Here is a 71,204-nt window from a genome sequence, read left to right on the forward strand (position 1 = left end):
GGGCCCCAACTGTGCTGATACCTAACTATGGAGGGAGCTGAAGTCTGGGGGCCAGAGTCTGAGAGCCTGCTGGGGTGCCCTCCTGGGGGTCCCAGCCTCTGTCCTTCTCAGCATACCTAGTTGGACATGGCCCCCCACTGAAGGGCAGGGGGATGTGTGAAGTGAGTGGGGGCTCAGGACAGAGGGGGAGGAGAGAGGTCAGGCCTGGGGCCTTGCTTCTCCCCACCCGCCACATCTCAGCAGTGAGGGAGCCCTGGGCCGGAGAGGGTGTCTGCTAGTGGGGGAGGGGTTCTCTTGCTCTCTCTAGATGGCTGGGAATTCCTGGAAGCTGGCAGTGGGTGCTGAAAGCTGCTGTCCTGCAGACCTGCAAAGTTTTTCTTGAGGAGCCCGAGTGTAGGTGCAGTATACCTGAGCTTGGGTCCCGGCTGGACAGGTGCATGGCCTCAGTCACACTGGCCTCTGGTCTCAGCCTCCCATCTGCAGAATCGGGATGATCACAGGACCTCCTGTTTCTGTGCCAAGCGGAGGGGACAGTGAACCAGTGGCTGGGCCATGCATGTGGGGCTGCTGCCCCCAGGAGGCGTCTGGGGCTGGGCTCCTTGGGGACCCCGGCTGGGTGTGGGCAGCTTGTGCTCCCGGACCCCGCAGCGAGCCCTCCAGCTGCACCTTTCTGGGTGCTGTGACAGCCACTTTATGAACAGGCGCTCTCCTCCAAGCTAAGCCCCGCCCTGGCAGATGTTTTTATCCCGCCGCCATAAAATGGGATCAGGGAAGAATTTACAATCTCAGCTATAAAGTAATCACAGCAAAGGAGCCATTTCCTTGGGTTCAGATGGAGGTGAGCGAGGAGTTCAGAAGTTCAAGCACTCTGGGCATTTCCTGGGCTGTTGACGGTGTACCAGGGCAGAAACGGGCTGGTGCTGGCCCCAGCATTGGCCGTCTGAACAAGGTGGCCGCTCCTCACGCTTCTAAGCTCGGACCGATGATCACCGTGGGCTCGGGCTCCCCTCTCCCCTCTCTGCCACCTGGGGAGGAGGACCTCTGCCCTTCTGTCCCATTCTGGCACATAAAGAAAGGGAGGGACAGAGCATGGTCCAAGAAGTCATCTGGGCCCTGCCGTGGAGGTCCCACAGGCCTGGGTTCCTGTCCCGACTCCTCACTTGTTGGCTGTGTGGCGTTAGGCAAGCCCCTCCACCTCTCTGGGCCTATTTTCTCATGTGTTCATGGGGACAACAGCACTTCCTGGAACTGAGCTCACTGCCTGGCATAGGTGCTGAATAAGGAAAGCCGTACCGGGTCTTCTTGTGTGTGTTAGATGTGTGTTAGATGTGATGCTTCCTCCAGAGGATGCAGGCTCAGCCTGTCCCTGTGACAGCTGCTTTGCTTCTTCTGCTCATCCTCAGTCCTAGATTCCTGGTTCTTCCCTTCTCTAGGGTCATAGAAATGGCCAGGCTCTTTGCATAGATCCTAAATGGGGTCTTGGGAGAATGACAAGGACAGACAGGAGCCCAGGGACCCAGGACCAGGAGCTGTGCAGCCGGGGACCACGAGGCTGACAGGGACATGATTTCTCTAGCCAGAGTGTGGGTGGGGTGTGGAGAAGGCTGTGGGCCCCAGAGCCGCAGAGTGGCAGTGACGCCATGGGCTTCAGAGGCGGATGGCCTGGGTGCTCAGGTGTGCTTCCTGGACTCTGGGCGATTCCGGGCAGATGATTGGTCAGTGTCTTACGGAGTGCTGGGAATATCCTAGACCCCAACCACAGGCTGCTGTGGGGATCAAGTGCACCAGGGCCCTGCGGATGTGGGTATTGTTATTCTGAGGACTCCAGGAGATGGAGTTTGGCAAAGACAGGCAGGAAATGAAGTGGTTGTGTACAGCATGTCGGTGGCCTCTGTGTTAGATTGTTAGGGGCGGAGTCCTTGATCTGCTCCTTGCTAAGGAGTCTGACTTCTCTAAGCTTCAGCTCCCTGGGCTGAGGAAGAGGCAGCCCTTGGGTGATTTTGTTGAGCTCAGGTATGTAAAATACTTAACATGGCCTTGCATCTAGAAGTTGTTCAATAAATGGGGCCACCATTATTACTCTTATCAACAGATGGGTGGGTGAGGGAGGTGAATTTCAGCTCAGCTGAAGGAAAGGCCCCGGGTGAAACCCCAGGTTAGGCTTCCCTGGCAGGCGCTGAGTGTCTTGTGGCTGGAGGTATTGAAGCAGGGGCCAAGAGATTGCTGATGAGAGTTCACCTTCCTCTCTGAACATAAATCTTTTTCTTCAAGGCTCATCAGCTTGTGCAGCTGGAAAGGTCCACTCTAAGGTGGAGGTTTCCTAACTGTGGGGGGAAATATTAATACAAGTCCAAGAAAAGTTTGAGGTCCAACAAGATTGGAGACACTGGATACCGTGGACTGTCTTAGAAAGTCAAGAGGCATGTTAGCCAATCGAAGGCTCCATGAAGTCCTGAAAATAACAAATAACTGAAGACATTTGGTCTTTTTTTTTTTTTTTTAAAACAAAACCAAAAACAAAACAGTCTCCATGGCAGAGTAGTTCTGCATTTGACAGAAACTTCTGTGTTCTAGAAACACCTGTCTAGGAGGGTTCCCACCTCCTGGAACATTCTCATTTGGCTGCCCACCTTGCACTGAAGCCCAGGCCATCTTAGAAGCTTCTAGAGCTGTGAGCTTTCTTCTCCAACACCCTTTCACCCCGAATGCTGGGAGCTGCGTTTGGAACCTGGTGTCTTCATAGTCCTGGCCTCTGCCGTGGTTCCTGTGGCAGATGGGGACCTACAGCTTATACGGAGTGTTGGTCAGCAACGGGGGCTGGAGGTGGGCTCTCCATTGTGACCTCTGTCTTGGTTTTGCCCGAGGCTTCTTACCCCATTGCCCTGAACCCCAAGACATATTGGCTTCCCGTTACACCTTTCCCTCTGTGTCCAGGGCACAGTGGCATCTATGAAATCAGTAGACCCATGCAGAGAGTAGCTGGTTCTCTGCCCCGGCTCTAGGAAGCAAATCTGGGGTGCCTGGCATTTTTTTCTTTCTGTCCGTCTCTGAATCCCCAGCACCAGGACAGTGCCTGTGCCTAGTGGGTGCTCAGGGAGGGTGGCTGAGTGAATGAACATCTCGTTCCTGAGGGGCCATCTATTGAAAGTCGAAACTGGACTTTGCTTAGGGCTGTAAATGCAGCTTCAGAGATCACATGCCGGATAAGAGAACAACTTTGTCCCGGGCCTGATTGCATCACTATGATAGAGTCAAAGGAGCGCTCAAGGATGGAGAGTCAGCTTGGGGAGCTCCTGCTGGGCGCCCTGCCTCTCCTCCTGCCGCTGGGATTTGGCTGTGGCTGCCCGTCCTCATCCTGGAAAGTTGGTCCTCCATGTCTGGCTGTGTCTCTCCCTCCTGCTCTTCGATTTTTTGAGTGGCTGGGAAACTCCCCTACCCTCACAGAACCTTTGCAGACTCCTTGCAGCTTTTGCTTTCCTTTGACCCTTTGCTGACTCTTCACCAGGATGAATTCAGCCACGCCTCTCGGCCTTTACCATAGGGCTCGGCTGTCTCCTTGCATATGCTGTCTTTGTCATGATAGAATAACACAATTGTGCAAGCTGTTCCCGCTAAAGGGAACTATGCGAAGGGCGCATGGGGTCTATGACGTCTCACAATGACATAGACTATACAAATATCTGAAAATAAGAATTACAGTTAAGAGAAGCCTACTCTCTTCCAGGAATCATAATTTCAGGCTGTTGGGACTGGACAGGGAGTGTGTGTATTGGGGGCACATGGGAGGTGAGGTTGGAGAAAGGTCAGGTTGGGGTTGAACTGGGGACATGTCAGGTTGGAGACAGGCTGGGCTGGGGGACCAGCCATTTTGTATGGATGTTGTGGAGACTGGGGGGTCAGGTGGGCACAGCAAGGCTTTTGGCAGTGGTGCTTGGGAGGCTCACTTGGGTTGTGCTGTGGGGAAGAGGTAGTGGATGCTTCTGAAAGGGTGGTTGCTGGACCCAAGGCTGGAGGTGATGGGACTTGAAGCTGGGTGGGACAGGTGGCCAGGGAGGAAGGCCTTCCATGGGGCATACACATACCCACCCTTTTTTGTGGTACTCGGGATGGAACCCAGAGGCTTTTCTACCTCCGGGCTATACTCCCAGACCTATTTTATACTTTATTTGGAAACAGGGTCTCACTAAGTTGCTGAGAGCCTCACTCAGTAGCTGAGGCTGGCTTCCAACCTGTGTGATTCTCCTGTCTCAGCCTCCCAAGTGTGGGGATTACAAGTGTGTGCCACCACGCCTGTCCACACCCTTCTTTTTAAAGCCTCTTTGCCCACATCCTCACGGGATCGGGATCCCACCTTAGAAGAGAGGATGGACAGGGTGGGGAAGGGGAGAATGCATCGGGAGGGAGGGGGCCAGGTCCTCCTGTGCTCTTCAGAGACCCCGCTGGGAGACCGGGTGGCTCTGTCCTCACCTGGCTGGAGCACAGCTCACATGTTCAGGATGTGGGGTCCAGGCGAGGATAGAGGTGGCGACTTTGCCTTTTTATATCACCCGTGTGCTGTTGCATCCACAGTGGCAGATCTATGGCCCCTCAGTTACTTAAAAAAAATTCAACGAGCTGGGCACAGTGGGAGCGTACCTCTAATCCCAGTACTTGGGAGGCTGAGACAGGAGGATCGCAGAAATTTGTGGTAGAAATTTTTCACAATAAAAAAAAGTTTAAGCTGGGCGTGGTGGTACAGAACAGTCAGTATATGGACTAAATAATAGAGGTCATTCAACTTTTCTGTTAGTTGCTTTAGTTGCCATAATAATGTGATAAGATGTTTTAGTGTCCCTCTTTGTTAGCGATGCTATGAAAATCATATCGCACCTGGCAAGAAGGACACAATGCTTGGGCTTTGCTTTAAAGCACTCCAGCAAGCACATACAAAATCAGAGGGGAGAAGGGGACAGAGAAACCAGGCCAAGAGAAGGTTAGAAGCTGTGGAAACTCACTGATGGGTGTGTGGGGTTCATTAAGCAACCTGCTCTGCTGAAAATTTTCCACAGTAAAACAAGCTTAAGCCGGGCGTGGTGGCGTACACCCATCTTCTTAGTACTCGGAAGGTTGAGACAAGAGGATCGCAGATTTGTGGCCAGCCTCAGCAACTTAGTGAGGCCCTGTTTCAAAATAAAAAATAAATGGGGCGCCGGACGTGGTGGCGCACGCTCCTAATCCCTGCGCCTGGGAGGCGGAGACAGGAGGATCGCGCTGGTTCAAAGAGATCCTGTTTCCCAATAAAAATATAAAATAGGTCCAGGAAGTGTAGCCCGGAGGTAGAAGGGTTTCCAGGAACCCCAGTACCACCAGAAAAATAAATAAATAAAAATAAAAAATAAATAGGGCTGGGAGTGTAGCGTAGAGGCAAATGCCCCTGGATTTAACCCTCAGTGTCAGAAACAAAGTTTAATCTAGAAATTACTTTAAAAAAGAGGGAGGAGGAAAGAATGAAAGCAGAACAGAAAAAAAAAAAATGGCCTGGCAAGCACAGATCTGCAAACCAAGGTTCCCAAAGTCGCTCGAAGGAGCCAGGAACGCAGGGAATGCAAACGGGGGACTCTGAGATGCTACCCCAAGTTGGGGAGCCGGGGTGTTTGTCTGGAATAAGAAGAGTTGTTGTGTGCGCCTTTGCCACGGGGCAAACCAGGAGCATTGCAGAAAGTGTAGGAAGACAAACTAAAGCTCATCACAGAGGGGCAGCAGAGGAGTTTCCAGAAGGTCCTTTTCCACGCTGCCCTCTCTGAGCCCCGGGCTCCCAACACTGCAATCTCCGGAGGCCCCCCGGAGCGCCTGCCTGGGACCTGCCTATCTCGCGCCCTTTGCCCGGCGCTCTCCTGGGCTGGGGACTGACCCTGCCTTGCTCTCTAGGGCTGTGGGAATTCTACTCCAGCTCAGGCCCTGCTCAGAGGCCTCCCCCAATTCTCCATCTCCCCCTAAAACAGGAACATCCTCTATGCAATAGGAGTGCTCGGAACGTGGTGGCGGCTGCTCTAGGCATGACTCATATTGTACAGAAAGTGCTGTGCTATCTTTATAGATAGATGCCATAGATACGTTATACATTATCTTTTACAAGGGACTCTTCCTTTTCACGCCCACTGCACTGTGCACCTTTATTATGATCACAGAGGCCCCAGGGATTGGGGCCCTACTATGTGCCAGGTACTTGAATTTCACACCAATCCTATGACAGGCATTGTGAGTAGCAGAGAGAGGATACAAATCGCCAGTTCACACAGCAGAAGTCTAATCTGAATTCAGGTTTACTTGATGCTAACATCACATATATATTTACATAGCTAATTAATATATATAATTTACATAATTGATTTACAGTACAATAAGTGTGTAGCCGGGTGTGGTGGCCCATGCCTGTAATCCCAGCACTGGCTAAGAGGGGGACAGGAGGATCACAGGTTTGAGGCCAGCTCTATGAACTTAGCAAGACCCTCAGAAACCTAGCAAGACTCCGTTTCAAAATAAAAAATAAAATAGAGTTGGAGTCTGGCTCAGAGGTAGGATGATTGTCCCTGAGTTCAGTCCCCAGTGCCACAAAATCTGTATAATATACATAAATGTGTATATATATGGTGTGTACATACATGGTATAAATGCATATATGGTGCATGTATGCTGTGTATATTTACACACACACACACACACACACACACACACACACACACACAGTCCCCACCATTCAGTGTGTCTATTCTCCTTTCTAGCACCACGTCTAAAGTGCAAGGAAAGTGCTCAGTGACCATTAGAATGAATACACGCTATGACTGGTTATCTTTCTGCTGTCCCACCATCTCTCCACTACTGTAAACATCTGCAGACCTGAAATAAACCAACAGGACGAGGCCCCAGGGCCCCACAGATGAGCGCAAGGTTCCGGTGGGTTGATGGAGGAGGCGGGGGAGCCCGAGGTCTCCTGCTCTGCCTCCGCCAGCCCAGCTGCTCCCAGGTGCTGGGAAGAGAAGGCCTCTCACCTCTTCCCCAGCTGCCTGGGCCCTGACCGCTGCGTGACCCCCTGGGGTGGGGACTGTACTCCCTTGGGAGGAAGGTTACAGCCCTGTTATCACCAGGAGCCAATAAAGTCATTTGGTGCAATTAGAATCCTAACCAACTTAAGTCATTTACAGCTCCCAAACAATTACAAGGTGGTTCTTATCGAGATGTTATTTGAAGGGGTTGTAAATGGGAACCTGATTGGGGGTGGAGAGTAGACGGGCAAGGCATGGGGACTAGGCAGGCAGCCCGCAGCCCTGGGAAAAACACGTTTAAAAGCTCCACCAGCATCCTGCTCCCTACCGCAGACGTGGGTAGGCAAACCCCTCGCAGTGGGTTTGGCGAGCAAAGTTCTCTCCCTAGAAGGCTTCTCTCCAGAAGCACAGAGCAAGGAAGTCTAGAAACATCTGGACTAGCATTTCCCAAGCTAGAACCCTGGACAGGAGTGGCTCGAGAAGCGTCGGAAAGTGCTGCTGGGGGGCCCGCTCGGGACAATGGTAGCTCCTTCTCTGGGAGTCTGAGGACCCCTTGCACGTCTCTGGCTCTGGAAAGGTCTACAGGACAGAATCCAGGCTCCACAGGAGACTGCCGCTCCTGACACCCGATGTGTCACAGACTTTGCCCCCAAGGGAACCTACAGACAGCACGAAGCTTGGGGAGTGCGGGTGTGATGAGCGTGTGGTCCCCGCCTCGGGCTGAAGACTGAAGACGGCCTGGGGGTCTCTGTTCTGGGGCAACGAATGTCACTGGCTAGGGCGGGATGTCTCTGGCAGAAGGCAGTCAGCCATCTGGGGTGTCTTTGGGAGATAAACGGGGAGGACTCCCATTTTTATATCTTACTGAGAGGACCTGAAAAGGCAGAAAAGAATGAAGAAAATCTTTTGACAAATCAGAAATGGGATCACTACCTAGCTGAGGGAGATGGGGGGGAGAGAGAAACCCCCTAATGTACATGATGTACATTCACAAACATCAATCACTAAGCCAAACATGAGAAGGAGGGAGGAGGAGGGAATGGGGTGGGAAGTGGGGAAGGGCGGAATGAGTGATGTGTGCATGTGTGCCTCTACCATCCTGTACTCCATTAAGATGTATGACTACAGTGCACCAATAAAAAAAACAAACAAAAAAAGAGATAGGGTTACCAACTTGAGAAGAGAGGATGCTCACTTCCAAAAGTGACGGGAAGAGGTCTCTTCTGCAGGTAGCAGAGGGGCAGAGCTGTTCCAGTGAAAGAGAGACTTTCCGGCAGTGGGGACCAAAGGCGGCGAAGCTGAGGGAGGTGATGAGTTCCCTAAATTCGCACCCGTGTGTACGCAGGAGAGGAGTACTTAGTAAATATTTGGAAATCTAAATTGTTTGGGGTACTGTTGAAAGGTAGGAAATTGGCCAGGGGTAAGTCAGAGAAATGCTCTGCTGCTTTGGACCTTCTATTCTGACGGGGAGGGGAAAATTGGTAAGGACCAAGTAAATAAAAAGAAGCACAGCTATCTCTGGGAGCGACACAGATTGTAAGTGGGTGAGTGACTGATGGGAGAGCGTCTGATGAAGCTTCAGCGAGCCCAGACTCTGGAGCTAAAACTCAGAGACAGTGGAAATCAGCGCCGAGGAGATCCGGGACAACGTCCCACACATAGAACCTTTGATACTGGGGACTGAACTTAGGGGTTCTCTAATACTGAGCTACAATCTCAGCCCCCTTTATTATTTTGGGACAGGGTCTTCCTAAATTGCCCAAGCTGGCTGTGCACTAGCGATCTGGTGCCTCAGCATCCAGGATAGCTGGGATTCTGCCATCCCAAGTGCACCACCAACACTGCCTCGTCCCAGGCACGTGGCTCAGCGAGCACAAAAGCCCTGGGGCGGGAATCATTTTGGCACCTTTGGAAACCAGCCATTTGGCATGTTTGAAAACCAGCTGTGTCCAAAGACACAGCTCCCCTGACTGAGCTGTGATCACAGGGTCCTTCTCTCTGGACAAAGCACACCATCGACAGTCTCAGGCTGGGCCTCAGTTTCTTTATCTGACAATTGGAAGTCGCAAGCCTACTTTGCTGAATGGGTAAGTGACTTTATGTTTACCTGGGAAGCGCACAGACAACACGGTGTCCATTTTAAACACCCCATAAACAATGGTCTCTGAATCCTCTTAACAGCCCTAGGAGGTAGACACCTTTAGTGGAGACGGGAACCGAGGGACAGGGTGCTGTGACCCCTAATAAATGCCGAGTGCTTGGTAGCTGGTGTGCTCAGATGGAGATGGAAGGGGATGTAAGATGTTCTCTGTGTTCTCTGCTTTCTCCCAGCCCACCCCAGAGCTCCCGGTTGAGAGCACATGTGTGAACTTGTCAGTTCTCAGTAGGGACCTGTCAAGCGCATCATGTGGGGTGACGGGCAGCACCCACTTCCAGGCAGGAAGTCCTCGATCCTTGAAGACAAGGGAGAGTGGTACTGGGGCCTTGAGTACAGTTGGACAGGTGGTGCACAGTGCATAGAACCTCTGGGAAATGGGTGTTCGGATTCTAATACTTTTGTCCTAACCGGGTACTGTGGAGTTTGAAATAACAAGCCCCCTTATACAGATTGTGAAAAGCAAGGAAAGGTCTCTGGCCCCTTAGGGCAAAGGCCCTTACCACACAGTCTCTGCAGGCCGGGCATCCCCAGAAGACAGGCTTCCTCATCAGGTGCTTCTTGGACCTGGGATATATTGCCTCAGGGTTTCCTTCACTTTGGCCTGGCCACGAAAGCCAGTGTACTTACAGCTTCACTGCGGCTTAACAGAGGGAGAAGTATATATTCCGTCCTCTGTTTAAAGAAAAATGTTCTCTTTATTGTAAAATATATACTTAACACATTTTACCATGTTGAAAAGTTTGAAAAGGAATCAGAAAAAAGTCTTACAAAGCATACAAGGGTATTATTTAATACCTTTCCATTAACTTTAACTGCAGTCAATTTATTTAAGGCAGGAGCGTTTCTGAGCCTCTGGGTCTGATTCCTCATCATACACCCAGTGCCGTGGGCACGCAGCCCGCGGTTCCCCTCGCCTCTCCTAGGATGCAACATTTGCATCCATTATAAATGCAGACAACAAATGACGCCGTTGCGTTAAGAGCGCCTGTAGCTTTGTCACCATGGCTACTTTCCTCTTTTTACGGTAGCTGCTGCTGATACCCCATAATAGTTTGGCGTTCCTGAAGAAGCCCATGAGCTCCAGCACTACAAATGTTTGGTGGTTTTGATAGCTGGATTTCAACACAATTGGTTTCCTTTAAAATCTTCTGCATTTGATTTCGTCAGTTTGAAAGGCGTCATTTGGAGAAAGGGCCCATGGTTTGTTTCATCACACTGTCAAATTCCATGGTTCAATAATGTAAATCCTCCCTCCCCACCAGCCAGGACTTGGCCCCCCTCCCCCCCTGGATGTGGCCACCATCCCCTGGGGACCAGGAAGCCTCTGCCCAGTTCTCCAGGCTCACTGCAGGCCTGGCATCGTCTCCCCACTCTTGTGTCTTACATCCTTGTTATTTGCATCCTTCATGCAGAGAGAAATTACTATTGCACTGGGCTTGCATACCCGTGGCTCTAAGCTCCGGAAGCTTCCGTCCCCTCTCGGAGTTTCTTGGTTCACTTATCTTTTCAAAGAGCCGGGAAAACACCCTGCTTGTCTAGGCAGCTTCCATAACCCCAGTGCTGATGAACTGTACACACTACCACCCAAAGTGCAGGCCAGGTCCTCGCAGCAGCGAGTGTAGCTCAGACTCCCCAGGTGCAGACAGGGACGCGTTCCCTACACAGTGGGGCAACAGTGGGGCAAATGCTGCCCCGGCACACATCTGATGAGCTGGAGACCCAAAGTGCAAGCCACTCCATCAACACGTGATGAATCCGTCCTGATGAACTTGCCTGGCCCCATCTTCACTACTCTGATGCTCGCGAGGGGCACATTTCAGGTGGCATGGAAGTAACCTCTTAGCAATTGTGCAGCCCGTGTCACCACCCACAGCTTGCTCTCAGTGTGTTTCAAGCCCCCGGAGAAGATGCTTCCCAGGCACGGGAAGGGGGCCCTGGGCTAGCGATAAAAAGAGTCTGAGCTCTGGGCTCAGCTTTTCTCCTCTGTTCTGGACAGCCAGCCCCACGGCCCGGGCCCTCGGAGGCTCCGTTTGTAGACTGGGGTGGGGGTTTGGGTCATCCCTCTCTTGAAGCCTTGGGTACCATAGGAAAGCTATACACTGGATGATTCCTGGGGAGCTGCCTCCTACCCAGGGCCAGCCGGCCTTACTTCTGGCCTCAGTTGGTCAAACGGGCAGCCACACTTAAGTCGAGAACCTGCAGCCTCCACTGCTTCTGAAAAGGAGCCCTTTCCTACCGGGTGGGTGGTCCATGCCCTCAGCCTGCAGAGAGGTGCAGGAGGCCCAGGGCTATGTTCAGCCACAGCCCGGCCCTCACAGGAAGCCTCCAGATGCACCTCTTTCTGGGTCCCTCTGGCCCAAGAGCATGCTGGCTAGGTGAGGAAGGCTGGATGAGTGGCCTGGGAGCAGCCCACAGGGGACAGTGATGTGCTGGCCCTGCCTCCCCTAGAGGCTTCTGGGCTGAGCAGACTCCAGGGACCTTTGGGGAATATTGGTGAGTGAAACAATTACCCTTACAGGCCACTAACACCTACTTGCTAGTTTACAGCAGAGTAGGAATCAGGAGGCCATGACCCTTGCCAAGGCAGAATCAGAAGAACTGAATTAGAGGCCCCAGCTCTTTTTATCTATTTCTTGATTTTTTTTTTTTTTTTTTTTGGTGGCACTGGGGTTGCTGGAAGCCCTTCCACCTCCGGGCTACACTCCCAGACTTTTTTATTTTTAGAAACAGGGTCTCTTAAGCCAGCGAGGCTGGCTTCGAACCTGCGCGATCCTCCTGTCTCTGCCTCCCAAGCACGGGGATTACAAGTGTGCGCCACCACGCCAGGCTTTATGTTTTATTTTGAAACAGCGTCTCACTGAGATATGAAAGGCCTCACAAATTGCTGAGGCCGGCTGTGTGAACCTGTGATCTTCCTGTCTCAGGTTCCCAAGTACTGGGATTACAAGTGTGCTCCACCACATCTGGCTACACCCAGCCTTTTTTATTTTTTGTTTTGAGACGGCATCTTACTAAGTTGTGGAGGGTCTTGCTAAGTTGCTCAGGTTGGCCACGAAACCGTGAGCCTCCTATCTCATCCTCCCAAGTACTAGGAAAACGGGTATGCACCACCACCCCTGGTTTAAGCATTTTTTAATTTTTAAATTTTTTTAAAAAATTTTTGGTGGTCCTGGGGTTCCTGGAAGCCCTTCTACCTCCGGGCTACACTCCCAGACCTATTTTATATTTTTGAAACAGGGTCTCTTACGCCAGCGCAGCTGGCTTCGAACCCGCTTGACCCTCCTATCTCCGCCTCCCAAGATGCAGGGATTACAAGGTGCGCCACCACGCCCGCCCAAGCATTTTTTTTATTATGGAAAATTTCCAGCACATACAAATGCAGAGAGAGTTGCTTGTGAACCCCAGATCCCCATCAGCCGGTTTCAACTACTCTCAACCTTTTCTTGGTGTGGTTTCTCTAATCCATTCCTCTCTCTCTGATTTTGTGCGTGCTTGTTGGAGTGTTTTAAAGCAGATCTTGCGCATTACGTTCTTTCTCCCATAAGAGATACAATTTTCGAATGCATCCCTAACAAAGAAGGACACTAAAAACCCAGACCACGTTATTACAGCAATTGAGGCAATCAACAGAAATGCTTAATATCCTCTAAAACTTAGTTCATATTCAGTGCTTTGATTGATATATTTGGTGGTACTGGGGTTTCTGGAAGCCCTTCTACCACTGGGCTACACTCCCAGACCCATTTTTTATATTTTTATTTGGAAACAGGGTCTCTTAAGCCAGCACGGCTGGCTTCGAACCTGCGCGATCCTCCTGTCTCCACCTCCCAAGCGCAGGGATTACAAGCGTGTGCCACCATGCCTGGCTGGATCAAATATTTTTCACAATAAAAGAAAGGGATAAACCAGACTCAGATATCCCATTTACTAAGTAGATGTCCAGGTCTTTTCATTCAGTGGTAGTTTCTCTCCCATTTTTTCCACGCCATGGATCTGTTGTCCTGCCGTCTATCCTCCCTCCTGAAGATGGCTGATGACTTCTTTCTGGTGTTTAACTTTACCTCTATCTTCTAGTTTGCTTGTAAATAGGTAAAGTCTTGAGAATGACTGGAGTCGAGTTCAACTGGCTGTAGAGCTCCTCCTGCTGTGTGTCAGGATTCAGACGGTGGTGGGCCATCTACTCTTAGTAAGACTAAAGCTGGTTGGGGAACCAGGTGGTGTCAGCCTGATTTAGCCCTGGCCCATCTCTTGAACACAGTTCTTTTTATCTACACTTCTGTCTTAAGAGCAAACATCAAAGGAAAAAAAAAGATGCACGATCCAGCTGGGGTTGGATTATAGAAAAGGAGAATCGCCTTCTTTAGTCTAGATCTGATCCTCCTTTTTATGCAGCCGAAGGGCCCCTGGACTCACTCAGGGCTGCAGCACACCGCTGAACTTCCACTGAACGCACCTTTGGATAAATCACCTAAACATTTATTTTAGATAAACGGCCTAAGCATTTATGATCTCACCTTTGGGTAGATCACCCAAGCAGTTTCCTCCTGGGCTTGTGCTAAGCTTCCTTCCTTTCATCATGAGCTTTCTTGATTGTTTTTCTTCCGTTCTCATGTGAAGGACCTTCTCTTTATCAAAGTGAAGGTTCCTCTGGTTTTAGCCAGCTGGTCAAAGTTCACTTCCCTTGCGATTTTGCCCTTATGGGAGGGTGTTGGGAACAGGGACCTCACAGAGTATTGACTTTAGCTTCTTTATGGATGAAGAAAATAAAGTACAGACAGACAGTTTTGGATTCAGTTGCTCAAGACTGCGTTCCATGGGGTGGACTGGCGACTCCGGCACCACACGTGTGGGTCTTCACTTGCTCCGCGCAAGGGACCTCACCTGTGCCGCGTGAGCAGCCGAGCCCGGCTGATCCACAGAGTCCTAAGCGCTGACCAGCCGTGGCTGCACGGTCTGCAGAAGCTGGTGCTCTGCTGGGTCTTTGCTCACTCCGCCGACTCTTCTGCAGGAGGCTCCCCGGGTCTCCTCGTTCCACGCTGCAGCCCGCAGCCACCTGTGGGCCCTCGGCCCCTTTACCTGCTACACGCTGTCCTCTATTCTGTCTCACTTACCACCTGTTAGCAGCAGCAGATGCAGTGTCCTTGTTTCCTGTATTTTAATTCGGTCTTCCTTTCCCTGGGGGAGCCCTGCAGGGGCCACAACTGGTCTGTTTTATTCTGTTTACTGATGAATCCTGGTACTTGGAACAGTGCCTGACACACAGTAAGGATCAGTATTATGGGCTGGGTGGATACGTGGGTCTGCCACTTCTCTCAAATCCTGGCCGCCCTCCCTTGTCCTCCCTTCGGTATCCTTATCCACGTGGTTACTAAAAGCATCAGAGGTCCTGCCCAGATGCCCAAGGCTGACGGCAATCTGTGGATTAATTTAACTATTTCACCAATGTTTGTTGAGTGCCCACTGTGTACCAGGCACTATTCTAGACTCTTGGGACAGCCGCAAACAGAGCAGTCTGGGGTCTGGAAGCTTCCTTGTGGAGTTTGTATTCTGCAGGAGAGTCAGGGAATAAACTAAGGGGCAGGTTAGTCAGAGGGCCGGCCAGGCGCCAGGAGGATGGGGAAGCAGAGAAGAGGACTAGGGACTGCAAGGAGGTGCAGGGAGGCGTTTTAATCTAAAACATCTGGCCGGGAAGGCCTCCCTGAGATGATGTTGGAACAAAAACTGGAGGAAGGAAGGGAGCCATGTGGGATTGTAGGGGAAGAGTGTTCGAGGGAAGAGCCAGTGCATAGGCCCTGAGGTGTGTATTTTTTTCTATATTGTCCTTTAGTCTCTTTAACTCATTCATCTGGAACTGTATCTACCAAATATTTTCCCCAATTGACCATAAAAATTAAAACCGGTGTCAAATCCCTCGGGGGCACCCCTTCTGTTCCAGTGAGTCTAACCCAGGTCCCAGTGTGTAGGACAGTTCGGATCTGTGCCTGCCATCGTAATCTGATTATTAATAGCTGCCTCTTTTCAGTCTCGAAGGTGTCTTGGTTTGGATGCTAAGTTATTTGGTCCTCGTGGTTCTGACTATAAACGCGCGTCACCTGCGAGAGGCTAGTTTTCAAAATAAAATCAGCACTCTCATGCAGGTATAAAATGAACAGCTGCCGGTGATTTTATTGAACTCACTGATGAATGAAGGAACTAGTTAGCCGTAGCAACTGGCCAACACGAGAAGGGGACTGAGCGGGAGATCTCTGTCATCCACTGGACTACTCGCATTTGCGCTGCGGTGGGCAGGAAGCCCTCGCGGTGTTGGGGACGGGGAGGCTCTGGGTCAAGGGGAGGCCTCTGCATGCACGCTGCTGTCTCTGCAGAGCTGCAGAGGGTCCGTCCTGTAGAGTCCTTGGTGTAGACCCCATAGCCAGCCAGACCCTGGGTCTATTAGGCAGTGCCCGCTCCCACCAAAACGACTCCTGCGGGCCAGCGTCATGGCACAAGGCTTTGGAAGGACCTCACTCTTGACTTAATGCCATTGCTGTCTTGTGGGTCTTTTTTGGGGGAGGATTGAAGCCAGAGGCATTCTACCTCTGAGCTACGCACCAAGTCCTATTTTTTTTATTTTGAAACAGAAATCTCCCTCCACGTTAGCTAGTTGCTACCACTAACTAGTTTCCTCATTAATCTCATTAAGTTGCAAAGGGCCTCACAAGTTGCTGAGGCTGGCTGTGAACCTGCGATCCTCGTCTCAGCCTCACCGCCACGCCTGGCTTATTGTGGGTCCTAATCATTTTCTCCCAGGGGCTCCTGGCCGTCATTTGCCCTGGGCCAGTCCTGACACCTGGTAGTCATTCTGCCCACTGTTTACAACTTTCCCAGCTTCCCTTCAGGCTGCAGCTTCCTCCTCTGTGTTTAGTTCCAGAACAAGAAACCAAACAATTAACTTGAGCGACAGCCCCATGGGGGACCATATTGTTGGCTGTGACCCCAGAGAAAGACTAGTAGCAGCTTCCATCTGGAACCTTTCTCTGCCTACCCTGGGCTGGAGGCAAACCCCACTCATTAATCCTCTCTTCACCTTTCCAGGGACAAAGGAGTCCTGCTGTTCGAGCCAGTTTCCGCACTGCGGTGGGATCCTGTGGCTCAGTGTCTCCTGGAAACACTGCAAAGAGTCGGGGCTCAGATGCAGGCTTTCTGCAGAATTAGGAGAGTTCCAGAATATTAGAACTGGATGAGACCTCAGAGGTTGTCTGGACAGTGCAGTTTTATAGATGAAGGACTTGAGTTGCAGAGAGGGCCACACCGGCCACCGCCTGGCAAGACAGGGATGCAGCCAAGACACAGGTTTCCTGACTCCCAGGTCTGAAGTTTAGAGACCTGCGGTGGCAGAGGCTCAGTTAGACCAGGGCCCTGGCAAGGAGAGGCGATGGTGTGAACCCAAGGACAGGTGTGGTGTGAACCCAAAGATGGGTATGGTGTGAACAGAGGAGGCAGAGGATGGAGAGTCATGCATGGTGCCCAGAGATGACAAGGCTGGTGTATTTAGAGCTTGCACACATGAATGCAAGGCGGTAGGACCCAGGGGAACACTGTAGGTGAAGTGGACAATAGCCATTCATTTACCAGTTCATCCGTGGACCCATTAGCTTGTCTATTCATTTATAAATTGACTCATTCCTTTATCCAACAAATATTGCCTGCAAGGAGTGGGATGATGGGACAGGGGCCCTGGACCAGAACTCCCATCCTGCAAAGGCCTTGGGCAATGACAGCTTCTGGAGTGGACCGCAGTCTCAGGACAGGTGACTTTGAGTGGCCTCAGGGTCCAGCAGGTTCGTAGGAGGCTGGCACATTAGAGCCGGCTGTGGGGACGATTGCTATTGGCGGGGGCGTGCACCTGTCTCTGGGGACCCACCACTTACCTCTGAGTGATGGTTGCCAGGGGAGATGTGATGCAGGTTTGCCAGGCCCGATTTGTTTCCAAAGAAGAAATGTGTATTATTTTCCAACATGAAATCTCTTTATTTCTGAATCTGGATTCAGTGTCTTTATAATACTCTCTGCAACGAGTCTGTCTGACGGCCAAATGGGACCCCTAAATTGCCTGTTGACAGTGTCAGTAAATCAATTTTCATCCTTCCCGGGGTCTCTTGCATCTGCCCTGACAACTCCCAAGGATGGGCGATGGAGCCCCATTGTCTGTCTTATCCTGCCCCAACCTCACAACCCAGGTGAGGGGAATGTGCTGGTAGGAAGGAGCCAGGGCAGGAAAGCCGGGCGTGTCCTAGTGGTGGAGGGCTTTGTGTGCAACTCCCTCCTGTGTTTAGCGGCAGGATCTGTGTGTGAGCAGGTGCTGTGGGGTCCCAGACGCTCGGCTGGGGGCAGCAGACAGAGGACTCTTCTGCATGGCTGGTTCCCAGGGCAGGTGACCTGCCCCTGGTACCTACATCTTCTTGGGGCTTGTTATCTTTTAATTAAGCGATTGTCCTCCTTCATGCAAGAGAAAGAGTTTGCTTATTAGGTTGCTCTGGAAGTAATTGCTGCCATCTTTTGTTTGTTCTCAGGGCAAGAATTTTCTGTGCGTATATGGAGAAGTACATGCGTATATGTTCATGTGTGTCACAAATATTGAGTGCCTACTGTGTGCAAGGCCCTGCTCTGGTTACTGGGAATGTAGCAGTGTTCTAATCACATGTGCTCCTAACCTCATGGAGATTGCTTTTTAGTGGTTGGAGACAATGAGTTAATAATAAAATGTATAATATGCCAGGTATCTAGAAGTGCTATAAAAGTAATAAAATGAGTTATGGTGCTGTCCAGTGGCAGGATGTGCCTTTGTGTGCTATTTTTTTGGTAGAAGGGTCTAGGATGAATTTATGGATAGAGACTGGGAGACAGTGAAGGGTCAAGACAGGCAAATAACTGGAGAGGAATTTTTAGGAAGAGTGAACAGACAGTACTGCAAAAGTCCTGGTGTAGGCTTGGGCGCACTCCTTGGGTCAGCAGTGGGGAGGGGGTCAGCGCGGCTGGGGCAGATGAACCTGGGGACAGTGGTAAGGGACCCAAGGGCTTCGTGTTGGCCACAGGAAGGACTTTGGCTTTATCTAAAGTCGTGAACGTGAGGCTCTGACACATCCTGCTAGCATCTTCCTGGCTGCTGCACAGAGAACTGGGTGAAAAAAGGCGAAATCCCAGGAGAACAGCAGAGACCCTTGTATGCATCAGGGCAGCGGGGATTTGCTGAATGCTATATTTGCTGCTCAATTAGAAGGAAGAGCTGTGGGGAAGGTTTTCAGAATTTTAGCCTGAGCAACCAGAAGAAAGGTGTTGCTATTTGTTGGAGGCTGAGGAAGAAGCAGGTTGGGCGGTCAGCAAGTTTGTAGAGTGGGTAAGCTTGGGACGCCCACTGGAGATGGAAGTGGAGATCTGGAGAAGGTTAGGGGAGCGGTCTGGATCAGTGGGTGATTGAACATGACACACTTTGCAGCTCTTTCCACAGAGGGGAGGAATCCATCTCTGAATCTGAGCCGTCTTGGGACTTGCTTAACAGGATGCAGCAGGGCTGATGCATGAGTTCTGAGCCTGACCCTTGGCAGCCCCTTGGCCTCTGTGTCTTGTGCTGCTGGAATCCCGTGACCCCCACATGAGGGACCTAGTGAGAGGCGTGTGGTGGCCTCATTGCCCCAGCTGCCAGTCCCAGGCCCGGCCTGAAGTGGGGTCACCTTAGGTCACTTGGCAGCCATTGACCAGCCAGTAGACCACACATGCATGAAAATGCCCAGCTAAGTCGAGCTGAGTCGCCTCTGCCAGATGAAGGTCCAGTCAAGATAAAACTTGAGCCGAAGGGGTGGCCACTGCTTTAAGCAACCAGATTTTAGGTGGTTTGCTATGGAGCAAAAGTAAAATGCAGAAAACATAGATGATGTTTTTATTTTATTTTTGTATTGGGGATTGAACCCAGAGGCATTTTATCTCCCAGCTACAGGCCCAGCCCTTTTAATTTTTTTTATTTTGAAACAGGGTCTCCCTGAGTTGCCGAGGGTTGTGCAGAACTGCCGAGGCTGGTCTTGAGCCTACAATCCTCTTGTCACTGCCTCTCAAGTATTGGAATTATAGGCAGGCGCCGCTGTGTCTGGCTACGCGGTGCTCTTGTATAGAAAGATATCTTTATCCTTTTCTCACTTGAAAGAGATCTTAATGTTATTCTGCGACTTGATTTTTCCATTGAAGGACGTATCTAATGATAATCTTCTAGGTTTATTTCAATCTCTCTCATTATTTTTAGCGGCTGGATGAATTTATTCCAATGGGCTCCCTCAGGGTCCTATTTAGGTGATTTCTTGTATTTGCTACCACAAGCCTCAGTGAACGATTTCACTTACAGTATTTACATACAGTCACGCGTGTTTAAAGACAGGGATGCATTCTAAGAAGAGGGTCCTTAGGTGGTTGTCATTGTGCAAGCACCATAGCACAAATTCACACAGAGACGGCCACGGCGGCTCCAGGTGAGGTACTCTTCAGGACCAGCATCGTATATGCAGCTTGCCAGTGACCGAAATATCATGTGGTGCCTGACTGTAGTACAGGTGTATTAATCAAATAGGTTATTTATTTAATTTTAATTTTTCTTGTGGTACTGGGGTTCCTGGAAGCCCTTCTACCTCCAGGCTACACTCCCAGACTTATTTTATATATTTTTTAATTTGGAAACAGGGTCTCTTAAGCCAGCGAGGCTGGCTTCGAACCTGCGCGATCCTCCTGTCTCCGCCTCCCAAGCGCGGGGATGACAAGTGTGCGCCACCGCACCCGGCCAAATAGGTTATTTTTATTTATTTATTTTTGCAGTACTGGAGATGGAACCCAGGGGCATTCTACCTCCAAGCTATACCCCAGCCTGATTTTTGTAATTCTTTATTTTGATATAGGGTCTCACTGAGTTGTAAAGGGCCTCACTGAGTAGCTGAGGCTGTCTGTGAACTGTAATCCTCCTGTCCCAGCCTCCCAAATGCTGGGATTGCAAGTGTGCACCACCATGCCCGGCTAGTTGTTTTTTTTTTTAGTGAACAACTTATGGTGAAATCCTCAAAGATTAACTGGGACCAAAAGGCAAGTTTGGGTATCCTAAGAGAATACTGCCTAACTGCCATCATTCACAGGGATGAACAAACCAAAACAGAACCAAATACACAATTCTCATGTAATCGCTACAATTAGATGTAAATAAGCACATTATTTTATCATACCTGCCTTTATTTGTACAAAAAGGAAATTCTTATGGCATAACAAAAGATACACAAGACGTAAAACACAGTTCTCTCAAACTTATTTTTAAAAAGTGCAGAATGAACTTGAAATGATTGAACGATTGTTTTTTTTTAAATTGCAAACTGTTTTAACATCAGTTTAACCCCATACATGGTACAAAAAAAGAAAAGGGTTTTTAAGTCAAAGCGAGGGGTATAGTACTAAAATTTAAAGGCTGAGTTTCTTTTGGAATAAATCTTTAAGGAATAATATGCATAGAGAAAGAATACCAATTTGGATTACATTTTCCCTTACTTTATATTTATTTATTTATTTATTTATTTATTTATTTATTTATTTATTTATTTAATTTGTGGGTCTGGGGATGGAACCCAGGGGCGTTCGACCTCCGAGCTACATCCCAGCCCTATTTTTTTAAAATTCTTTATTTTGAAACAAAATCTCACTAAATTTCAGAGGCCCTCACTAAGTAGCTGAAGCTGTCCGCAAACTACTATCTTCTGGTCTCAGCCTCCCAAATGTTGGGATTACAAGCATGCGCCACCACACCCGGTTTTCTCTTACTTTAAATACACAAACTATCATACCTTTCAAAATAAAATACCCACAGAAGATAACTTTCAGAAGAAATATTCAATCTACAACTTGGGAAAACATTAAGCAAAAAATTTATGGGGTCAGTGATGTCTTAATTTATGATTATTCAGCTGGGTGTGGTGGCCCACATCTATAATCCTAGTACTTGGGAGGCTGAGATAGGAGGATTGCAGGTTCAAGGGCAGGCTCAGGAATGTACTGGGACTCTCAGCAACCTAAAGGAACCCTGTTTCAAAATAAAAATATGGCTGGAGTTATAACCTAGAGGTAGAATGTCTCTGGGTTCGATCCCCAGTAACACACACATAGACACACACATAGACACACACACACACACACACACACACACACACGTATTCAAACATTTAATTATACATATACTTTTAAATTCTTAGAAATGTAATTACTGGGACACAGAGACTTGCATTTAGAAAATTAATAGTTGATGTCCAATTGCCCTCTGATTTACTGATCACACTTCCTTATGTAAGAGAAGGCCTATTTTATCAAATCCTCCCCAATATATTTGGCAGCCTGAAAAGGGGAAAATGTCTTTTGTTACTGTTTCATTTCCATGGTTAACTATGGATGAGGTCGAGGATATTTTCATTTGCTTAGTATCGTTTTTATGTATTTCCTGTGAATTTCTTATTTTGGCCCTCTGCTCATTTTCTATTGGTTGGTTAACCACCTTTTAAAAATTTTCAACTAGAAAAACCGGGTCCAGTAGGATGCTGGGTTCTGGGCGGGGGTCACGCGCGGCGCACACCAACTGTGCCCGGGTCGCGGGACTCTGGGCCCCGGGCCGAACTGCGCGTAGCACGCCAGACCCCTGGAGAAACCGGGCCCATTAAGATGCTGGGTTCTGGGCGGGGGTCGCGCGCGGGGCACGCCAGATGGGGCCCGGGTCGCGGGACTCTGGGCCCCGGGCCGAATTGCGAGTAGCATGCCAGACCCCTGGAGAAACCGGGCCCAGTAAGACGCTGGGTTCTGGGCAGGGGTCGCGTGCAGGGCATGCCAGCTGGGGCCCGGGTCGCGGGACTCTGGGCCCCAGGCCGAACTGCGAGTAGCACGCCAGACCCCTGGAGAAACCGGGCCCAGTAAGACGCTGGGTTCTGGGCGGGGGTTGTGCGCGGGGCACGCCAGATGGGGCCCGGGTCGCGGGACTCTGGGCCCCGGCCGAACTGCGAGTAGCACGCCAGACCCCTGGAGAAACCGGGCCCAGAACAGAAAAAGATAAAGAAAAATATCGGAGAGGAGGTAAGAAAGCCGTTATGGATGCCAGGACACTGGAGATGCAGACAAAACTTATCTAAATGCACTGGAACTTATGGAAAAATTTGCCGTGAAAGAGGACTGCTATTTCTCTATATTGTTAAGAATCTCAGACATCATATATAAGGAGAGAGTTTAGCGGAGACCAAGGAGAAATGCGGTGTTGAAAGAGTTCTCCGCGATGGTGGTGGAGACTTGTATTCAGGAGAAGCAGAAACCGGATCTTACCAACTTTATTTTTTTGGAGAAATTACACCAAATGTCGAATGCTACCATCACGCATGCTTAGGAACACTGGACAACATTCAGAGTGGAAAAAGAGCCTGGGAAGGATTTGAAACGGTGGAGGCAGTGGCAATGCCAATGGCCAATACTCAGGGGAGGCAGAGATCTGATACATTACACCTGGAACCTTTGAAATAATAACCACAGAGACAGTGATCGGAACCTGTTGAGGGGTTAGGCGGGCACCAGGGCCAGTGGCCGACATCTGAGCTTGCTGTGAGGCAAGGCCACTACTGAGGCCTCTGTGGCCGGGATTGGAACCTGCCGAGGGGTTAGACCGATGCTGAGGCCAGTGAGGCCGGCATTGGAGCCTGCCATGAGGCAAGGCTTGTGCTGGGGCCTCCGAGGTCGGGTCCGGAACTTGCTGAGGGGTTAGGCCGGTGCTGGGGCCAGCGAGGCTGGCATTGGAGCCTGCCGTGAGGCAAGGCCAGTGCTGGGGCCTCCGAGGACGGGATCGGAGCCTGCTGAGGGGTTAGGCTGGTGCTGGGGCCAGCAAGGCCGGCATCAGAGCCTGCCATGAGGCAAGGCCGGTACTGGGGCCTCCGAGGTCAGGATAAGAGCCTGCCAAGGGTTAGGCCGGTGCTGGGGCCAGCGAGGCCGGCATCAGAGCCTGCCGTGAGGCAAGGCCGGTACTGGGGCCTCCGAGGCCGGGATCGGAGCCTGCCTTGAGGCAAGGCCGGTACTGGGACCTCCAAGGCCAGGATAAGAGCCTGCCGAGGGGTTAGGCCGGTGCTGGAGCCAGCGAGGCCGGCATCGGAGCCTGCCATGAGGCAAGGCCGGTGCTGGGGCCTCCGAGGCCGGGATAAGAGCCTGCCGAGGGGTTAGGCCGGTGCTGGGGCCAGCGAGGCTGGCATCGGAGCCTGCCGTGAGGCAAGGCCGGTACTGGGGCCTCCGAGGCTGGGATTGGAGCCTGCCTTGAGACAAGGCTGGTACTGGGGCCTCCGAGGCCAGGATAAGAGCCTGCCGAGGGGTTAGGCTGGTGCTGGGGCCAGCGAGGCCGGCATCGGAGCCTGCCATGAGGCAAGGCCGGTGCTGGGGCCTCCGAGGCCGGGATTGGAGCCTCCCTTGAGGCAAGGCCGGTATTGGGGACTCCAAGGCCAGGATCAGAGCCTGCCGAGGGGTTAGGCCGGTGCTGGGGCCAGCGAGGCCGGCATCGGAGCCTGCCATGAGGCAAGGCCGGTACTGGGGCCTCCGAGGCCAGGATAAGAGCCTGCCGAGGGGTTAGGCCGGTGCTGGGGCCAGCGAGGCCAGCATCAGAGCCTGCCGTGAGGCATGACCAGTGCTGGGGCCTCCGAGGCCAGGATCGGAGCCTGCCGAGGGGTTAGGCCGGTGCTGGGGCCAGTGAGGCCGGCATCAGAGCCTGCCTTGAGGCAAAGCCGGTACTGAGACCTCGAGGCCAGGATAAGAGCCTGCCGAGGGGTTAGGCTGGTGCTGGGGCCAGTGAGGCCGGCACTGGAGCCTGCCATGAGGCAAGGCTGGTACTGGGGCCTCCGTACCTGGGATTGGAGCCTGCCGAGGGGTGAGGCCGATGCTGGGGCCTCCGAGGCTGGGATCGGAGCCTGCCGAGGGGTTAGGCCGGTGCTGGGGCCAGCGAGGCCGGCATCAGAGCCTGCCGTGAAGCAAGGCCGATACTGGGGCCTCCTAGGACAGGATAAGAGCCTGCTGAGGGGTTAGGCCGGTGCTGGAGTCAGTGAGGCCGGTATCGCAGCCTGCCGTGAGGCATGGCCGGTGCTGGGACCTCCGAGGCAAGTATCGGAGCCTGCCATGAGGCAAGGCCTGTACTGGGGCCTCCGTACCCGGGATTGGAGCCTGCCGAGGGGTGAGGCCGATGCTGGGGCCAGCGAGGCCAGCATTGGAGCCTGTCGTGAGGCAAGGCCGGTGCTAAGGCCTCTGAGGCCGGGATTGGAGCCTGCTTTGAGGCAAGGCCGGTACTGGGGCCTCCGAGGCCAGGATAAGAGCCTGCCGAGGGGTTAGGCCGGTGTTGGGGCCAGCAAGGCTGGCATCGGAGCCTGCCGTGAGGCAAGGCCGATACTGGGGCCTCCGAGGCCAGGATAAGAGCCTGCTGAGGGGTTAGGCCGGTGCTGGAGCCAGTGAGGCTGGCATCACAGCCTGCCGTGAGGCGTGGCCGGTGCTGGGACCTCCGAGGCCAGTATCGGAGTCGGCCGAGGGGTTAGGCTATTGCTGGGGCCAGCGAGGCCGGCACCGGAGCCTGCCATGAGGCAAGGCCGGTACTGGGGACTCCGAGGCTGGGATTGGAGCCTGCTGAGGGGTGAGGCCGATGCTGGGGCCAGCGAGGCTGGCATTGGAGCCTGCCGTGAGGCAAGGCCGGTGCTGAGGCCTCCGAGGCCGGGATTGAAGCCTGCCTTGAGGCAAGGCCGGTACTGGGGCCTCTGAGGCCAGGATAAGAGCCTGCCGAGGGGTTAGGCTGGTGCTGGGGCCAGTGAGGCCGGCATCGGAGCCTGCTGTGAGGCAAGGCTGGTACTGGGACCTCCGAGGCCGGGATAAGAGTCTGTCGAGGGGTTAGGCCGGTGCTGGGGCCAGCGAGGTCGGCATCAGAGCCTGCCGTGAGGCAAGGCCGGTACTGGGGCCTCCGAGGCCAGGATAACAACCTGCTGAAGGGCTAGACCGGTGTTGGGCCAGCAAGGCCAGCATCGGAGCCTGCCATGAGGCGAGGCCAGCATCGGAGCCTGCCGTGAGACATGGCCAGTGCTGGGGCCTCCTAACCCGGGAATGGAAACTGCCGAGGGGTTAGGCCGGTGCTGGGGCCAACGAGGCCGGCATTGGAGCCTGCCGTGAGGCTAGGCCGGTACTGGGGCCTCCGAGGCCGAGATTGGAATCCTGCCAAGGGGTTAGGCCGGTGCAGGGGCCAATGGCCAGCATCTGAGCCTGGCGTGAGGCAAGTTCACTCCTGCGGCCTCCAAGGCCGGGACCAAAGCCAGCTTAGGGGTTAGACCGGTGCAGGGGCCAGCGAGACCAGAACTGGGGCCTCCCATGAGGCAAGGCCGCTGCTTGAGCCAGCGAGGTCTGGATCAGTCCACTGAGTAGCCAGGCCACTACTGGGACCATCAAGAGTGGGATCGGTACTTGCAACGCAGCATGCACAGAGAAATATCGCAGAAAATATCAATCAGACACTTCCCTTAATCAGCAATAACTAGGAGGAAAAGGGCAACCGGAAGAGGTTGAGCTATAGAAAGGGCCCTATAGTGAAGCAACTAATGTGACCAATCAGAGGGTATGTAATACTGGAGGACGGAGCCTCTTTAAAACGCAGGAGGTACATAAACAAATGTATCAAAGTAAATCACCAAAGAAGTGTGGGATGGAGGGGGGGGAGGGAATGGGATGGGGGCTGGAGGAGGGCTGATTGGATGATGTGTGCTTGTATATCCTCTCAAGTCTTGTACTCCAATGTGATTGATATATGTCTACAATGCACCAATTTAAAAAATAAATTAATAAAAAAAACAAAAAAAGAAAGTTAATTACTAGAAAATAAAAATTTAAATGGCATGCAAAAAAAAAATTTCAACTATACAGCCGGGCGTGGTGGCGCATGCTTGTAATCCCTGCGCTTGGGAGGCAGAGACAGGAGGATCGCGCAGGTTCAAAGTCAGCCGTGTGTGCTGGCTTAGGAGACCCTGTTTCCAAATAAAATGTCAAAATAGGTCTGGGAGTGTAGCCCAGAGGTAGAAGGGCTTCCAGGAACCCCAGTACCACCAAAATAAAATTTTTTTCAACTATAATAGGTCTAAGAATTTTATTTTATTTTTTGTGGTACTGGGGGTTGAACCCAGGGGCTTTTCTACCTCTGGGCTGTACTCCCAGACCTATTTTATACTTTATTTGGGAACAGGGTCTCATTAAGTTGTTGAGAGCCTCACTAAGTAAACTTAGCTGAGGGTGGCTTCGAACCTGTGCGATCCTCTGTCTCAGCCTCCCAAGCTCTGGGATTACAAGCGTGCGCCACCATGCCTGGCTTAAAAGGTCAAAGAATTTTAAAGAAATGTTCCCATATTTCTAAACATTTTGTAGATGTGGACTTTTAAACTTGAGTTCTAGAGGAGTTTGGAAAGCAGTACATAATCATTTACTACCTCCATAAGTGTTTTTACAGGTATAAAGCCTTGTGAATATCACTTAAGATGATCCCCAGACTGGTCTTCTGAGGCAGGTCTTTTATCCAGATACAGAGAGATAAAAGTAACTTATGTTGGCAAAACTGTGAGAGTCTTTGCAATGGGCATATAAAAATTAGTGGAGCTCTGCCTAGAACATTCTTCCAGGACATCTGTCCTTTTCATTATCTTAGAGCTAGTTTGCAACTGAAGTTAAGTTCAAAACGGTTAATAATGCAAATGATAGCTGGGCGTGGTGGCACACACTCGTAATCCCCGCGCTTGGGAGGCTGAGACGGGGATTGCGCAGGTTTGAAGCCAGCCTCAGCTACTTAGTGAGGCTCTCAGCAACTTATTGAGACCCTGTTTCCAAATAAAATATAGAGGACGTCTGGGAAGATGGCGACGGAGAAAAGCTGGGCTTACAAGCCCTGCCTAACAACCAGTCTCTATTACCACAAAATCAGCGCCTTTCATAGCCAGAAAACACCATCAGTAGAGAAACAAAAAATGTAATTTCAAAGGACAGAGAAAAAGAGGGCTGGAAAAATGAGACACCAGAAACGAGACCGCAGTGCTGCAGCCGGAGCCGCGGCGCGAAGCGGCGGGCGCCATTTTCCCTTGCAGCACCAGGCTCCAGAGAGGAAGGGAACTCATAACGGAGCTCAGAGCCACAGAGGAGATATACCGGCCTCACACCTGAAGACGCGGCAGCAGCGCCTTACTGCCGGTGGCAGCGGCGAGCTCACCGGACGGCACCAGACCAACGCACTCAACAGCCCACCAGGCTCCAGAGAGGAGTGGCGGACAGCGAGCCGAGGTGAGCCACTGTGGAACGGCTGGGCGGGATTCGGCAGATTTCTCGGCGCAGAGAGCATCTAAAGCCCCCAGAGGCTGGGCTCAGCACACCTTGCAGGGACTCAGAGCGGAGCTCAAAAACAGAAAAGAAATATGCCAGCCTCATGGCCGAGGGTGTGGCAGCAGTGCCATATTGCTACCGGCGGCAGCAGCAGCAAATTCACTGAGTCCACGACAGCTCCATCTGTGCCCTCAACAACAGTGAGTCAAATTGTGGCCCCTAGAGGAGAAATCCCAGTACTTTACTCCCAGGGACTTGACCCAGTGGGGGAGTGGCAGTGGCAGAGATATCACACCATAGGAGAACGTGCAACCGGGCACCCCCAATGTTCTAAAGCAGCCTCGATTGACTCCCAGGATCTGAGACTCTGTGATACAATCCAGTAAAGGAGTAGTGGGGTCGGAGATAACACAGACTCAAGATCCAGAGCACCTTATGTGAAGTCGTAGTGACCCAGGGAAGAACCCAGAGAAGGCACAAACTTCCGAAATCATGGGAAAGAGGAATAACAATGGAGCAATGAATGCCCACAACCCCACAACGACAGAACCCGATAAAACAGAAATTCAGAGATTTCTAGAAGATCAAATCAGGAAAATAACTGTAGAAATAATAGAGGTGTTTCGAAAAGAATTCAGAGAGAGCCAAAGAGAGATAAAAGATGCAATTAATGAAGTAAAGGCCTCAATTCAAAGTACAAACAACCGATTAGACCACATGGAGAAGAGAATCTTGCTCCTAGAAGATGATCATTCAAAAAATGAACGCATAGTTTCTAATTTAGAAAAAAAAATCCGACAGCAGGAATCTGACATTGAAGAAATATGGGCCCATTTTAAGAGAGCTAACCTAAGAATAATTGGAATAGAGGAGGGAAAAGAAGGTGAAAACAAAGGGATCAACAATCTTTTCAAGGAAGTAATAGCAGAAAATTTTCAAAACGTAGAGCAAGAGGTCGATACACAGGTCCAGGAAACTTATAGTACTCCCTTTAGACAGGATCGGAGAAGAGAATCCCCACACCACATAATTGTCAAAATGACCAATGTAGAAGCCAAGCAGAGAATCTTAAAGGCAACAAAAACAAAGGGCCAAGTGACATTCAGAGGCAAACCAATTAGAATCATTCCAGACTTCCCAAACCAAGTCATGAGAGCCAGAAGGGCTTGGAGTAACATTCCAAACTCTGAAAGAAAACAACTTCCAGCCAAAAATTTCCTACCCAGCAAAACTTTCTATCAAATTAGACAGAGTAATAAGAAGCTTCCATGACAAACAGAAACTGAAGGAATTTATGTCTTCAAAACCAGCGCAAGAGAAAATACTCAAAGAGATTAGCTACAAAGAAGAAATAGGTAACACACACCAGAACCAGAGAAACAAGATTTTCCATCCAGCAGACAACTAGGATTGTTATCTTTGGAGATTCATTATTTATGTTAGGTCATTTGTAACGAAGAGAAATGTATTGGCTCATGATTCTGTAGGCTGGGAACTCCAAGGTCAAGGGGCTGGCACCTGGAAAGGGCCTTGCTGTGTCAGGCGGAAAGGCCAAGTGGAGGGGGCCAGGAGCCGCAGACACTGAGGGATGGGGAAGGGGCTGGGCTTGGCTTTCATAAGGAGCCCACTCCCACCATAATGGGGTGATCCATGCAGGAAGGCTGAGCCGCTGTTTGGTCTCCCTTACACGTCCTGTCTCTTAACACTGTTACAATGGCAATGACTTTCCTAACACCCTACTGTTATTGGTGGGGCGCACACTGAAACCATAGCAATATTTATAGGATTTTACCTGTATAACAAAAAATTATCCCTGGGGCAGGAGGATCACAGGTTCGAGACCAGTCTCAGCAACTTTGTGAGATTCTGTTTCAAAATCAAAAATAAAAAGGGCTGGGGGTATAACCTGAAGGTAGAATGGACAATAAAACAAAACAAAACAAAAAAACCCCACAAAAACCCCCACAAAAAACCCCAAAGAGTTTTTTTTTTTAACTTTTCTCTTGGTAGACTTCCTCACAGCTAGGGTATAAACTATCAGGATCTGACACAAGCTCCCTTCCTTAGTCCCCATAGATATGGATGATGTCTGTGGCCCCCAGCACGATCCCGAGGCCCCCATGCCAGCTCCTGCACAAGGGGCAGCAGTACAGGGGAGGCAGGGAGCAGATCGCCCTCCCAGGGACCAGCAAAGAAAAAGATGCCCCCTCTACCCGGCAGCCCCACTGGGGCCTGCAGCCTGTACCCAGGACAACAGTCGGGACTGGAAGCAGGCAACCCAGAGAATCGCGACCCATATCATTCTACTGTGTTGTTGCTGTGTCTTGGACCCAGCCCAGCAGCTCCAGTGGACAGAGGCGCCATGGATTATTTAATGCTGAAATGTCTCCAGTGGAGGTGGATGGCTCAGATGGATAATACCAACTCCCTGGACCCTGGTATTAGCCAGCGTGGACTCAGCTGCAGGAGGGACATGCGAATGGCCTGGGGCTTCTCCACAGGAACCCCAGTCACGAGGCCATCTGGAGCTTCCTGGAGATGAGGGGGCCCTTCCATCCCCACCTGGGAGAAGAAAGAGACTTTTCCTGGGAAACTCCCCCCTGCCCTGAGTTGGTTGTTAAAAAATTTCTGTTTCTCATGAATCTTAAAATTGATGATCCTGAAAGATAATCACAGATGAAACCAACAAAAACAACCCCCCACCAAAACTCACTGAGATAGGACTTGGCCTTGGCATAGCTGCTCAGGGTTGGTACGAAGAGGTAGGAGGGTTATTTGGGAAAATGACCTTTTCATAACACGTGCCAAATGCTTACCATGTGCCACAATCCTTTAGTTCATTTAATCGCCACGGTGACTCTAAGAGACAGGGGACCCCAGAACAGAGAGACCTGAGTTTTTCCCATTTCCCTGGGCATTTGAAGGTTTGCTGTCTCATCTATGATTTCCTGTCACCAGCCATGTGTCTACAGAGAGACCAGTGCCTGCCAGGGCTTCCTTGACCCCAGCAGGTTGTGGGACAGCTGCTAGCTCTGGGCTAACCCCTCATATTAGTCCCCCAGGGAGGTCACACCAGGTCAAGGTCACGGCCAGTGGAACCACACCGCAGTGGATGCCAGAGGAGACTAAGAGGCGGGCGGGGAAGTGGACAGGCTCCCTGGGAATGCGGTATCCTTTGGGAAAATACTTCCCCCACTTCCACCTCAGCCTAGCAACGACCCCTGCAGGAAGGAGTGGAGCAGAGGGGACGGTCTCCATGTGACCAGGAATCAGTAACCTAGAAGCTACTCGGATAGGCTTCCTGCCAACAATAGAGAAAGCACACCCAGTGATAGCAAGATGGTAAAAGTAACTTTCCGCACATTGGCGTGTAGGGCCATGAAACGGAAAATCACACAATGGCTGTCTGCTTTTGTGCTTTATTGGGTTCTTTTCTTAACTTTCTGGTTTTATCTGGAGTTGTCTGGAGATGAGGTGGCCGTCCCAGCTTGTGAGTGACTTGGCATTGGGCACCCACCTCCTGGGAGCCGCAGCCTGTGGGCCTGGCATACTGTGGCCCCGAAGGTGAATACGGCATTGCTTTCTCCACCTGACAGACAGGGGAACTGAGGCCGAGAGAAACCTAAGGGTGCGCTCGTAAGACCAAGGCTTCCTTGGGTGAGTGAGGGGCCCAGGCAGAGGTTCTGGGGTTCAGGGAAGATTCCTAGAACTTCCTTTGGACTTGTACATAGGGGTCAGTCCTGACGACTGGCTCAGGGGTAGGCCAGCCTCAGACACTCAGGAGAGGGCAGCTCGGACGATGGCTTCCCTGGGAGCAGGACTTCCTCCTCCCAGGGCTGGGCTGGAAATAGCTGCTTTCCCAGCGGGATGTGGGACTAGGAGTCTCACTCCACAGCGGCCCGGCCCTTGGCTTTTCATGGCTCTCTTGCCTCCTCTCAGAGCTGCCTGCGCGCTGCAGGGGGCAGTTCTGTGCCCATCATACAGATAGGAAAGCTGAGCCTCGGGCATGTGCTCCGCCCGGGGTCTAAATGAGAGCTCGGGCTTGGGCACAGAGAGGCTGCTCTTCCAGCAGGACCCCTTGCACAGGTCCTGGGGAGAAACGCTGCTGAGAGCTTACTGTCTTAGTCCTCATCTACCAATAATGAGACACCCCTTCCCCACCCAGTAAAATAACCAGAGACACAAATTCTGTTTAAAATTTAAAAAAATCTCTGTTTCTGCCTGACTCTGGGATGGTGACATGAAAGGCATTAAGAATGAGCTAGACATGGCCAACCTCAAGGTCCCGGGCGACATTCTCCTTGCAGGGAAGGTCTGTGCCAGCCTTGCACCAACCCGACAGAGCCCCACGTGGCCATCTCCATATCCATGTTTGCAGCATGCAGTAGGTGCTCAATAAATGTGTTTGGAAGCATAAGTAAACACATTTCCTTGGCCTCCTCTGGGCCTCAGTGCTCACCATGGCACCCCAACAAGGCAAGGGAGAAAAGGGGCTCAGAAATCAGTGTGCAGCTGCCTGTGGGACAGATGAGGTCCAGAGGGGAAAGTAACTGGCTACAGGTCACACAGCTACTTAGAGGAAGCACAGGCGACCATGCCCTGACTCCCAAGTGCCTTCTGAGCGCTAATCCAGCCTGTTTCTGCCTCTGAAGGCCAACAAGGGCTGGAGAGAGAGTGCTGTCCGCTATGTACTTGCTATGGAGGCCCGCACAGTCTCCCAGGGGCTTGTTCAGGCCGCTTCCCGGGCCACACGCTATTCTGGACTATAGGTGTCTCCCCCAGGCCCAGAGCATCTGTCATCTCTAGAGAAGCCGGCCTGGGGAGAGGGTGCCCATTCCCTATGTTGAAGTGGCACAGATGCTGCCCCATTTGGGGTGCGGAGGTGGGAGGATGCAGAGGGCAGGGACGCAGGTCTGCTGGATGAGGGGGTCCAGGAGGGGCTGCATCTCCCATGGGTGCTGTGGGAGGAGGCTGATGTGGGCAGGGAGCCAGGCAGAGGTCAGTGGAGCCGGTGGGCAACACGTGGTAGGCGGAGTCAGCCCGTGCAGTGCTGTGGGTGCGGTCAGCGCAGGGCCCTGTCAGGAGGAGGAGAGGGTGAGAGTCTCAGGGAGAGAGGTGAGACCTGGGCTTTCCCCGGGCATTGAGCCTGGCTTTCCCAGCTTCCCCTGGGGCTCAGGCAGCTTAGGCAATGGTACTGGCTTGTCCTGCTTTGTTTCAGACTTCTTGGGTTTAGCACTGAGAGTCTCGTAAGGACCTATGCAAGCCTTGAGAGTGGTTACTGTAAGAAGTGTGTGACCCAGGGGCTAGGAAGCCTACCCTTACTCAGCTCCTGGCACTTACAGCAATCTTTTGAAAAGTCACTTGCTCCTCAGAGCATGGTTTCTGCAGCAGCAGAAATATATTCTTTTTTATAGATATATACATATATATCTATTAAAAAGTAAAATTAAATGAAAAATTCTGCCTCACCTGGGCAGGTTCAGCCTGGGTGCCCAATTACTGCACCCCCTGTGGTCTTTAGTACCTGGTGCATACCTGAAGCATGTGTTGCTTCTGAGGACCGTTACTATTTACAGGGTGCTTCCTAGGTGTCAGGAATTCTCCTTGTACCAGGCATCTCATCCTCATCAGGACTCTTACTGTCCTCTGAGGGGCAAGGTGACTTCTGGGCCACACTGCATGGTCTGAGCCCATGCCGTCTGACTCCAGACCTGAGTGTCCAACATCCACGTCCTGCCTTTTATTCTGCGACTTGGTTTTGAAAACTGTTAAGTTTTATACAAGTAATACAGTTTGCTTCCTGGGGGAAAGAGAAGCCCCATGATTGAGACTCAGGGATGAGGACAGGGATGGAGAGCCAGCCACTTGCCTCAGGACAGGTCTTCCAGAGTCTCCTGGATGTTTCTAGAAGGCTCTCCCTTGCCCCTGGCACTAGAGATGTGGCCCTTGGGTCTTTCTCATGTCTGGGTCTGGCGGGGATGCTCCCAGACCATAGTCCCTTCAGCCCCTGCAATGGCTGGGCCACTTACAGCTGCGTCCGGATTCGCTGGCAGGACCAGGTTTGCCTCGCCCAGCTGCTGTGGGGCACTGAGGCTGCCCACTTTTTCCTGCTTCCGCCACTTGGCCCGCTGATTCTGGAACCAGATCTGTGGTCAGGGAGAAAGGAAGGAGATACATAAAAGAAAATTTTGCTACTTAGTATCTGCCCTCCAAATGCTCGACAGTGTAACACTTTCCAAGGGACAGGCGCTTTACAGTTTATCAAGTTGTCAGCAGGCAGGACTTCCTTGCATCTCCAGGTCAGCCTTCTAAGTGGGGACCAAGGAGGTCACTACCTTTACTGCTGTGGGGCTGGGGGACCGTGGGTGCGTGATAACGGAATGGTGGGGGTGGGCCAGTGGCGAGTAGAGCCCAAAGGGGCAGCTTCTTAGCTCCTGGCCATAGTCACCACTGGCAAACGTGGGCCCAGTGCTTCCCCCGACCTGGTTTTCAGTGCAGAACTCTTGATCATTACGTATAAGTTTCCAAGTTTGAAAATACTGGGCACACCAAAGAAAACGCATTTGTGGGCTGTTTTCCATGGCAGGCCACCAGTTTGCAAGCTCATTGGACCCCTTGGCACCTAGAGGTTGAATGTGGACAGTTTCTTGTATTCCTGAGCACCCTGGTGGTCCCGCCATGTGGCCATTTGTCCTTGGTGATCATGCGGAGGCAGGTGTTGAATGCTGCATGGCAGATGCAGGTGCTAAACATTTAGCTGGTGCAGGATTCCAAATAGGAGGAACGGTCTAAGGCAGGGATGGTCCTTAACCAGAAGGAGAGGAGGATGGAGTAAAATGGAGTGTTGGCCTGGGCTCCAGTTTAGATTTTGAAATAAAACCAGTCCTTAGCATTTTTTCTTTAAAAAAAAATGAAGAAAGATTCAGAAAGCCCTTTTTGTAAAAAAAATTCTACTTTGGAGCTGCACCTTCAGCCCTTTTTATTTTATTTCATTTTATTTATTTTTTGCGGTACTAATGTTGGAACCCAGGGGCATTCTACCTCTGAGCTACACCCCCAACCTGATTTTTTTATTCTTTAATTTGAAACAGGGTCTCAGTGAGTTGCAAAGAGCCTCACTAAGTAACTGAGGCTGTCTGCAAACCACGATCCTCCTGTCTCAGCCTCCCAGATAATGGGATTACAAGCATGCGCCACCACACTTGGCCAGAAAAAAACCTATTTTAGAGAGAGTGTTAATAGTGCTTCAACTGGATTTGGTAGGACTTTGGCTGCTAGCCTGATGTCTGCAGAAGGGAGAATGTGTGAAGGGCAGGAGGTACCCCAGGGGTGACGAGCTACTCTAGTTTTAGCCATGGACAAAGCAATGGATGCTGTGGCGCAGAGAGTACAGATGGTAGCTCAGGCCGCTGCTGCTTAAAACAGGCTCTGACGGCGTACCCGGGGTCTTTATGTGTTTCTCTGCTGTCTCTAGATGGAAACGCATGAGGTCAGGGTCAGGGTTGGCCAGTAGCAGTCTGCATGCCAAAGCTTGGCCTCCCACAGGTTTTTAGTGGCCCAGGACCTGAGAGTGGTTTTCACATTTTTATTTTTATGATTTTAATTATTATTATTTTTTTGTGGTCCTGTGGATTGATCCCAGGGGCATTCTACCTCTAAGATATACCCCTAGCCCTACTTTATTTGGAAGTAAGGTCTTGTTAAGTTGCTGACAGCCTCACTAAGTTGCGGAGGCTGGCTTTGAACCTGTGTTCCTCCTGTTCCAGCTTCCCAAGTACCGGTATTATGGGTGGGTGCAACCACACGCAGTTTACTTATTTTTTTTTATTTTGGAACCTCTGATCCTCCTGTCTTTAGCCTCTCAAGTACTGGGATTATAGGTATGTGCCATCCTGCTCTGCTAGATTTTCACATTTCTACGTGGTTGAAAGATCAAAAGAAGAATAATATTTCAGAATACATGCAAATTATACAAAAATCAAAGCTCAGTGTTCATAAGGCTTTATCAGAACACCGCTATTATGGTTTGTATCTGGAACGTCCCCCAGCAGCTCCTGCATTGCGGGCTCAGTCCCCGCTGCAGCAGTGTTGATAGGTGGGGCCTGGGGAAGTGATGGAGTCCTGGGTTGAGCCAGAGGGGAGGTCATAGCTGATGGCGCTATCGGCAGGTGGCAGAGACTTTAGGGGCCTCTAGTTAGAGAGGAAGTAGGTGGCCAGGGGTGTATCCTGGATGGGTATATGCTATCCCCAGCCTCTCCCTCTCCGTCTCTCTTTCTTCCTGCTTCCAGGCTGCCATGAGGCCGTCAGCTTTGCTTCCCAAGCCCTTCTGCACAGCTCCACCTCTGGTCCAGAAACAATGGCGCCAAGGGACCATGGAGTGAAACCCCTGAAATTATGAGCCTCAATCAGTCTTTCCCCCTCTGAGTTGTTGTGCTCAGGGTTTTCTTGTCACAGCGACACAAGACTGACTGACACGACCAATGTGCTCTTTTCTCCCCGTCTCGGCTGCGGCTGCTCTCGTTACCATGGCAACGCCCAGTGTTGGTCCGATGGTGACCATGCGCCCACAGAGCCTCAAGTCCTCACCGGCTGGCCCTTTGCAGGGGAAGCGTGTTGACCCCTGTTCTGGATTAACAAGACCTATTTTATGAATGAGATGCACAGTGAACAACATACTGGAACTGTAAGCAAGCGGGGAGGTAGAGATAGATGGAGGTCATAGGCACTGCCTCACTCCATCTCCACCCCCAGAAGGAAAGGAACCATTTTGGAACAATGGTGACCCAATCTCTTGGAAGATAAGATTTGGCCAAGATGACCGGGCTCATGGGAGAGAACCTTCAGAAGGAGCATCCCGAGCGCCCAGGACACAGCGCATCGCCCGTGTCCTGGCGCCTGGGCTGGGGCCATGGGGAGGGGCCGTACCTGCACCCGGGCTTCTGGCAGGTTGATCCTGGCAGCCAGCTGGTTGCGGATGTGCACGTCTGGGTAGTGGGTGAAGTGGAAGATCTTCTCCAGCTCCTGCAGCTGCTCCGTGGTGAAGGTGGTGCGGACCCTCCGCCTGCTCTTCCTCTCTTCTGCACCAGAGAGGACCAAGCTGGGTCAGCGGCCTGGGTATCAGCCCTCGGTGAAGCCTGTGCTGCCTTGCTTTACCCAGCCAGCCCTTGCTTCTGAGTCTTGGCCCCTGGACTTTTCAGTACTGGACCTTTGCAATACTTTCTTGACTTCCCTGCCTCCTAGTCCAGTCTCATCTGCCCTGGACAGTAAAACCAAGTTCACCTTCTAGAACAGTCTCTCTGATTTTGTCCATTTCTGCTGCCCAGATGCCTTCAATGACTCCCCCTTGTCTACAACAGGAGATGGTCAGCCACGGTCTGTGGGCCAAAAGTGGACCACTGTCTGCTTTTAAATAAAGTTTTGTTAGAACACAGCTCCAGCCATTGGTTTGTGGACTGTCTCTGTGTTTGAATTATGATGGCAGCGTGGAGTCATTGCAACAGGGATCATGTGGCCAGAGACTCTAATATCTACCATTTGGCCCTTTACAGAGAAGTTCCAACCTGAGTCTCTGAAGTGGAAGCTGAGCTCCACGCAGTCCGGCCCCCTCCCAGCCTGTCTCCAGCCCGCCCGTCCAGCCTCAGATCTACTCAGGGCCTGCTGCAAAAATGAAATATGGGGCCCTTTGCTCAGAAAGCAGAGAGAAAGCTTTTTCCCTTCTTCAGAGGCTTCTCTCTTGATCTGTCTTGGTGGTTTTAAAATCTTCTATGTAATGTGAGTGCATGTGTCTTCTTGGGGGTGAATGCAGGCCCTCTCAGGGAACTGGGGACCCATCCTGAGCTTTGGGGACATGGATGCCCACAGAAGAAATTGGGCTCCATCCTGCAACTCAGAACCCGACTGCAGCCTTCTTGGAAAGTGTGTCCACCCCCTTTTCCCAAGATGGGAAGGGAGCAGCCTCCAGGGAGGAGCAAAGAAAGCAGTTGGCCAGGAGCCCACCCGAGGGCAGCTGGAGGTGGGGAGAGGGCTCTCACCCTGAGCCCAGGCTTCCAAGTCCCAGGCAACTTTGGTGTCCCCTTGGACTGCACTTACAAGACTCAGATTCCAACATAAAATGAAGAGTTTGAAGAGGGTGAGCTTAAGACTCAGCCCCAGTTACGGGGCTTCCCTCTGGGCACAGGGCCCTGTGCACACGACCATGAGGCCAGCCTGCCCCAGGCCGTGTGTCTCTGCAACACACCAGGTACGAACTCATCTCCTTGGTTTCTTTGACACTTCCATGGGCCTGGGATAAGGTCTTCTCTCATCTATAGTTCCAGTTCCTACTGGTTCTTTAACACCTACATTCATTCTTACGGACTCCGATAATTCTTTCTTGCTCTTTCTAGCCCTGGGTGAGGTGGGAGGTACAGAGAGGCTCGCACATGACTTAGCGTACGTGCTGATCACCGCTCCAGGAGGGTGAGGTGTACTCCTATTTTGATTTATCTGCCCAGCGCTGCCTCTTTTCTGGGACCAGCATTTCCTCCTCTTGGAAACTATTCTTTCCACGCAGCTGAGTAGTTGGATTGGCACAAGGGCTGGCCTTGAACTGGATCTCTCAGAATCCACCCCAAGTTGTTTTTGTCAAAAGAGAATCAAATCCCGCTAATGGTGGCAGATGTGGGATGTGAGCCTTGATCCGCCAGTCACCACCTGTCTTGTTGTCATGTAGCTGGAGCTGTTTGCAGGGAAAAGGTCCAGAGCTGACTCTGGAATATATTTTGGGAGGAGGTTGCCAGGGCATGTTGGTGGATTAGATCTTGGCTAAGAGGAATCAGGAACAACTCTTTGGTTTTGGCTTAAGCTAAGGGTGTTTGTGCACGCGCGTGTGTGTGGCTGACGGGGAAGTCAGGTGTTCATTTTGGACATGTTAAGATTGACTATTTAAAGGCTGTGATGGAGTGGCCAGGTGCTTGTCTAAGCTGGGAGTTAGGAGGAGTGAGGTTCCAGTTAGGTAATCGTCAGAATATGTTTGGCCTTTAATGCTACGGGAATAGGTGGGGTCACTTAGGCAGAAAGCGTAGGTGGAGCAGAGCACACCTGGGACTCCCCTGACAGATTGGGGCTCAGTGCTACAGAAGCCAGCAGGAGAACTGAGAAGAGATGGCCCCCGACTCGCAGGAGAGCAAGGCAGGTGAGGGACATGGACGTCTGGTGAAATTTCAGTAAGGAAGATGTTTCAGGAGACCAGCTGCAGTGAGGATAGGAAGTGGCCCATGAGCCTGCCCCTCCCAGGGAGTTTCCCAAATGACAGCATTGCCCATGGCTCCTAGCTGGGGCAAGTGGACATTAGAGGTGGGAACGGACCGCGTGCAGTGGGCTCCTTTTCCTGATTGTGGACTTCTGAAGACGGGGTTGCAATCCTAGTCTTACTTGGAGCAAAGCCAGCCATCAGGATGTGATTGTAGGAGCTGCAGGCAAAGTACAAATCCCTTCCCCAAGTCCCTACCCTTGTGGGGCTCAGGGGAGTCCTCCATTCTAGGTGAGTGCCGTGCCTTTCCTGATTTCTTCCTCCTTCTTACGAGCATGTGGGGACCTCCTGTCCCAGGGAGACTCACTCTCAGGCTTGCGGGACAACCTTCAAGGGAGGAGGCCACCCGCTGCTGCCATCTCTCCCAGGACTGAGGCTTCTGCAGGGCAGGAGCTTCATTGGATGAGCTGAACACCCTGCATCTAGTAGGGGCTTAATATTTGCTCTAAATGAATAAATGTGAGATTCAGGCTCTGTGTGCATCCTCGAGTGTACAGGAGACACCTTCACATGGTTTGTCTGAACTGTGTACCAGGTCGGGTGTCTCAGGTCAGATAGGGAGTCTGAGCGCTTGTAATCCCAGCGCTTGGGAGGCTGAGACAGGAGGAGCACACAGGTTTGAAGCCAGACTCAGCTACTTAGTGAGGCTCTTGGCAACTTAGTGAGACCCTGTTTCCAAAGTATAAAAAATAGGTCTGGGCCCAGAGGTAGAAAAGCCCCTGGGTTCCACCCCCAGTACCACACACACACACACACACACACACGCACACACACACACACACGCATGCACGCATGCACACACACACACAGAAATGAGATTTCATGGCCTGATGTGGGTCTCACCCCTCCATATTAACCTCTACTTCTGTTGTTAAGTCCATTTTTATGCATATATACATATATATAATATCTGTATATCATATGCATAATTTTTTAATTCTAGGGGCATTTGATTCTTTATTTTGAAATAGGATCTAACTGAGTTGCTGAGGGTCTAAGTTGCTGAGGCTGGCCTCAAACCCATGATCCTTCTATCTCAGCTTCCCGTGAACTGGGGTGACAGGTGTGTGCTACCATGTCTGGTTCTTCAGTATATTTTTAATCACTTTTTCTGACTCGTAGCGTGTTCTTGAGAGTGCCACTGAGGTCTTAAACATCATTTCCTACTAGAGTAAGCTACTGGCTTGTGAACCATCTCTAGGAGGAGTCTAAACTCTCTCTTTTGTTGTCTCCTCTCCCCAAGTCTACCCTGCTTCGTAAGTTTTACATTTTTAAAAGAGATATTTTCCCAGCAACTTATTGAGACCCTGTTTCCAAATAAAATATAAAATGGGTCTGGGAGTATAGCTCGGAAGTAGAAAGCCTCTGGGTTCCACCCCTAGTACCACCAAAAGAAAAAAAAAAAGGAGAGAGATATTTATTTCTTGTTTAGAGCCAAGGCTAGTCAGAATATATAGAGACCAAAGGCAGGTGTTAACCATGGCTAAAAGCTTAGTGAATGTCTTCTCAGTACCGAGGGCCTGTTTACATGAGTACAACGTGAACAAGCCATGCTGGCAGCATTCATTCATTCATTCATTCATTCATTCATTCAGTGTTTTAGATGATAGTAAAAGATAGAGTGTAGTTCTATAGGAAGTTGCAAAACACACACACACACACACACACACACACACCACACATACACACACACACACATCACAGAGGGATGCTTCTAGGCTGGCTGGGCAGCACCGACTTGAGATCTCTTGGGAATCGAGAACTCTGGACCAGAAGATACTGTGATGAAATGCAAAAACAAAACAAAAAGTAAAAACAAAAACAAAAAGTAAAAACAAAATGGAAAATGGAGTTTTGGAAACAGAAGATAGATTACAACAAACATAAGCTAGTTCTTCCATTGCCCCCAAAAGAAAACTTCGGCAAATTAGAGTTCGTGTCTGAGAATAGATTCCTCGACAAAATCCTTCTTTCTAATCTCCCATTTGTGTCGCCAGAGAAGCAGCTCTTAGGATATATACGGCGCCCCGCCATCCCAGCAGGCCTGGAAGAGCACCATTTGGAGTAGGGTGGAGAGGGACAGGGTATGAACCCCGCTTTGCCTGATAACTTGACTGCAGATGTCACGGAGCGGGGCTGCTGGCCAATTGCGGCCATCGTCTGTGAACTAACATCCTCAGGGTAAGTTTTATTGAGTGATGGAATGATGATGATGGGACAAGGATGACGTGTGTCTCACAACATCTCTAGTGACTTCTCTAGGCAAAAAGCCTGAGCTGCTCACTGGCGGGGAGATGGAGGCTGAGCCTGTGGGACACAGCGCCAAAGCCTTTCCTCAGATCCACTGTGGGCTCCTGGGGATCAACAGTTTATAAAGATGTCTTCTTATAGCCGTTCCTGCAATGTTACTACAGAGTGAACAACCCCAAGAGAAACATAAAAAGACCTGTGTGTGTGTGTGCATGTTGGGGGCGGATCCCAGAGCTAAGCTCACTCCCCACGGGTGGGACTCTCTAACATTTGCCTGGAGAGACCCCACCACGAAGGACAAGCACAATTTGTGGAGGGACAGATCTGAATCTGGAGTCAGAGAAAGGACGTTAAGATCTGTGAAAAGTTTAACTCCTTCAAGCCACAGTGCAGCTTCATGTGGCTATTTAAATCAAGGCAGATGTCAGGCGTGGCGGCGCGCACTTGTAATCCCAGCGCTTGGGAGGCTGAGACAGGAGGATCACACAGGTTCAAAGCTGGCCTCAGCTACTTAGTGAGGCTCTCAGCAACTTAGTGAGACCCTGTTTCCAAATAAAATAGAAAATAGGTCTGGGAGTGTAGCCCGGAGGTAGAAAGTCCCTGGGTTCCATCCCTAGCACCACACACACACACACACACACAGATAAATCAAATCAGATAAACGATCTGGTTCCTCAGCCACTCTGGCTGTAGCTCACCAGACACCCGTGGCTGGTGGCTGCCGTGCCAGACTGCACAGCTGTAGAATACTTCCAGCACCACAGAGCATTCTTTTGAGCAGGAGTACTTCATTGGATCTCCCATTAGAGTCTTGAAAAAGTCATTTCCTGGGTCTTTGTCTTAAGTTTCCCTCTCCACCACAATATCCTAGAATGGCCACAGATTTCCAGGAAATAAAGAATTGAACAGGCATGGTGCCAGCTTTGATGGCCTTGGGGAGCTGGCAGGACGGGAAGCCAGGGAGCAGGGGCTACTCACACTCCTCTCTCTGCCGGTGCCCAGGGAGAAGGAGCCAATGGGTGGCAGGGATGGTGCCCAGCAGCTCTGGATGGTGACTCAGAGCAGCAGCAGCCTGGCCATGCTTCACAGAGCAGGACGGGAGCGGGGAGAGCAGTGCCCGTGGGGACGGCTCCGGAAGGATGAAGGTCAGCGTTTCCGATTGTCCAACATATACAGGAGCTGACTGCTGGGGGGGCTAGGAAGGCTGTCACTCTCATTCCAGTCTGCAGTGGGTTACCAGAGAAGGGTCAGCGTGGCACAGCAGGAATACGGGCAGAGAGGAAGGTAGGACACACTGCATGGGGACTTTTGGAATCAGAGGGACCTCGTCGGACAAAAGGCTGGGGCTAGGAGCTCATCCATGGAGCGGTCTGGGTACAGGACAGGATTCTCAGTCACAGGGAGGGCCAGGTGCTCTGGGCCTCTGCTCGGAGGTGACAGTGGGACCATGTTCTCCAGGAGGACAGATCATCCTGGAAGGAGCACTGGATTGAGGGTGAGAGTCCCACTGAGCTCTCTGCAGGTGCAGCATCCCCCTACCAGGTTCTTGGCAGACAAGCTAAGAAGTGGGTGGTCACAGCCCAGGCCACCCAGGGAGGGGGGGGATGGAAAGTTGCTGCTCTGCTGTTATTAATTATGGGAGCTGTGACTCACACTCCAGTGAGTCTTCAAAGAGAACAAGTCAGCAGAACGTAATTAAACCTGAGCCGCTTAGCACATCGATCATAAGAAATACACAATTTACACAGGTGATTAGGCCACCTAATTATGAACCACCATTTCTCTGCGCTCGGCTCCCTCTCCTGATTGCCCTTCTCTGTGCTCTGCTAATTGGCCCTGGCCAAACAGCGAAAGGCCCTGAAGGTGGGGGTGGGGTTCCCACTGGGAGAACTCTCTAGAAAAGGGCCAGTCTTTGTCTCTGAGGCAGTGGGGTAACCATGGAGGCGATCCAGGGTGTGTTCCCAGCCCTCCTGCAGGTTGGAGACACCTCTCTGATGCAGGAAGGTTGGGTGTGGGCTGGGAGTCGCCCTGGGGCTGACCTGGTCTGGTCTCTTGCTAGATTCAGGCCATAGGGTCCCTTTAGCTCCCTTGTTTCCATGGGGCAGAAGGCAAGCTCCTTAGTATGGCATTCAAGGCTCTTATACCTTTCTAGTACTGTCTGCTTTCTCCCCAACCCCGATTTCTGTGACTCCAGTCTCACCTGACCACTGCTACACGCCCTCCCCACTTGGCTATCGCCTTTTATCTCCCTCCATCGGCTGCTTCTCCTGTTGCTCAGGTCTGGGATGCTTTGTCCTTCTAGATCCATCAAAGGTTCCCTCTGCAAGGTCTATTGGGAATCTCCCAGTGGAAACACTATAGACGTTTTCCCCCAAATTTAATTGCTAAATTACAGCTTGCAAGAAACCAGCCTCCATGTTAAATTCTCATGAGCGATCATCTGTCAAAATATTAATAGTGATTATTAGTAGAGTTATACTTTCTGACTACACTAACTTTGGGCTTATCTGTATTTTCTCTTTTTCTGTAATAAGCAGGGATTTCTTGGGTATAAATGACAAAAGGAAAAAGCTGGGTGGAAAGAAATAAGAAGGGAATCACAGGAAGAAACACTTGGGAGTTCGCCAGCAGTGGCTCTGTTGGCCCTGTCCCCAGGAGACATTGGTTTGGTGTTCTCTCTAGATGGTGGCGACTTGTAGCTCCCACGTGTGTTCAGGACTTCAGCAGAAGTCTCCCCCCTCTCTCTCTGTCTCTCCTCTCTCTTTCACACACATACACACCACACACACACACACACACACACACACACACACCCCTTCTTTTTTTTTTCCTGTTGTACTAGAGATTGAACCCAAGGGTGCTCTCTGCTGAGCTATATATCCAGTCCTTTCTTTCTTTATTAAAATTTTGAGACAGGGTCTCTTTAAGTACCTCATTCTTTATTCCAGTCCAACCTTGGATGACTGCGGTGCCAAAGGCCATCTTCACCGCAGACTTCTGAGGAACTCTGAGCGAGAATCACCCACTTAAGTTCCCCTAAATTCCTGAGCCACAGAAGCTGAGTGAGATAGTAAATATTGTTATTTTAAGAAGCTAAGTTTGGGATGATCCTTTGTACAACGGAGTGCCTGGTGTGTATCCAGCAGGTAGGTGCTGAATCCTCAGATACAGAAAGCAGTGAGTGAAGGATTCGAATTCAGATTGTAGCCATATGCCAGGGCTCCACTTCTGCCCGTTCAGATTTCTCCTAGCAGCTGGGAGTGATGGTACTCAGCTGTGATTCCAGGACTTGGAAGGTTGAGATAAGAAGATCACAGATTTGAGTCCAGCCACAGCAACTTAGGGAGACTCTCAACAATCTAGGGAGGCCAGTTTAAAAAAAAAAAAAAAGGGCTGGGAGTGTAACGTGGAGGTGGAACAACCTCCTGAGTTTTCTGTGTTCCAGATCAGCTTCTGACTGCAGGGCTGGTCTTTGAGGTCAGCGTGTGTGAGCTTCTGAGGCTGCCCTCACTCTAGTCCCCCCTCACCAGTGCCTCCCCTCTCTCTTCCTCTCACACCTTTCCCTGCTGGCATTTCTCACCCACCCCACATCAGCGGCTGGTGCTCATATCTGTTCCTCGGGCCTTTTTTGGGGGACCCATGCTAACACAATGCTTCTTTGCAAGCAGAGAAGCCACACCTGACACTCTACTCCCACAGGGCCCAGGACTGAGCCAGGCCCTCCATTCTAGAACCATCCTCCAGGTGCCCCTAGGACCCGTGGGACTGGCCTCAGGGCCAGCTTGGTTTGTGGCTCTGGTGGCCGGGATTGAGGGATGTGCCCCTTGGGGCAGTATGAACTTTAAGCTCTGCATCCTGTCTGCTCTGTGGGAGTCCCTGAGCCCACCTGTCTGACAGGCACAGCCACTAATCACAGGGTGATGAGAGACGCCCTAGGCGTTGGCCACAGCCCTGGGTCACGGCTGCCTCTCCTGGTGCCTAGACACAGCGGCAGGTGGCTTTGATTGGAGGCAGTGCGGTAGAGGAGGAAAAGGCTGAGGAAGGATGCAGAGGAGAGGGGAGGAAAGAAGAAAGAGAAGGGGGACAGAGAAGAGAAAGGAGGAAGAGGAAGATGAAGGAGGACAAACAAAAATGTCATGGTGGAATAGTACTTCCCCCTCTCCCCAGAAAAAAGATATGTCCAATACCTAACCCCTTGTAACAATGGGCATGACTTCACTTGGATATGGGGTCTTTTTTTTTGGTTGAACCCAAGGGGTTGTTCTGTTCTACCTTTGAGCTATACCCCCAGACCTTTTCCCTTTTATTGTGGTACTGGGAGGGGGTTGAACGTAGGGGCATTCTACCTCTGAGCTGCATCCCCAGTCCATTTTGTTTTGAAACAGGGTCTTGCTAAGTTACAGAGGATCTCGTTAAGTTGCTGAGGCTGGCCTCAAGCCTGCAATCCTCTTGTCTCAGCTTCCCAAGTATGGGGATAACAGGGGCGGACCTTCACATCTGGCTAGAAGTAGGGTCTTGCTAGATAGAGTTAAGGGCCTTGAGAAGAGATCATCTTAGACATGAATCCAGTACCTTCAGAAGAGGAAGCAGGAGATGTGGCACCTGGAGGGGAAGTTGGTGAAAGGAGCAGAGACCTCAGCGGTACGTCCACAGGCAAAGGAGGCCGAGGGCAGCGCGCCCGCTGGAGGCCAGGAGGGAGGTGAGGGTCGAGTTTGCCCTGGAGCCTCCAGAGGGACCTGCTCTTGCTAGCCCTGCAGTTTAGATGTCTGGCCTCTGGAGTAAACAGTTGATTTCAGTGTTTTAAGACACTTTATGATGACTTGTTAAGATAGCCATGGGAAACTCCTCTTGGGGGAGGAAGAGGAGAAAGAGGAGGAAGCTGTGGCTTCCATGGGGGACGGCGTAGGCATGCCAAGCGAGAGGTTTGTGAGTTCGAGCAGAAAGTGCAGACTGGAAGGGGGTGACAGGAGGTGGCCCTGGGGGCCACTGATGTCCTCGAGTGTCACATTGACAAGTATGGGTAGCAGTAACATAAGGAACTATAGCAGGGGGCCACGTCCAACCTGGGCCTGCGTTTCTTTTTTCTTTTGGTACTGAGGATTGAACCGAGAGGTATTCTACCTCTGAGCTACACCCTCAGAGTATTTATTTCTTATTTTGAAACAGGACCTCACTAAGTTGCTTAGGGTTTCGCTATGTTGCTGAGGCTGGCCTCAAACTTGCGATCCTCCTGTCTCAGCTTCTCATGTCTTGGGATTACAGCCATGCTCCACCATGGCTCATCAGAACCCTTTGGAGGGCTTCTCAGAATGCCGGCGCCTGGGCCAGCCATCCTGGAGCCAGAATCAGATAACCAGATGTGGGGCCCGAGATGCTGCATATAAGCTCCCTATGAGATTTGCTTGGGAGGTAATCTCTGCGATTCACTGCATGAAGCCCAGTAAATGCGGAATGAGACAGAGACAGAGAGGGATTTATTCCTCTTGTTATTGGGGTGGGAAGACATGGATGTTTCTGGTTCTGTTGCCCCCTCCTTAGTGGTCCTGCACGAGAGGGGTCGTGTAGGTCAGGGAGGAGGTGGAGCGGCATTGGCCTGTAGTAAGATGCCAGGCTGGGCACAGGGGCTTCTGTGCAGGCAGGGAGGGGCGCGAGCTGGGGCAGGTCCACATCCTGGCCTCCTGCTCCTGCCCTACCTTGTAGGGTGGAAAGTGACCACCAGGGACTTGTCTCAGGTTTCTCTGCAACAAATCTGTTGTTGAGTCGGTCAGGGTGTGTTAGAGCAGGGAGGGGTTTTGTGAGGAGTCTAGCTCTGCTCTTTCTTCCATGCTACGGATGGGTAAACTGAGGCCCAGAGGAGGAAGGGACTTGCCTGAGGTCTTCCTGTGACTTAGCGCCGGACCCGGGCTTAGAGGTGAGGCTTCCCGGGTCCCTGCCCTCCTCTCCCCGCATGTCACACAAACTCCGAGCTCACTCGCAATTTCGCGAAGTTACCTTTGTACTTTCTGACACAGTGGCACGCCGCCTGCACTATTATTTGCTTAGCATTTCCCCAAATAGACCTTTTTGTTCTGCTCAATTAAGTACACTTATTTGAAAAGAAAACCTCATATCATGACCACAAACGGGTAACTAGCAACTTCTGCCCCACTTAGAAGCTTACCGGAGAAGTAATTATAGAATTGTTGACATAAGTACTCTGTCCACACCCTGTCTAAGATGTCTTGGAAACTGCCAGGGGGTCCTTCCCTGAACTCAGCTTTCTGCAATGCGGAATTCCAGCAGGGCAGGAGAGGTGCCTGGGCGCCATGCTTGGGGGTCTCGGGCCACCAGGTTGTGGGTCTAGTGCAACCTCTCCCGCGGTTTCTGTGGGTGGCTTATCTTTTCCAGGAAAGGGCCGTGAGGGCCTCGGCGCTCCTCCAATGCTCTCACTATGCTTTCTGGGGTCCACTCTGGGTCCAGCGGGAGTGGACGTGGGACTTGCGGGCATCCGCGGTGGAGGCCTAGATAGAGTGGCTCCTTTCAAGCAGTAGCCGCTGTCAGGCTGGGGGATGGGAGGGAAGCTGTCTGGAAGGAGGAGGCAGGCCTGCCTTCTTTCCCTCTTGCTCTCTCATTGAGACATGAGGCTGGTCCTTGGTACTACGCAGGCAGCTGCAGCAAGAGGGACTCAGGTAGAGTCCCCGTGGAACTGCCTCCATGAATGCTCAGTCGACTGGGAGATATTCTGAAAATTAAGCTCGGGCCCTTTTCCATTGGCAGGCTCCGCTATGGGGCAGCCCGGAGGCTGTGCAGGTCCCCTGTCTGCCCCTTCTGTGGGGGCTGGCCCTGCATGGGGAGGGCATGATGTCAGGGGCGCCCCTGAGCTGCTTTCCAGCACCTCCTTGGATTAAAGGGTCAAAGGGGAGAGCACTGGGAGCCTCCTGGGAGCGCTTCTGGCTTGTGGTCTGTCAGACTCAAGTGGCCCCTGACTCGTCACCAGCACCAGTGCCCCTGTGTCTGCCTCCCTCATGCCAGCCATCTTACCAAAATGAAGCTGAGACCAGATTGGATAGAGATTTTTCCAAGGTCACACAGCAAGCCAGAGCCAAACAGAGACCCACCCGGGCTGCTCTCAGCCGCCTGTGTGCCTCTCAGCACCGCGTCTTTCTTCCTCCAGCTGACTCTAAGAAGGGCCCTGGAGCCTACCTGTTCACTGTTATTTGGGGACAGGCCTTGGGGGTGGCTGCTGGTTTGGGGAGGGGGATCAGAGAGACACAGCGTGAGCCACTAGAGGCTCTGCAGGCTGAGCTTGACTCTCCGGCAGGACTTGGCCTTGGCTGTGGCACCTGGGGACATTATCCACCTTCCCCCTCACAGGTGAGCTCCCCGAGCCCTACAGTTATGATACTGAAACCAAAAGACAGTGCCTACCACGGGGTCGTGGTGACAAGTGGTAGCCGGCACCCCAGCCCTGGCTGCTTAGAGAGCAGGCCTGCGGTCCTTGCACTTTGCAGCCCACAGAGCCTGTGGGCAGCACACTCGGGGAGCCACAGTCCTGCAAGGTATGTGGCTGCAACTAGCCGGGAACCTGGCGTTCCTCTGCATGTTAGGGTCCTCTTTTCGGTTCTGAGCAGCCCTCTCTCTGCCAGAACCCAGCTGGACTCTGGGGCCCCCGGAATGGAAAGAAATGAACATAAGTCTCTTACCCTGGGGCTGGTCCTTCGGGGGCCCCTCGGGCCTGGCGCCTGCGGCTGCCGCCTGTCCCAGGCTCTCTCCACCTGCCACTCGAGAGCTGGCCACATCAGTCTTCTCTGTGGGCCTCTTGAGAATCGCCTCGATGGAGAAGGACAGGCCCAGCTGCTTTGGGGTGGCAGAACACCCCAAGCTGTTCCTCTCCATGCCTCTGTGGAGGCCAGAGCCCCTGGGGCACACCTTGTGTATGCCCAGGATGATGCCTGTGGAGGGTGGCGGGCTTCCTTCCTGGGGCCTCCTGGCCCCCAGAGGGCACACAGAGGCGGAGGCTGGGAGGTCTCCTGCCACACTATCCAAGCACGGTTCTGTGTCCACAGGGTCTTCTATGGACTTCAGACTGCCCCAGGACAGGGAGGGGCTCTCCGCAGAAGGACCTGCCGCCCTCACCAGCTTGACATCAGAGCGGGCTCCATTGCCAAATGAAGAGAAGGGGAAAGAGACAGGCAGGGGCTGGCGGGATGAGGTCAGACTCCAGAGGAGGCCCGAAGGCCATGTGTCAACCGTTGCCTTCTTCCTGGCTATGGCCCCTTCCTGCTGCCTCCGGCCTGCCCCTGGGAGGCCAGGGCGTCACCCTTGGGCTCCAGGAGGCCACTTAGCCTTGGGCTGCACTGTGGCTTGAGGGATCTTTCCAGAAGCCCTGTACTTCCTTCAGTCTGACTGCTTCCAAACTCCAGAATGTTTCTCTGCTTCTGTGTCCTGCAGGTGGGGGCTGGGGAGAGGGTGCTGCTGGGTCACCACGGAGCCTGTGCCCTTGTGGCGTGTGGAGCTCACCCTCCTGCGACGTCTCTGGGCCCCTAGCTTCTTCCGTTTCCTTGCTTGACTTCACACGTCAGACTCTGTCTCCGCCTGGCCCAGGGGGCTCTCGCTTCCTTGTGGGGTCCTTTCTGCTGCGTCCTTGCTTGCTCCCCCCTCATTTGCCTCTAAGGCAGCACCAAAGGGACCCTTTCTCTCTCTTCAATAACCATCTGGCTGGGAGCTGGCAGCCATTGATCTGTCCTTGCTAGGAATTTGTCTCCAAATTACTGTGTAACGAAGGAGGAGGGGGCAGTAAAATGGGCTGATAAGGGAAGGAACTCCCCACCCCATGGGGCAGGGGTGCAGGTGTCAGGGCAAGGGGGCAGGGGCAGCAGGATCATGAGGATGGATATTGGAAGCCCTGGGGAGGGCGGTGCTGGGCCTGGCCAGGCTCCAGTGGGAGGAGGGAAGGCGGGGTCAGGGTGGCCAGGCCCCACAACATGTGTTTACTCAGCAAAGACAGTTTATGGGGCACCTACAGGCCGGAGGCTGGGCTGGGTGCAGTGCCCGAATGCCAGCTGTGGGCACAACCTCTCAGATGCATGTTAGTTAGTTTGCAAATGATAGAGCAGGAGAGGACTCCACGGCCCTTATGGTATATGTGGGGAAACTGAGGCCCAGGCCAAGGAACTAGAGTTGATGTGATGGCAGAGTCTGATCTAGGCACTGTCCCTGGCAGTTTCAGGAAGCCACACTGGACACGAGGATGTCCTGGCAGAGAGTACAAATGTGAATTTGGACATTAGAACCCAGACCTCCAAACAGAGGGTTTGGGTAGGAGGCTGGGGTAGGGAAGGCTGGTCCACCCCCACTGAGGAGGGCTAGTCAGGAGAGAGGGGACGCACCCTGAGATGGGGAATGCTTCAGGAGCTGTGCCCCTTGGGAGCGTCGGGCTCTGTGAATTAGCTAGGGGAGACTAGGTTCTGTTCCTGTAACAAGCGAGCCTTAACATGTCAGGAGTTATATTGCTTACCCATGTCACAGTCTGATGTAGTTGATCATTCATTCATTCATTCATTCATTCATTCATTCAGGGATGACCTTCCAAACTGTGAGGCCACCATTTGTAGGCTCTTAGAGAACAGGAGAGAACAAAAGATGATTTATTTTTTATTTTTGGTGGTACTGGGGTTCTTGGAAGCCCTTCTACCTCGGGGCTACGCTCCCAGACCTATTTTATATTTTTTTATTTATTTGGAAACAGGGTCTCTTAAGCCGGCGAGGCTGACTACGAACCTGCATGATCCTCCCGTCTTCACCTCCCAAGTGCGAGGATTATAAGCGTGTGCCACCATGCCCGGTGATTTTTTTTTTTTTTAAACTGGATATTGAACTTACTGGGACATTCTACCTCTGAGACATATCCTCAGCCCTTTTTACTATTTATTTATTTATTTATTGGTGGTACTGGGGATGGAACCCTTCTACCTCTGGTCTACACTCCCAGACCTATTTTTTTAAATATATATTTTATTTGGAAACAGGATCTCTTAAGCCAGCAAGGCTGGCTTTGAACCTGTGCGATCCTCCTGTCTCCGCCTCCCAAGTGCTGGGATTACAAGCGTGCGCCACCACGCCCGGCTTTACTTTTTATTTTGAAATAAAAGTCTTGCTACGTTGCTGAGGCTTTCACTAAGTTGCTGAGGCCGACTACAAACCTGAAATCCTCCTGTCTCAGCTTCCCAAGTACTGGGATTATAAATATGTGCCACCACACCCAGCTAAAAGAGGGGACTTTTAATGAGTCAGCAGCAGAGGAGGTTAGCAGAATTTCTGCTCACATTCCCAGGCCATGGCCACGTGACACTTGTGTAGCTGTGAAAATCAGTTTTCCTCTTCCCTGGGGTAAAGCGAACCACTGTAGTAACCGCTTAGGGATTTGATGGTCAGGGGCCAGAGTCCCTTAGAAGTCAGGCCTGGTGCTGATTGCCTGTAGGAGTCGCTACTCAGGGGACAGGTTTTCATCCACCTGAGGAGGAGAAGCTCTGACGATCCTCGCAGTGAGTGGTCAAGAGTGGGGTGAGAGGCTCCAGGGGCCAAAGTAGTAGCCGCGGCAAGGAAAGGGGTAAAAAGAGACCAGTGAGAGGCCTTTCTACCTGCCAGGCCTGGTGCTCGGGGCGTGCTGGTCACTTCCCCTTCCACCTACCTGACAGCTCTATGGATTAGGTATCATCGCGGCTGTTTTACAGCAGAAGAGGCAGACACAGAGAGCAGGAAGGGCAGGGTCCATGCGGCACAGCACACCAGTAGGAGATGCCAGCTCAAACCCAGCTCAAACCCACGCCCCTCTCACTGTGCCACCACCCCCAGAAACCATCCCGTCCAGCCTTCATTACAACGACCAAGAGCTGAGTGGCAGAGAGGGAAGTTGACAGTTTATGACTGTTGCGATTTTTGGTCCTGGGGACTGAACTTGGAGATGTTTCACCTCTGAGCTATATCCCCAGACATATTCTATATTTTAGTTTGAAATGGGGTCTCACTGGGTTGCTGAGGGTCTTGCTAAAAAAAGTTGCCGAGGCTGGCCTTGAATCTGCAATCCTCCTGTCGCAACCTCCCAAGTATGCTTTTTTTTTTTTTGTGTGTGTGTGTGTGTGTGGTTTTGGAGATTAAACTCAGAGGCATTCTACCTCTGAACTACAGCTTGAGTCCAAGCTCATTTTTTGTTTTTGAAACAAGGTCCTGCCAAGTTGCTGAGAATCTCACTACATGCGAAGGCTGTTCTTGAACCTCTGATCCTCCTGTCCCAAGTGTGCCACCACACCTGGCAACACCTGTTTTTGACACCTTGTTTGATTTCCTTTGATTTTGCCTCTTTCTGGGGAGGGCGAGGCTGTACTGTGGACAATTTGAGAAAACACTCTTCTATGGTGTGGACCTGACTCTCACTCTCCTTCCAAACCATCTCCTCCAGGCCACCCGGCCCTCCTGACCACAGGCCATGAATATTTCCTGAGCACCAACTAAGTCCAAGCACTGGGATCTACAGAAGAAGGAGTGTGGCCCCTGTCTTTGCGGGCCTCGCATCCTGGGGGGGGGGTGTGAGACCATGCCATGTAGAAGCACTAGTGACAGCAGTGGACAGGTCAGAGGTCAGCGATGGGAATCCTGTGGGAGGTCAGAGGTGCCAATGAAATAACAAGTTGTCAGAGTCAAAATGGAGTCGCTTGGATCAAGTCCACCAAAAGCAAGTTAAAGAATCCACAAGTTGATGGCTGCCTGAACTATCCCCAAAGACGCCACCAGTGCCACGACCTCACGCAGAGACCACTGCCACCTTTCGTAAGAAATACTTGTATCTGGGTGCCCTGGATCATGTCTGGAATCCCAGTACATGGAGGCTGAGGCAGGAGGATTGCAGGTTCAAGAGCAGTCTCAGCAAATCAGAGCCCTGTTTAAAGAAATAAAGTCAGGCTGGGGGTGTAGCTCAGAGGTAGAACACCCCCGGGTTCAATCCCCAGCACCATAAAAGCAAAACCAAAAATGCTTGTATGAGGACGTCTTTTCCAGCAACTGTCTGTTCAACCTTGGGCAGACGCTACCCTGGCTAGTAATCATTATGGTCGATCATTATGGTATCATGTGCTGCTTCAAAAGATCTGCTGAAATTCTCTTCATTTTTGTCCTAAAAACTTCCCCTTGCTTCAACCTTCTTGAACACACCCATCATTGCTATGGCACTCACGTTTCCATGACGACCCTTCACCATTCCCAAATGTCATAAAGTCATCATTCTCTGGAGGATCTTGCTCTGATATATATTTAGATCGATGGAGGAATAGGAGATTGTGTGGCTGTTTGGATCAATGGAAGCTTTGAAGAAGAGGAAGAAGAAAGGAAGGAGGTTGTCCTCTGCAAGTCCCCTTTCTGAGTTGTCCCTTTTTATTTACTCTTAAATCCTCCAAGCAAGCAAACCAACCGTGCACAGATGCCTAGCTGAGCCCTGTTTGACAGTGAAGCGAGTGAGCTGCTGAGGGTTTAAGTGACTTGTCCGGAACCCCACAGCCAGGCATGGGCAGAGCGGGGCTTCCTCCCTCAGCTCTAATGCCTCGCTGTTTCTCCTGCATCCTCAAGACTCTCCGAGGCCGAATTTGAATTGGGCCTTAAAGAGTGAGCGCGTCAGGTGGGGTCATGGCGCACGGACAGGCGAGCCCTTGCGTGGTTAGTTGGTTTCGTTGGTGGGAGGGCGATTTTTGAAGAGGTACTTGGGAAGAACATTGCTAGAAAGGTAGACCAGGGCCTTCTGTTCATTTATGCACCCACCCAAGGTTGTCAAGTACCCATTATGATGTTCTAGACAGCAGAGTCAGTGCTGGGGTAATAGCTGCAGTCAAAACAGAGGGGTCTCCTCCATCTTCCTGGAGCTGCCTTGAGAAGAGACAGCATATAAACAGGTGTGTTAATCATCTCTGCATTGCTCTGACTAGCAACCCAAGAAGAGTGACTTCAAGGAGGGAAGGATTGTTTGGGCTCACAATTTTTGAGATTTCAGTCCATGGTCAGCTGGTTCCATTGCTTTTAGGCCTGTGGCCAGGAAGAAGCATCATGGCTGAAGGGTGTGGTAGAGGAAAGATGTTTGCCTCATGTCAGCTGGGAGAGAGAGAGAGAGAAAGAGAGAGAGAGAGAGAGAGAGAGAATGAGAGAGAGAGAGAGAGAGAGAGAGAGAGGGAGGGAGGGAGAGAAAGAAAGAGAGGACGCGCGCAAGCGTGCATGCATGCGTGCGTCTGGGGACAAGATATACCATTCCAGGACACACCTCTCAGTAATCTGCCTTCTACTAAACTTCACCTCTTAAAGTCTTCACCACTTTGCTGGGCATGGCGGCGCATGCTTGTACTCCCCGCACTTGGGAGGCTGAGACAGGAGGATTGCACGAGTTCAAAGCCAGACTCAGCTACATAGTGAGGCTTTCAGCAACTTAGTGAGACCCTGTTTCCAAATTAAAAAAAAAATTTATATATATATATATATATATATATATATATATATATATATGTCTGGGAGTATAGCCCAGAGATAGAAAGCCTCTGGGTTCTACCCCAGTACCACCAAAAAAAAAATAATAATAAAGTCTTCACCACTTGCCAATAACACCATCAGCTACGACCTCATCAATGGCTCCACCAACTAAGGAGGCCAGAGCCCTCGTGACCTGATCATGTCCTCCAGGCTCCGCCTGTGAGCGCAGTTGCAGTGGGGACCAAGCCTGCGGTGTAGGAGGCTTTGGAGGACATTTCAACTCCAAATCATACCAGCAGATAATAAATATCTGATACGATCTCCACTCATGATGCTGCAAGATCACCTGAGGCATGAGAAAACTCAAGAGTTCATTTGAGTAGACCAATTTCTGAATCAGGTACCTCTGAACCAGAATTGGCTCCATGGCGCTGCAGAAGCCAGGTAAGGGACAGACTTTCCTGAAACCAGTGTGAAAGTCAGACAAAGAAAACATTTGATTGGTTATAAGGTTGTGTTGTTTCATCTGTTCTGCTGGGAATTCTTGGTGATATAATTACAAGTTGGTTGGTTGCTTCCTTCGCTTGAGAACTACGTTCTGCTTTCCTTTAATTTGGGCATCTACAAGAAACAGCTTGGGTCTAGTTCCCTACGTTTGCAAATCAAGCAAGACTAAGGCCACTTACGAGGCTGAACTGGCTTTGGCACACGCATTCCTCAGGGCTGGTCTCTGTTTTCGTTCACTTTAGCAGTGATAATTCTATAAATAAAACAAAACGGAGTAATGAGCCGAGAGCAGCCAGGTTTGAATTGTATCTCCCAGGCACCAGGCAGCACCGGGCCAGGCTAGGGTGGTTTGGTGAGCAACTGAAATGCGGGTGAAGAGAGACGGAGGAACCCCAGAGAGACGGACGTTAGACCGGGCTGTGTGCTGGTGTCTGGGGAGACGTATCAGCATGATCTGTACAAGTGATCACGTGCCCAACCTGGAGAGGCTTAGACGAGTGATCAAATACCCAACCAATGGAGAGGGATGTGTTAACTCACATAGGAGTGTGTGTAGGCAGGAGGGCACAGGCTGGGTTTATTCAGGCAAAAGAACAATGTCAAGGGTTTGGACTCTCCGTTTTTCTTCTTTGCTATCTCTAGTGTGTTGGTTGTTGTGTACACACACACACACACACACACACATTTTGGTACTAAGGGTTGAATCCAGGGACATTCTATCCATCCTCATCCCTTTTTATTTTAAAACAGGGTCTCATTAGGTTGCTGAGGGCCTCACTAAGTTGCTGAGGGCCTTGTTTAGTTGCTGAGACTGGCCTCAAAGCTGTGATTCTTCTGTCTCTGCCTCTCAAGTACTGGGATTACAGGCATGTGTCAGGTTGCCTGGCTTGTTTTTATCTTTAAAAAATTATTTTAGAGCCGGGTGTGGTGGCACACGCTTGTAATCCCAGCATTCGGGAAGCTGAGACCAGAGGATCATGGTTCCCAGACAACCTCAGCTACCTAGTGAGGCCCTCCGTAACTTAGTGACACCCTGTTTCAAAATAAAGAATAAAAAATAGGGCAGGGGGTGTAGCTTGGAGGTCAAGTATCCTTGGGTTCTATCCCCAGACCTGCAAAAAAATTATTTTAAAAACTTATTTTTTAAATTGAAAAATAAAAGCTATATATACTTACGGTATATAAGATGATATTTTGAAATATGTATACATTGTTTTTTTGGTGTGTGGAACTGGGGATGAAACCCAACGGTCTTCTACCTCTGGGCTATACTCCTAGACCACTTTATATTTTTATTTGGAAATAGGGTCTCACTAAGGGCTGAGAGCCTCACTAAGTAGCTGAGGCTGGCTTCGAACCCATGCGGTCCTCCTGTCTCACCCTTCGAAGTACTGGGATTACAAGCGTGCGCCACCACGCCTGGCCTGAAATATGTGTATATTGTGAAGTGGCTAAATTGAGATATTAACCTATGCATTACCTTACATACTTAACACTTGGTTGTGGTAAGAATATTTTAAAGGTACTTGTAGACATTTTCAAGAATATAAAACATCACTAGTGTACTCATCATTGTACAGTAGACCTTTTGAACTTATTACTCTGCCTGACTGAGATGTATCCTTTGATTTCCTTCTCGTCAAACCCTTCCCCGCTGCCATCCCCAGTAACCACCATTCTATTCTCTTTCTCTGTCAGTTGGACTATTTCAGATTCCATATGTAAGTGAGATGATGTACTAATCTCTGTATACCAAGCTACTTTCCCTTGACATAATGTCCTCCAGGTTCATCCATATTATCCCAAAGGAGCGGACTTTCTTTTTCTTTTTTTGAAGACTGAATAGTATTCCATTGTATCTGTATACCACATCTTTTCATCCATCATCCCCCAGTGAATGCTTGGGCTGGGCATTGGATTAGTTAGACTTTTGTCGCTGTGGCCAATACCTGACAAGGACAACTTAATGTAGTAAAGGTTTATTTTGGCTCATGGTTTCAGAGGTTCAGCCCATGGCTGGTTGGCTCCAGGGCAGAAGCATCATGGTGACAGGGCGTGGCAGAGAAGAGCTGCTCAGCTTATGGTGGCCAGGGAGCAGAGAGAGATAGAGGGGAAGGGACCAGAGACAGATGTAGCTCAAGGCCACATCCCCAACGACCTGTATCCTCCTGCCACACTCACCGCCTGTAGTACCACACAGTAACTCCAGCCACATTATTCACCCATCAATGGATTGACTTAATGATGAGGTCAGAGCCTTTGTGAACCAATCATTTAACTTCTGAATGTGGCTGTATTACCAACACATGAGCATTTGGGGGACATTACAGATTCCGACCATAACAGCCACTGTGAATGGTGCTGCATTCAGTGCACTGGCTCCAGCTGCAGGCTTTCCCCTGTGGCTGGGGATGGTTGTTGAACCTCTGGCCTTCATGCTAATGCACTTAAGGCTCTTTTTCTCTCTTTGTCATAGAGGAAAGCCTTTCCCTAGAGGTCTCCAAGCAGATTCCCCTTACTTCCCATTGTCCAGGATTGTGTCACTTTTCCTCACTTAAACTGATGTCTGGCAGAAAGAAGGAAATGACCAGGAGGAATTGAACTATTCAGTGTTCACTCCCTGTCCTCATCGCTCCCTTGCTCAGCTCCCGGGGGCCGCGGGGAAGGCAGCTCATGGCTGTGCCAGGGACAGCCAGAAGTGTCTTCTTTAAGATGTATGCACCAGACAGGACAGGCTTTGCTTTGGGAAGATGGTACCAGATGAGGCAGGCAGCCAAGTGCAGGGAGGCAGTGGCACTTCCCAAGTGCTAGGACCCGGGATTACTACTTTCCTGGGGTGCTTGAGAAGGAGAAGAGGGGAGAGAAGGAAGGACTAATGTATCTGTCTATGGCTGGACCATTTCTGAAGCCCGCCACAACCTGATCACATTCAGTGCTTACAGCCTCCATGGGGAATGGGGATGTAGTTGAGGGGACGAAAGTGGAATGAGGCAGGTGACTCACTCAGGGTCTCTCCTAGCTGCTGGCAGAAACAGAGTCCCAGCCTGAGCACCATCTTTTCTATCACTCAAGCTCAACCTCTTACTGTCACTCCACACCTCCCCTGTCAATTAATTTTGCATTGTGGGTTTTAAGGAGGAGCTTCCAAAGAAGCATTAGTGCAGAGACTGCGGTGGGCAGACTGCGGAGGTCTGTGGAGAGCAGGGGTCTCCTGCTTCCTCTCATTGCTGTCAAGATTGGGTTTTTAGGATCTGACCCTCTCTGAGCATCTGGGGTGCTGTTGGGCTGGTTTCCTGAGCTGAATCAGGCCCTTGGCTCTCCAGCAGGCTTGGTCACATGGGTGAAGAGATCTGAGACAGTGACCCATCATGGAGAGAGGATCATGAGTTCTCAGTCTTTGTGCCCGATTTGCATTTGACAGGGCCTCCTGGGGGAACCAAGCTGCCTCAACCTGCCCTTCTGAGATCATGTTTGATTCTCCCTAGATTCAACTGAGAGCGTTCAAAGCCCTCCCATTGCCCACCAGGTCCCCAGGCTCCCTTGCTTAGGAATGAGATCTTGTCCCTGCAAGCAGGCCGAGCAGATCCTAGGGGTGCCATATAAAAGAGAGTGGCAATACCAAAAACACAGGGCAGAGCATAGTCAAAACCAGCCTGCCTCCTCTGCTAGGGCCGTGTAGCTGCTTGGGCCTGGGGTTGTGTGTGGGATGGTTTAAAACCTTCCAAACACATCACATGTTCCACAGGAATCATACTGATCTTTGAAGACCAGAATGTCAGGACTGGGTAGTATTTTCAGGATCCTACTTGAACTGTTTTTGAGTAGAAATATTTTCCCTACAAGCGTTTCTGTATAAACACTACCTCTAGCCATGAGGACAGCCCTTTGCTGATGGACTCACAGAACACTGGTGTTAGTCCGAGGCATGAATCTGGGAGGTTTTCCATCCAGTCCTTCATCCAGCAAACACTCATTTGGTGCCTACTGTGCCTGAGACACTGGATTAAGTAGGAGAGCTATACTGAATCTAATAAATATGGAGCTTCAGGATTTCTCTGGGGAATCCCTTGGGATGAGGTCTGTTGAGATGGACGCCTGGGCTCAGAGAAGTCCCAGACGCCACATGTTCCTACCCCAGAGTTAGAAGACATGGTTATTCCTCAGGCGAGTCCCAGACGGGGTAATGGTTATAGGATTCATGATTAAACTTTTGGTTCCAGTTGTTGTAGAGAGACGAGGAACTTGGAAAGGGCCAATGGTGTCTCCTAACTCATGTGCTCTCAGGGCAGCGGCTCCCCGAGTCCAACCCAGGGGACTCCACAGCTTACAATCACCCAGAGGGAGCAGTTGCCAAGTTCTCTGTGTGAGCTCCTCCAGCAACTATGTCAGCAACCCTCGAGCAGAGAGAGCTCACGCCCATCGTCCAGCCCAGTAAGTCCTTGTGGGGGAACAGCCTCTGGGACACTGGGGGGAATTCCAGCAGAGATCCAGAGGGTGAAATTCCAAAGGTCCCAGTTCTAATTGATACCCAATCAGGATTCAACCAGCATCCAAACTGCCCGGGAGACTCATTAACATGAAATCTCAGTCTACCTGGGCTGAGACCTGAGACTCGGGATTTCTGGCAGCTCCTGGGTGATTTGAATGTCCTCCTCCAGTGGCAAAGCACCAGGTGATTTGCAGAACAGAGTATAGTGACATCCAAGAATCCTTTCCCTAGGGTGTGGTCTTTGCACTAAATACACATGAACATCACCCTGGTAACTTAAAACAGGACCAGTGCCAGGGCTCTCCTCTGGTTTGGAGTTGGGCCCAGGCATCAGTAATTGATTTGGACTGGGGCCCTGGCAAGAGTTAAGTTTTTTTTTTAATTTAAAAAATTAAATTTATGTTTTATACATAAAACATAAAAACTATACATACGAACGGGGTACCATGTAGTGTTTTGAAGCATGTCTGCATTGCGCAGTGTTTAAATCAGGCTAAATCTATCTGTCTTCTTAAACACTCATCATTTCTTCACAGTGGAAACATTCAAAATCCTTTCTCCTGGATTTTTGAAATGAACAGCATGTAACTCTAGTTATCTCTAGTCACTCTACTGCACACACCAGAACTTCTATTTTTGTTTGTTTTGGTACTGAGGCTTGAACCCAGGGAAATTCTACCTCCATGCTACACCCGCAGCTATTTTTATTTTTTTATTCTGAAACATGGTCTTGCTAGGTTGGTGAATGTCTTGCTAAGTCAGGGAGGCTCTCCTTGAATCTGTGATCCTCTTGCCTTAGCCTCCCAAGTACTGGGATTAGAGGTGTGCACCAGCAGGCCCTGTTTGCACACCAGGACTTTGTGTGCGTATCTAACTGTAACTCAGTATGTGTTGATCAACTTCTTCTCGTCCCTCCCTGCCCATACTGTCCTCAGCCTCTGGTAATCACCATTCTATTCCCAACTTCTATGAGATCAACTTTTTATACATTCCACATATAGTGAGATTACATGGCCCTTCTCTCTCTGTGCTTGGCTTATTTCACTTAATATAATGATCTCCAGTTCCACCCGGCCGGTCGTAAATGGCAGATTGCATCCTTTTTTGTGACTTCATAGCAACCCAGTGTGTACATGTACCACATTCTCTCTTTCCAGTCTGCAGATAGTCACTGTGGTGTTCCTGTTCTCGGCTGTCGTGAATGGCGCCGCAGTGCACACGGGGTGTGGACATCTCTTGGACATAGTGGTGGGCGGTCAGGTCGAGGTCCTATGCTCTGGAGTCTGGCTTTGTTTTTGTGTTTCAGCTGGAGACCGTGCTGTTCCACAGAAATCACACACATGTTTGAGTTGACATCTAGTGCTCTGTAATAATTTACTTGAGACTTAATACTTATTTCATGTGATTTCTGAGGGTCAGGAGACCAGGAGCCGCATGGTTGGATGGTTCTGGCTCTGATCTCTCCTGAGGTCATTGTCAAGGTGGAGGCGGGGCTGAGTTTATTTGAAGGCTGGACAGGGCATCAGGTCTGTCTCCAAGAAGGCTCCTGCCCACTGCTGTTAGGTAGAGACCTTGACTCTTCACTAAGGAGGCCTCTCTACAGGGCGGCTCACAACAGAGCAACTAACTCACCCTGAAACAAATGGAGAGGGAGGAAAGGGGGGAGGTGGAGAGAGAAACGGAGTGAGGGGGAGAGAGCGAGAGCGAGAGAGAGCGAGAGAGAGCGAGAGAGCGAGAGCGAGAGAGAGCGAGAGAGAGCGAGAGAGCGAGAGCGAGAGAGAGCGAGAGAGAGCGAGAGAGCGAGAGAGAGAGAGAGAGAGAGAGCGAGAGAGAGCGAGAGAGCGAGAGAGAGCGAGAGAGCGAGAGAGAGAGAGTCTTTTCTCCCAATTTTTCTTCTCCTGGGGCCTTCAATGGGTTGGATGGTGCCTCCTCACATGGGCGAAGGTGGAACCTCTTCACTCAGCTACTGATTCAAATGCTCATCTTTTCCAGAAAAAAATCTGTCACCTAGAAATAACATTTCAGCCCTGATCTGGGCCTCCCTTAGCCCAGTCAGGCTGACACATACATTAACCGGCACACATATGCTGTTAGCGACACAGACCAGTTCCACATGGACTGGGTCTACGAGGAGGAGGGCATCCTTGGGGTCACCTGGGAGGGGTTGCCTTGGAGGGGCTACTGCAATTGTGCATGCAAGCACTTTCAAATTATCTAGTAGTCATATATATAAAAGGGAAGCCGGGTGTGTTGGCGCACGCTTGTAATCCCAGTACTCGAGAGGCTGAGACAGGAGGACCACAGGTTCACAGCCAGCCTCAGCTACTTAGTGATGCCCTCTGCAAATTAGTGAGACCCTGTTTTAAAATAAAGAATAAAAAATAGGGCTGGGGGTGTAGGTCGGAGGTAGAATGCCCCTGGGTTCAATCCCCATTACCGAACAAAAAGGAAAAAAAAAGGCGCCAGGAATGTAGCTCAGGGAAAGAATACTTGCCTAACATGCATGAGGTCCTGGGGTCAATTTCCACTACTGGAAGGAGAGGGTGGGGGGAAGGGAAAGGGGGAGAGAGAGAGAGAGAGAGGGAGAGAGAAAGGGAGGGAGGAAGGGGAAAGGCACTAATTCAGATTATATAATTTGGACATGATCTGTTTTCCAAAGTTTCATGTGCTGGAGGCTTGGTCCCTGATGTAATGCGATTGAGAGGTGGTAGGGCCTTTAAGAGGTGGGGCCTACTGGGAGGTGATTTGGTCCCTGGGGAGCCATCTTCAGGAGGGCTCAACTCCTGCCTCTCAGGACTGGACTGGTCACCACCAGATCAGGCTGGTACTAAGTGAGCTTGGCTTTCTCCGCTGGCTCTTGCTTGCTCTCTTGCTATGAGACCTGTGTCTCTTGCATGGCTGCAAGTGTTGCCATCCACCATGTTATGATGTAGTCAGATGGCCCTCACCAGAGGCCAGCCACGTGGACTTTTATGAACCTCTTTTCTTTAAAAAGTTTCCAGTCTCAGACATTTTGCTCTAGCAATACAAAATAGACAAATACATTAAAATATATTCCATTCATACAAAATCTCCAAATATTGCCACGTAATCAAGAAAAAATCAGGACCGAGATGTTTTGCCTTTCTTTTGTACTAAGTTTGAAATCTGATGTGTGACTTATACTTCCTTGGACTTGCCCCATTTCAAAGGTTCAATAGCCGGGTCATTTACTCTCTTTATCTATATGTGTACAGTTTTTTGTAGATGAACTCAAAGGATAGATTATCCCACCTTGCGAAAGGCTTATCTTCCACTTCTCCCCAAATAACAGACTCATTGGTTTATGTGAAATTCCGACTAAGCCATCTTCCAATTTTCCTCTTTTTAAAATTGAAAGTCTGAGCCTCTCAGGCTGAATTTCTGTATGAGGAGCCCCTGGGTTTTCAGCACATTTATTCCACACTATTGACCTTTTTATACATACCACTCGTGCAAAAATTTGTCAGGAACAATATAAGAATTATAATAGCCATGACTGATTTTGGCCTTTGACTCAGTGGAGAGAAACTAATTATGTGGAGAGAAACCAATTATGGGCTAAACTACAGGAGCTCAATATTAATCCCACCCTGCCACAGGTACTTACGCAGAACCAGCACCTGAGCGCAGCATGCGGCCCGGGGCTGCTGAAGTAGTGTCCTGATGAGCCCGGTAACAATTTTAACCTTAGCCCAGGAGCCGTGCGCACTGGTCTCTGCTCCCTTTAAAGGGTATTTTATGACTTGAGAGATTTTTGGATGAGCCTATTGCCTTACCCTTTGCTGTGGGAAGTAGAAAGTTAGAAGTCTTTTCTATGCAGATGACATGGTTTTTATTGTCATGAACCAGGAATGGCCTCATTACTGTCAAGAAAAATGGTTCGGGGATGAACCGCTCCGACTCCCCATCGTCATTTTTTGGCAGGTGTCCTCCAGTTGGCTTTTACCCAGCGACCTGCGAATCGCATTTCTCCTCTAGTCACCAGGGCGACACTTTCCCAACTAAACCATTCAGGGGACGCACCAGGAGGCTCTGTTTGTTTAACATTAGGTGTCTTATGGACGCAGCATTAGGATTTCATAAGCCCTTCTTGGGAGATTAGTAAAATGTAATTGGAAAAACATTTAAGCTAAAATTACCATGACTTCGCTTGATGAACTACCGCATTGTTTCTCGGAGTGCGAGTTGATCCGTAGCTCTCGTCTCAAGGAAAACAGCTTTCCACAGGCCATCCCGCGGGCCCCCTTCCAGGTCTTCCCAGACATTCTCTCACACATTCTCACACCTATGCCCCAAGGTATCCCCACAGGTATTAGACAGGCATTCCTGAAGGTGTTCCCACAGTTATCTCCACAGATTTTTCACAAGTCTTCTTACAGGAATTTATACAAATATTCCCCAGGTATTCCCACAGATACTCTTACAGGCATCTCCACAAGTATTTGCACAGGTATTCCCACAGATTCCTCACAAGTATTCCCACAGATGTCATCACGGGCATTCCCATGGGTGTCACACAGAGTTTCTAACAGGTATTAGACAGGCATTCCCACAGGTATTACCTGGTCTTCCCACAGGCATCCTCTGGCCTCTGTGCAGGGGCCAGTCCACTTGATTGGCTGTTAAAAGCACACGCTCTTTCCTTAACTGCTGACATGGAACGTCTGTGACCCAGGCCAGTTATTGCCATAGATGGTAACTTCAAACTATTTGCTCTCCAGAGAGAGAGAGAGAGAGAGGAGAGAGGAGAGAGAGAGAGAGAGAGAGAGAGAGAGAGAGAGAGAGAGAGAGAGAGAGAGAGAGAGAGAGAGAGAATGAATGAATGAGAATGTTGTCCTCAGAATTCCTCTCAGGGTGATGCTCCTTTTATGAGGACCCTCAGGCAAGTTCTTCTCACACCACCAAGCCGGGGAAGCCCAGGCCTTGCCTTCTAAGAACACTGTCATCTCCCAGAGCCACAAAGCCCTCTGCCTGCCATTTGCATCTGGTTCAGCTGGGGTGGAGAGCCTGGGGCAGGACATGGTCTTTGGTCCTCACAGGGGCCAGCGGAGGGAGGCAGTGCTTCTTCTCCAGCCTGGGGGGCAGGCTGAGGCTGGGTGGAATGTTTTAGCAGGTGGGCTTGAGTTAGCATGATGCTGCTGGAAAGATGGAAAGACCTTACCCATGAGCTGTGTACGGAACCCATTGCAGATGAGTCCAAGTGTGCTTCCCTGTCTCAGGGTAGAAACAGCTGTGAACTGAATGGCTCAGGCCCTCAGCTCCCCAGTGCGCACATGCTGAGGTGCAAACAAATATAGGTAATGTGCAGGCAATGCATACTTTCCGGAGAAAATCAGAGGGCAGAGATGAGGACAGAGGGCAGGTGGCCCACGGGGCCGGGCTAAGGAGCATCTCGTAAGGATGCCGGGACAGACACCAAGATGTGGGGTCATAGGGCCTGCTCTGCCAGCAACAGGCTCATGTGCAGATCACTGGCTCAGCATTCTCCTCCGTGGAGGGGCTGCTGGACCTGGGGGCCAGGCGAGTGCACAGGTTAGTAGCACAGACAGTGGAGTGGGTACGCTCTGAGTTCACATCCTAACCTGGTGGTTAAGCAAGGTGCTTCCTCTTCCGGAGCCTCGATGTTTCCTCTGCGGGATGGGGTGAGAGCAACTCAGGGGACCAGCAGGCTCCAGTGAAGCTGGGCAGAGCCTGCAGGTGCCGACTCGGCCCACGACGCTCAGCGGCCTCTTCCCCGCACCTCCGCCTGGGCTTGGAGAGGCCGCCCTCCTGGTCAGCCCATCTCCAGACAGCCTTTTTCAGCCTGTCTCCCTGGTGACCATTGCTATGGTGGTCTCAGAAGTTCAGCGGCTTAACCCCCACCAGGCAGGCCCGTGTGCAGCCGCCTGGACTTCTTTTAACCTATGCTGTTTTACATTTGTTGTCTGCGATGCCTTCACAAGGGAGCCCATAAATGAGAAATATGAACAAAACGTCCCTGGGGTCTGGGATGATGACTTGGAGTATGGGGTCCATCTGTGGACCAATTGGATCAGTTGACATTTCCGCCCCTTCACCAGCCACCGGGGTGCAGATGGCGCTTGAGACTCCGCTCTGAAGGTAGGAGGGGACGCGGGCTGAGCGCTGGCGGCTCCTGGGCTGTGCGGCCACATAGCTTTTCTACCTCAGGCGCCTCTGTTGTCCAGCCTACTGCTAAATGTATGTCCCCTGTCTCTGCTCATCCTCTCTGATCCAGAGCTTTCCCTGGGTGGATGCTATATTCATTCATTCATTCATTCATTCACTCATTCCTTCCTTCGTGCTTACCTCCTCTCCCTCTCCCTCCTTTGTTAAATGTTTGATGAGTACCTCTTACTATTGTTATATAAGTAGTGAAGATGAAAGTGATGATAATTTATTTTTTTGGTGGTCCTGGGGATGGGACCCAGAGGCCTTCTACCTCCGAGCTATACCTCTAGACCTATTTTGTATCTTATTTGGAAACAGGATCTCACTAAGTTGCCGACAGCCTCACTGAGCTGTTGAGGCTCTCTTCGAACCTGTGATCCTCCTGTCTCGGCCTCCCAAGTAACTGAGATTACAAGCGTGCACCATCACACCCGGCTAAGTGATGATAATTTGGAAACAAAACAAAACTGTGCTTAATTTTGAGTGTTAATAGGCACCAGAAACTCCACTTTCCAGAGTTGAAAACCAGGGTACACCCGTGGTAAAGTAACTTGTCCAGGATCAGAGAGGTTAAGAGACCTGCCCAAAGCCACAGAGCAAAGAGGAGGTGGCTGGGGAATGTTGGGAAAATCATTTTAACACGTGGGCTCCAGTCTCTTCTTTTGAAGAATGAGCTATTGATAGAACCCGTGCCGCAGGCCAGACGGAGGCAGCGTGGCTGGGCTTCTCTGGAGGCTTCTTGTATAGGAGGCAGCACAATCTTCCACTTACCCCAGAAGGGTCTGCAGGTCCTGCCTGCAGAACTTCCGGATAAGGCAGTATTCACTCAGACAAAGGTTTTTGAGCAGAAAAAGCCAGGAGGGCTCAGTGTGCCCACGTCGGCATTGAGATCCTGCAGGGAAAGCGACTTTCCCAAGCCAGGCATTGGTGGAAAACGAGACCGGAGGCGGCAGGGACTCTGGCTTCTGATTCGGTAGCATAGAACCTGCCAGAGCCGGGCCCTAGAGTCACCTCTCGCAACTACCCGTGTTCAGAGGGGCCAAGCACGGGCCAGGCGGCCTGGCTTTTCTCTGGGCTCCGACCCCTGCTGCTGTGTGGGCTGCATCTCGCTGCCTCTCAGGCCTCAGTTTCCCTCATCTCTTCAGTGGGAAGAGCACTTCCTGCATCACAGGCCTGCTGGGAGTGTTGTGTGAGTTCACAGGGGCCTAGCATAGTTTCCAGTGGGTCTTCACAACTGCAGGGCACTAGTGTTATCCCCAGGGAGTCCTGTGCTGGGTTCCCGGACGGCCTGTGGCACCTTCCACATCGGGCAGCACTTCAGCTCGGGGGCACTGGCCAAGGCTCTGGGGCTGGGCCCTGATTGGCCTAAAACCACACGCCTCAGACTCATCCCAGATTCTGCTGCCTCCCACCCCACCCCACCCATCAGCAAGCCCGCTCCCTCAGCCTTCCTGCGGCACCTGGGCTGGCAGTTTATGTCCTCCTGATGCCGGCTTTGCTCCTCTCCTTCCAGCCTGCTGGCTCTGGCTGCTTCTGCTCAAGAGCCAGCCTGAGCCCCAGGAATCCTGGCCAGGGCTGCCACAAGCAAGGCTCTGTGTGAACTCTGTGATGGGACGCAGCCTTCCCGGCGGATCCTTGGAGCACATCAGACACACTTGCCTCTTGGTCTGGCTGTTCCCTCTGCCTGAAATGCTTTTCCTTACACTGGCTCATGACTTGTTCTTTCCAGTTTTGCCCTCTGCTTGGGGACGCCAATCTGTGTTTCTTTAACTATAGCCCATCTCCTTTCTAAAATGCTACATAACTTACTTACTTACTATGTCTATGGGCTAGAGCGTATCCCCCCAACTGGATTCTCAGCCCACGAGTCTCAGGAGTTTTGTGGATTTTTCCACCCCTGTATTCCACGTATCTAGCCAGGATCTGGCATGATAGAAATCTATTCATCACAATAAATACTTATTTACCCAAAGAAAGAAGCTGCTTTGAGTTTTCCCCGGCCCGGGCCACCTTTCCGGCCTCACGTCTTTAGCTATTTATGTCGCCAGCTTTAAATCACCCATGTGGGCATCAGTTCCATCTGCCCGGTGTCGGCCCGGCGCGCATCCCATCCTGTTGGGCTGACCAATCTGTCACCAAAAACATTAAGCTAAATATCATAATGAAAGCAAGATAATTGTATCTTATGTTTAACACCATTATATTATAATTAAAATTATGCACTAATTTTTCAGAAATGAACAAAGAACGAGTCCTATTTTTTCTCTTTCTGGCGGGATTTTTTCTGACAAGATAGCATGGTGCTATGCTAGGACAGCCTTCACTTCCTATTAGATTTTCTCAGCATAACTAGAAAGAGGGTCATTTTTTGTGTGTGTGCTAAAAATGCTTGAGGGCTTCCTAAGTTGTCCTAAGGGCCTCTCTTAGTACTTTGATATTTAGATTATTCTCTTTTGAGGCACTTATTCATTATCGGCATTGATTTTTCTCTTTGTTAATTATTAAGGGACCCAACCCTTTTACAGAGCCACTAATAAGTAGAATTTTTTTAAGCACTTACCATGTGCTTGGGGCTCCTCATGTGGATCAGTGGGTTTATTTTTACTGCAGCTCCACAGCCCTAGAGGATGGGTTAGATTATTAGACCTATGCGTGAGAAGCCAAGCAATTTGCCCATGACCCTGCACCTGGTATGGGGCACCCAGGACCTGAGCTGCACTTGGCGGGCTTCTTCACTTGTGTATTAAAGATGTGGCGTGTCAATTGAGCTAGACTCACTTTATTTTTTTGTGGGACTAGGGATGGAAGCCAGGGCCTCACACATGCTCAGCAAGCGCTCTACCACTGAGCTGCACCCCCAGTCTGAAAGTTGACCCAGGTTCTAAGATCACTTTAAAGGACTTCATGAAAGCTTGCCTCTTTGGGAAGGCTTTGGCTTTTATGTGAAATTCATCTGTATTTCCCATGTGCAGCATCCTGGGATATTAATGTCCCACGGTCTGTGAGAGGGAGGGACAGGTGACAGGCTCAGGGATGTCGCGGGCTGTGTAGAGGCGGGCGGTAAACGGGGTGGGCGACGTAGGAACAAAACTGGCCAGTTTATTGGTCACTTTAGATTCAGCCCAGGAAGAAATTGCATGTGAATTCACTAGGGAAGAGTGAATTCACAGCGGTGTGAGTGATGGGCGCGGGCTCTATCCTCGATGCCTGCCTGCTTTGACATACTGAAAACCTATTACAACGGGACAGGTTGGGACCAGGGCAGGGGCAGAGAGGAAGGACAGGGGGCCTTTGTTGATGTTTGCTTTCTCTGGACATCTAAGTCATCTCTACCAGAAACCAGGGAGCAGGGTACTGTTGCACCCCCTTTACACATAAAGAAACAGGCACAGGATGACACACATGGCCTCGTCACACAGGCTTAGGTTGGAATTTGGGTGTGTGGGTCGCCCAAACCCAGGCCTCCTGCACCGCCCTACTCCGTCTCCTTGCTAGCAGAAAGATGAGTCGAAGGGGCTGTGGGTGGGGCAGGGTGGGGTTGGGCTGGGGTAGCAGGAACCAGACTCTGGGTCTGCAGCCCTGGAGGAGCACAGCTGCCCTGCCAGCATCTTTCCTGCCGGCCGCCACTTGGCTTCTTCCATCTCTTTATTTTTCCACATCTTAAAAATTAATACTTTTGTTGGTGCACTGTAGATATACATCATAGGAGGTTCAAAGTGACAGAAACAGGCACTCGGGTCTCGGTCTGTTTCCCTTCCGGGTCTCACCCACCTGTCCCCTATCTAGGAGCGAGACTGATAGTGATTCCTTCACATACAGACTCACTGTGGAGGATGAGGGAGGACGGAGGGCCTTCTGAGGACCTGATCACTGCCATTTACAAAAGCCTGAGAATATGTCACTCCCCGATTTCAGGGCTGCAGCAAAGTATCTTCCCTGCCCGCTGCAGAAATGTCAGGTTGACCAGATGGAGAAGAGCAGGCGAGCCGGAGGGAGTGAGCACAGCGTCCAGCAGGCCCAGGGAGCATACAGGGAGTGTGTCCCGATTCATAGGCCAGTTGCACAAAGTGCATTACATTCCAGGGCTAATAGGAGATAAACCAGGGGTGCGTCTACTGTGCCTGGGCCTGTGCTGGCCTCTGGACGGCTCAGTCCTGACTGGCCACCCCCTAGGGGTGGACAGATAGGTCACAGCTTTGGCTCTTTCAAGAGTCATTGGAAGGGGGCCCCACACACCTCACAGTTCATCTGCATGGGCCAGGAGACCCCTCTTCTACCCCTTCAGTGTGCTTTATGGCTGAGACTCCCCGGCATCCTGTGGTCCAGGCCTGCCATGTGGGCTCATGGTTGGCACCACATGAGGCATCCTCACCAGCTCTCCTGCTTCCTGAGCCGTGGCAGCCTGCAAGGCTTGTGCTGTTAGAAGGGCTGCAGGGCTCAGGGACAGGAAAGTCGGGTGTCACCTAGCCCTCTCCTGGTGCTCTGGTGCAGGGCATACCTGTACACTCAGGCAATTGGGGAGAAAGAGGTGGAGCCCGGTGGGGAGCAGAGGCAGCCCACCCTGGAGGAGGGCAGAGCCCAGCTGGGCTCCTGGGAGAGGATCGGCGCGGACACCCCCCTCACCTCCCTCCCCACTCTTTCCTCAGGACCTACGACTCTCCCCACTCTTCTTCCCACCCCCTCCAGTGGCTCAATCTCCCCATCAGGCTTTGGGAAATAGTCTTGGGGTTCTACTGGACCCCTGAGAAAGTGGAAATAGCTATTAGCTTAAAAAAAGTGCTCTGCCACCTCAAGAAAGGGAAGTTTATTTTTATTTATTTATTTTTTTATTTTTTCAGAGGGTTTAGTATTTTTATTTATTTATTTATTTTTTATTAATTTAATTTTTAAATTGATGCATTGTAGCCGTATATCAATCACATTGGAGTACAAGACTTGAGAGGATATACAAGCACACATCATCCAATCAGCCCTCCTCCAGCCCCCATCCCATTCCCTCCCCCTACCTCCATCCCACACTTCTTTGGTGATTTACTTTGATACATTTGTTTATGTACCTCCTGCGTTTTAAAGAGGCTCCGTCCTCCAGTATTACATACCCTCTGATTGGTCACATTAGTTGCTTCACTATAGGGCCCTTTCTATAGCTCAACCTCTTCTAGTTGCCCTTTTCCTCCTAGTTATTGCTGATTAAGGGAAGCGTCTGATTGATATTTTCTGCGATATTTCTCTGTGCATGCTGCGTTGCAAGTACCGATCCCACTCTTGATGGTCCCAGTAGTGGCCTGGCTACTCAGTGGACTGATCCAGACCTCGCTGGCTCAAGCAGCGGCCTTGCCTCATGGGAGGCCCCAGTTCTGGTCTCGCTGGCCCCTGCACCGGTCTAACCCCTAAGCTGGCTTTGGTCCCGGCCTTGGAGGCCGCAGG

General features: G+C 51.0%; 1 protein-coding gene across 1 annotated transcript; it reads right to left on the bottom strand.

Moving 5' to 3' along the window:
- Positions 1 to 32,408: 32,408 nt before the first annotated feature.
- ISX (intestine specific homeobox) lies at positions 32,409 to 54,452 on the bottom strand (the record flags this gene model as incomplete). The annotated part of the gene is made up of 6 exons (XM_080704801.1): positions 32,409 to 32,645; positions 33,600 to 33,716; positions 36,496 to 36,647; positions 48,793 to 49,383; positions 49,482 to 49,547; positions 54,422 to 54,452. 6 exons carry the CDS (start codon positions 54,450 to 54,452, stop codon positions 32,409 to 32,411), a joined length of 1,194 nt encoding a protein of 397 aa, XP_080560927.1.
- Between the last annotated feature and the right edge of the window lie 16,752 nt (positions 54,453 to 71,204).

Source organism: Muscardinus avellanarius (assembly GCF_963383645.1).
Source record: "Muscardinus avellanarius genome assembly, chromosome: 11".
Lineage (NCBI taxonomy): Eukaryota > Metazoa > Chordata > Mammalia > Rodentia > Gliridae > Muscardinus > Muscardinus avellanarius.